Genomic DNA, 61,210 nt, shown 5'->3' with positions numbered 1-61,210 from the left:
AGTTCTGGTAGCAATGTGATTGACAAAAGAACACTTCAAATTATGTTCTTCACAAGTTCACAGAAGTCGGGACTTTTGTAAATAAAAAAATAAAAATAAAGAGAGTAAGATGGAGAACAATTTTGATTAGAAATTTTGCGGCTTATCTTGCTGAGCCCAATCAGGCATGACAGATATGTTTGGTCCACAATGATTCCAATATGGGCCTGTCAGTTTCCTCGTCCGTCCATACTACAAAGCAACAGATCATCTACTTCTAGTAACTCAACATTTGATGGATCGGGTCCATATAGTGCTTAAATTAAAATATATCTTATTATTACTTCTAATATATTTGCCCTGTCTGGACTTCTAGTCTGGTTTTCTCAACAAAAAAAAAAAAAATCATCCCTTGTTAATTTGGATGCTATTGGATTGTATTTTTTTGGCGTAAATGAACTTTTAGTCCCTATATTTTGACCTTTTTTTTTATTTTAGTCCCTACATTTTATTTTTATCACTTTTAATCCCTAAACCAATTTACACATGTTATTTTCGTCCTTTCCGTTAGTCAACCGACGGAAATTGCTGAGGTGGCAGCCGGAGACATTAAAATATTATTAAAAATGTCACGTCAGCATTTATTTTTATTTTTTAAAATAATCTGTCAATTTTAACTAAAAAAAAAAAGCAGAATTAAAAACAATAAAATCAAATGCCTATGAACACAATAACACAAACCCATAAAATAAAACCCAAGAACACGAATCAAATGCCGAGGAAACCCAGAACACAAAGATCACAAACTCAAACCCAAACCCAACCCTCAATCTCTAGCAATCCCAAAACACCACATGCCCCATTTGACTGCCCAGCTCCGACCACCTCTTCCTCCACTCACTGCCGACCCAAGTCACCGATACTTTTCTCCTTTTCATTTTTCTTTCTTTCTTCCTCCACTCCTCACCGGTCCAACTCCCCTGCCGCATGCCACCGACACACACTGACACATATCGCCCTCGCCGTCGACCCAAACCCCAAGCTAACCCAGTCTGACCCATCTCGCCTCTCTTCTAAGTTCAACCCCAACCACCCCAGTCGATCTCAACCCACCCCCTAGACCAACCTCAATCCACCCCACCCCACCCCGATCTTAACCCACCCAACCCATCCAACCCAGACCAACCTCAACCCATCCACCAAACCCTGATCTCAACCCACCCCGATCTCAACCCACCCAACCCAAACCAACCTCAACCCACCCCAGCCAATCTCAACCCATCCACCCCACCCCGATCTCAACCCACCCACCCCAGACCAACCTCAACCCACCCCACCCTGATCTCAACCCATCCACCCCACCCCGATCTCAACCCACCACAGCCACCATGAGCCACTGCAACACTAGGTACCACGAGTGAGAAACGCGAATGAGAGAGAGAGAGAATGAGAAAGTGAGATCGGAGAAGAGAATGAGAAAGTCAGACACGGATATGAGAGAGAGAGAAGAAAAACTAACTTAAGAAAATGAGATGAAGAGAAAACACCAGAGAGAGTTTTTTTTTCTTAATTTTTAGTGATTTTTTATTTTGTTTTTGTTTTTTATTTAATTAAAATTGATAAATATTTTTAAAAAAAATATATAAATGCTAACGTGGCATTTTTAATAATATTTTAATGTCTCTGGCTACCACCTCAGCAATTTTCGTCGGTTGACAGACGAAAAGGACGAAAATAACACGCGTAAATTGGTTTAGGGATTAAAAGTGGTAAAAAAAATGTAGGGACTAAAATAGAAAAACGTAAAAAATGTAAAGACTAAAAGTGCATTTACGCCTATTTTTATAGGCTTTTAGGTGCTGATTTTGCCACTTTAGCTAGTTAGCTCTTTAATGTAATTTTCATTTAACCAAAAAATAAAAAGTATATACATTTCGACAGGGACGAAACCAAGCTTCAAGCTTAGGGGGGCGGAGTATAATTAAAAAAAAGTTTGATGAATTTTCAAATTTTATCACCTTATAAGATTACAATCCAATATTTGCCGACACAATTAAAGATCATGTTACATGTTCTATTTTGTTTTTAATTTTGGTTTATCTAGAGATTATTCTTATTATTCTTGGAATAATTGGGTTTGTTTTGATCATAGGATCTATTTTTTTAGTCATGGGTCAATAGGCTAAGGGATGAACCAGCAGATACATTTAGCACCAAAAAAAAAAGAAGATATCTTTTATTTTTGTGTCTATTGGGTCAATTTGTGAATATTTTTGGAGGAGGTAGGCCAAAAGTATACATTTTGGGGTACATTTGAAATTTTTGAGAATACATATATACTAACCATAATTTTTGAAAAATCTGGGGGGGCCATGCCCTCAACTAGTTCTCTGTATTTTGAGCTAAGCCTAGACCATCCCTAAAGTTGTAGCAGTGCTTATATTAAAAGTAATATGAAGATATATTTTGTTTAATCTACATGTACATAATTTTAATGAATTTGGTCCTTCTAAACTATAATATCTCTAACAGAGTGGTGTGGCCAACCCAAAAATAATAATAATAATGTTTGGCCATATTTATAATCAACTTATTGGTGTTTCTTTTTATGAATAATCATTGAATCTGTTATTATTCGTACTATATTGGTTGTTTTAAACTAATACTAATTATTTCCACTAGACATTATATTAAATTGTATATTTTTAGAATGACTTAATTATCTTGATTGTCTTTTGTTTTGATATTTGGGTCTCTTTATTTCCTTTCAATTTCTATTTTTGTTGGTCCTGACATCTAATTGAAATGTTTGATTTAGCCAATGGCCATAACAAACTCCAACCAATTCTTTGTTAGTTTAAAAGTTTCACCTAATTAGTGGCGACAAAGAATGAGAAAAACACAGTAGGGACTAGAGAGGTACAAAAATAGCACAAGAATACAAGAGAGCTTGGTGGGCTTCAACTTCTAAAGTTTCTGCCTCTCTATCGGGGTAAATTGATGTTATTTAGGGATGGAATATCATTTGAGTTATTGAGAGAATAATAATTTTATTTTTTACTTTGACATCAAAATCAATATAAATTTTACTCATTTATGTTAAATAATACCGTGCATTGCACAGGTTAGCAAGTAGTTTATTATAAACTAATAAACTAGTCGCTAACGTGCGATGCAAGAAAAAACTATTGACTTTGAAAAAATGAAGAAATATTTAACTTTTATACTTTTCCATAGTTTAAAAGTGTTGTCTAACATTAAATGTTATTAAATTGCAAATGGATAGTTACTGAAACCTACAAAATAATTTAGAATTCTTAAATTAATAAAGCAAAACCCCTAATAGTTATATATCCCACACACTCAAAACTAATATAAACTACAAATATATAAACAGAGACTATGATATGAGGAAGACACACCAAATTTTAAATTTGAGTAGTAATATGACTTTCTCGTAGTAATAAATATATTGATTGTAGGGTCAATGGGTCCCAAAATATGTGTTGGGTTGGCCAAAGAGTATTTGTTGGGCTAAAGGCCCAATCCGAGAACACTGAATGGTCCGAGGATGTGTAAATGTCAATCCACGAAGCAATACTAATAGGTAAAGAAGTGATATCTGGTCAAAGCATATCTAAGAGGGTTGTTCGAGGAAGAGTATGTCCTCGGCTATGTAAAGCCGAGGTAGGAAAATGGCTGGTTAACGTCCATAGGCAATATTCTAAAAGACCCTATAGGTAAGGGTAAACACGGTAGATGTAGAAGATAAGAAGAATGGCAGTGGAATATCTAAAGATAAAGCTGTTACCACCGCCACCGCATTGAATGCCCTGCAACTGCTTCTCTGGCCGTATTAATGGGGAAGTGAAGCCTGAGTATCAGGGTTCAGCCTTACAGCTGCCTCCACAGACTTCAAGAGAGGTGGATGGGACAAGTATCTAAGTTAATGATTTGATCCATACGTGCACGGTGGGGAGAAGAGGGTGAGAGATATAAAAGGAAGAGGAAGACATACAGAAAAGGGGAGGATAATAAAAAAAAAACATTGTATACATCACCATCCTTAATTGTAATTTATCTTGGAAAGAGATAATACAAATCATCCTCAGCTTGAGTCCGAGGATAAAGTTCTTTCATATAAAAGTTCTTTGTGTATAATATTGTGATCGAGCCCATCATTTTAGTTATTTAACATCACTAGAACCTATATTTCAAGCCCACTCTCTATAAATTTCATTGTATTGGGCTTTTTGGACCTATCCCCTTCTCACTATGGGTTTGGGTGCAAATTGGGACCTTACATTGATAATTCAAAACATGGAATAATATCAAATTATAATACCTAATTCCATTATCTTTTATATTGAATCCAAACAAATAATTAATTAACTAAAAATCATAGCTTTAATAAGAAAAAAAAATCACATGAACTTAAATAAAAAGCATTTAAGGTGAAAAATTAAGATCAATCTACTGAGACGCAAAAACCAAAAATCCCAAGACTTAAAACTGTAAAATTTATAAAATTCTCAAATTCTACTTCAAAACCAAACCAAATTAAACAAATTTATATATAACATACAAAATAAAAATTTATTGTTCCCTGAGCAGAAAGACATAGGTTGCAGCTTTGATTTTTCTCCAAAAAAATAGAGATGTTTTATTTGCCATGTACAATATAAAAAATAATTAGTAGAAATTTCAACCCAAAAACCAAACCCACGAAAACAATGTCAATATAAATATGGAGATTAACCCAAATACTCAATAGAAAATCAATTCTAACCATAACAAAATAATAAGATAGAGAGAAAATCTCAGGCACATATGAAAGCAAATAAAAAATTCGACATAAAAGATAAAATTCATTAATAACAATATAAACAAATATCCACATATGTTGAATTGAAACTTTATTAATAATAACAATATAAACAAATTCAACATAAAATTTATTAATCAAAGAAGAAAGTTGAATCAGATTGCTTGCGTTTTTTTTTTTTACGTTAGTCTTTTTTTTTTTTTTAAATCCTAAAGTGAAGTTAAGTTTAGGGTTTTAAGGTGGTAATTGTAAAGGTTTTGAGGAGGTAAAAGAGAATCCTAACAGGAGTCCTCTCTCTCTCTCTCTCTCTCTGTCTCTCTCTCTCTTAATTCTAACTTTTTTTTGTTACGTGAGACTCTCTCTTTTTCTTTTTTTTTTTTTTTTTAATCCTAAAGTAGAGTTAAGTTTAGGGTTTTGAGATGGTAATTGTTAGAACTTTGAGGAGGGGAGAGAGATTATATCAAATGAATTTATATGATTATTTTTATAAACTCTATATAAGATAATTTTTAGTTCGAATAATAATAATAAATTTAGAATATGACTTTCTTATTCATGTCTAGTTGCGTTGACAACAATTGACACAAAAGCCATAAAAAATTAAATACTTATGAATTCACTATAATAAATCTTAGTTCTTTAAATTTCCTAACTCCTTCAATCACACGTAATATATATATGTGCGTATGTATGTGTGTGTAATAGAATAAATATATTTATTTTGTTATAGCATAATGAAATTTTAATATAATTTTTCTAAGATTTATATGAGAAACAATTTATTTTATGTGAGAAACAATTGAAACACTATATCATGCAACAATTGAAGCAATGTCCAATAGAAAGGAGAAAAAATTAGTAACACATAATCATGAATGTAAAAAAATAATGATAATTGAAGGATATATGCATTTTTTATTAGGCATGAAACATGCTTATCTATTAACCACTATATCATGCAATTTTTAATTTGTGAACACACATATATATAATGTGATTTCTATTTTGTCTATAAATTAACTAAATATTACAATTTTTCACAAGGAAATTTATTCAAAAATTTTTTATACATTGATAGTTGGAGGGTTTGAATCATGAATATCTCTATAGGAAAATGAGGTGCCAACCAATTAAGATATAAAATTCTTGATAAAGTTATTGAAATATTGGAGAAAACTAATAATAAGTTGCATCGCACATCGTGCAGAAATTTTGCTCATTTATAAAATGAATGGATTTGCAAGAATAAGAAGATGTTTCTTACACATTACACATTAAGAAAATGCTTTCAAGTACAAACTGTGTAGGGCCATCTATTATAGATTAGACTCTACTGAAAACTAATTTTATAGAACTAGGAATTAAAGTCTAGATCCCATAAAGAGTAAACTGCTCATTTTTTGACTAGAAATCATCAACAAAATAAAATTAAAAAATAATCTTATATTTTGTTACAGATTGCAAATAGCTTTGATTCTTTTTGTTTCCACTTTCATGTCCAATTAAAATGCTGGTTTGTTGAAAAAGGAAAAAAAGAAAGTCACATATATGTCCTAAGATAAACTGCACTCCATCTACTGCACAATCAACTTCTAAGAACACTGAAGAAATAGGTGGAGTGTGTGGAAACACAGACTCATTGGAAATGGCATGGCGGGTGATATAAATTTTATTAGAAGAGAGATCTAGACAAATGTATCCTTGGTTGCCCAAAAAGACACTTTTGTGAACTTAGACTAAAGCTTATGAGAATTATAAGGTTTCACTTCCATATTGGATTCTAACTTCTAAGAATTCAGTACCAAGTTAATTTCAAAAAGTGTTTTGAAACGTAGGAAAACAGAAAAACTTCAGATTTAATCTTTTTAACATAAATATCCAACTAAAATTGCTCTCCTACTTTCTCTGAATAGCTCTTCAAACATGCATCTACTTAAAATCTTATGTTCTACTTTTTGTTTTTTGTCAATTTTTTTTCTTAAATTTTAAAGAAGACGACAAAATTGTGCTTCTGTTAGTTGGCAAAAGAAGGAATGAGTTTGCCAATTAGAATGGTTTATCCCCATTGGAAAATTTACCAATTATGAAAATTTATCCCTATCAGATTTTTTCTTTTTCTTTTTCTTTTTCTTTTTCTTTGAGTAAAAACATTTTCACATCAACTGGAATAAGCACCTTGAGCAGGAAATTATAGGAACCAAGAAAAAAATTAAGTCAAAGCACAAAACCTAGAAACAACACCAAAAAAGCAACAACAGACACAAAATACTCCATTTCACACACAATTCCTCTAGAAATATGATACAAACAAGTGGAGAATTCAATAGTCATAGGCCCAAAATAAAAAAGGAAAACAAGAATTATGTATGGGAACTTTTACAAATATAGGTACTCCTAGAGAGTGCCATATAATCCTTTTGCTTAGAGACATCTATCTGAAATGGCACTAGGAAAGAACTGATTCCCTCCTTTTTAAAATGGTCTATTTCTAAACCCTTTGTACCACTCCAAACTCAAAATGCAATAACACCCAAAATGCTACATAACAAAATCGAGCAAATACATATCATACTATAGGTTTCATCAAATGCGTAAAAAAATTGTATCTCATCAAGAAACTAAGTATATACTCAAGGTCTATTTAGGATCCGCTTATTTTGCTGAAACTGAAAATTTTTTGCTAAAACTACTGTAGATAAAGGTAAAAGTTAGCTAAAATAGTACAGCGAGACCCATGAATAATACCGAAAAGTGCAGTAGAGCCCATGAATAGTAGCAAAGATAAGCTGAATAGTAAAATAAGTTAGCAAAAATAATTTTTGCCAAACTCACACTCAATATAAGAAGATTAAACTATTCATCAAGAAGGTTAAAGGTACGAAGCAATGTGAAGAATATATTCATCAAGAATTTATAGCTATTCATCAAGAGTTAAACTATGAATACAAGAAGATTAAACTATTCATCAAGAATTTATTAGCTAAACACAAATAAACAAATTTTTCCGTACATTTTAGTGCAAAGGAGAAGCAACAAAAAGTATGGATTTGAAAATCAAACAAACAAAACGGAAATTAAGGGAAAAATATATCATCTACCATATCAAGGTATTCTCTCTAATATAGATCTTGTGTCTGTGTCCAATACTCAAAATAAAAATCACAAGCATAATTTTGAATTTTAGTTCCAAAGGGATTGTGATGGATTCTTAATCCAACAAAAGAAGCCAAAGTATTTGTAACATCTACATATCTACTGGTGGTTGCTTCTCATATCTCCTTGGATAGTTCCTAAACTATCCCAGAATCCATACTGCACGATCTTTAGTTCTTGAGATCATATAAACACATCGTTACATTTTAGTGCACGTAAAAATGTTAAAACAAAGCAACATAATTACATAACCATCAAGAGACTACAATACATTATGAAATAAAATAATAGTAGATTTGTGGAAAGAACTTGAATGTTGCAGCTCATACTTAAATTTCAATAGCATTAGGACTAACAGTGATCTAAGAAAATTATTTTTAAAAAGAAAAATAATTTCACCAATGTTCAAATTCAAGGAAGAATGACTTTTGTTGAGGCAAAGTTCATTATACAACTTTAGTTTTTTGGCTACATCACTACAAAACACGCGGGTCTTAGGCCGCATTTTTTTCAGCCGCGTTTGTAAAAATGCGGCCTAAGACCCTACTTGGGCCGCGTTTCTAAAAAACGCACCCACAGCACCTATATTATGGCCGCGTGTGACGAACGCAGCCCAAGCCCAAATCTGTAGCCGCGTTTTTTGGACCAATGGCCGTGTTTTTCTGGAATTGGCTGAAGCTGCGTTTTAAAAATGCAACTTCAGACCAATCTGGAATTTTTTTTTTTTTAATATATGTCTTGAAGCCGCATTTTAAAACCGCGGCTCTAGGTGTCCTAAAGCCGCATTTATTAAAAACGCGGCCATAGTTAACCCTGAAGCTGCGTTTTTTAAACGCGGCTTCAAGAATCCCTGAAGCTGCGTTTTAAAAAACGGGGCTAAAAACCCTACTATAAATATTAAATGAAAAAATCTGCTTACCTAAAACAGGAGAAAGTATATTATGTTTCTGTAATACCAAGTCAGCAGCTGTTTTGGTGTTTCATCACCAATAGATAATTGACACATGTCCGGAAAAAACCACATCAGCTTACTCCATTAGTACAAATAAAAAGACAATATTACCCCTGAAAAATTTTCAAAGCCCGCCACTTTATTGTCAATCTATCCTCCTCTTTCAAAATTTGATCCCAAAAATGAAGCTCCAGAAAATATTCAAACCCCTCACTTTCTCTCTCTATCTTGCTCTTTCAAATCTAATTCCCAAAATCAACGTTTACGCTTCAATCCTCTCTCTCTCTCTCTCTCTCACCCAAACTCCCTTGCACCTGCAATTGCCGCTTCTTTTTCCTCGTTGCCGCACTGCTCTCCCGCACCTCCGGTTCCGACCACCGCAAAATCACACCCCCACTACCGGTTCTGACCACCTTCAGGTATTCTCTTTTTGTGGGTAATTTTTCTCATATTGTTTTCCAAATGAATGGATGGGTCTCATCACAAACTCCCATTTTTACCCATTATATATATATATATATGAATGTCTAGATTTGTAATGTAGAGATCCTTTGATGTTATTGGAGCATTAGAAGACTGAAAGTTACAAGTAATTAAATCTGGAATTGTAAGCATAGATTTATATTTATTCTTACTATCAATTTTTGGTTTATTTTGTTTCCAGTATCAGTTATGTTGATGGGCAACAATGATTACCGTTTCACCAGGTTTATGTTGGTGTGTTCTTATTTTTACTTTCTAAAAAGCTATTTCTTTATAGTTATAAACTACAAAGCACCATAAACAATCTCTTACAATTTTATCCGTTAGGTTTCTAAAGGTAAAGTGAATGCTAGTTAAGGGGAAACTTGTTTCTTAGTACTAATATTTTATTTTCATTGGTTGAAACCTTGATTGAGTCGTGTTGTGGTTAATTTAATTTTCTTGATCATGAACCTTTACACTTTGGTAAAGTAAGTCCTTTAGTAATTAAAATAGCTCAATTACATATTAATTTTCTTTATCACCGTTGGAATTTTCAGATTTTGGTTCTTTTCGTGTAATAAGTTTTTCCTGAATTTGTGGTAGGTTGTGTTGTTCTTTATTTCTGAAATTGATCTGTATCAATTTGAATTTGTCATTGGAGCAAGAATGTGATACTTCTATTCGGGTGGGTTTGCTAAAGGAATTGAATCTGTGAAATAGTGTCTTCCTAAAACTCTAAGGTATAAGTATTCAATATTTTTTTTCTGTCTTTGATTTTTAATTGTTCATTCAAAAAAAAAAAATTAATTAGGTTAGACTACTAATGGATTTTTCCAAAAAAAATTTCTTGATGCAGCAGTGGACAATGGTAATATAGAAAATCATGAGAAGGTAATATTGGGGGTGAATGCAATGAAATTAAACCTGGATTGAACTCATCAAAAAAAAAAAAAAACCTGGATTGCAAGTGAATTCTGAAGAGAAAGCTTGTAACATTTCAATAGATTATCCCATGTTTTGCTTTACAAAGAATTCTTTACGAAAGCACCTTAATGTTACACTTTGAGTGTAAATTCTATTTTTTTAAACGTTTAATAGTACAAGAAAAAAGAAACTTTAATATATGCTTTTGTTTACTTTTTTTTCCCCTAACATCATACATTTTTTTTAGGACTCAACCCCGAGATTATGAAGTATGATGGGCAACCATTTGGATAGTTTTTTTGCTGAGAATGTATTTGTGATGATGGAACATTTGAAGTCAAGGATCAGGAAATTTATGTTAGATGATGTGTGTATTCAGTATTTTCTTTAAATAGCGTCTTTACTTGTAATTGCAAATATTATCTTCAAACCAATAGATACAGTATTGAGTGGTCTACTTATATGAAGAGGTGGACTTCACCCTAACAAAATGGGGAAAAATTGTAAAGTAAAGATAGTGATATAGTTGAGCAAAATTTTATGATTGCATAAAAGTTTACTCATAAAGCTCAATTTCAAACTTGATGTATTAAATTGTTTTGCAAATATATCACAATTGTAGGATTTTAGAAAAAATGAAGATTGAATGAGCTAAACATGTTGCCAACTTTGACTAGAGAGGACGTCAATGTATTTAGTTCATCTCAAATTATATTTTGCCCATATTGAACAAAAGAAGTCCTTTATAAGGCTAAAATTAAACAAAAGACAATGAAAACTCCAAAGCCATCTCCAAAACTTTTTGCAAATTGTCCAAATAGGAGGACTTGTAATCACCCACTAAATCATCAGCATCTCCCTTAATGAATTTTACCACATTCATCCACAATTATTTTATTCAAAGATGCCTATATAAAAATGAACTTTACCATTGCATTTAAAAATATTCATTATTTGCAAAATACAAATAGAATCTAACATTGTGTAGCTTCATTAGTTACAAAAGGTATCCTAAAGAGTTTCTACAAGTTGTGTTATTAATTGTCCAAATTGTTAGATATCCAAAAAACTAAGTCAAATATGCTGTTCAAAAATATTGTCCACTAGTTGTGCATACAACTGCAGTTTTCTATTAAAAAAGCTCCCCAAAAAAGTTCATCACACTTCAGAATTTGGTAGAGTCCTGGAAAAAAAAAACAATATTCAATGAACAAAGAATATTGAATGAACAATCATGAAAAAAAAAAAAACCATTACTAGTCCAGCCAAACCATTAAAAAAGAATATTGATTGAACAGCTTGGAAAAAAAAAAAAAACTCATAATTTCATAATAACACTAGTTTTGATGCATGTGCTCTTTGACGACCTAGAAATAGAAAAACGAATCATAGCCATTGGAATTTGATTGAAGCAGTGATATCCTTGAGGATTAAATCAGAGGGCTTGAGCATAAGGCACATATGATCCACAATGCAGAGGACATGTATACACACTTCAAGTGAAAAGACTATAGAATCACTCTATTGTCACACCCTGAAAAAAATTGGGAAACATGTAAGGATGGTAAATTGGTGAAACCTCCATCAATTTTCTGTATGACCACATGTATATTTACTGGATTCATAGGTCCAATAACTTGAAATTACAAAACATGGTACTTACATAATCCCCTGCAATACACATGCATTCTACGATCTCTGCAGTGAAATTAGCATCATAACCAATTCAGATCATTGAGTCCAACAAATAAGAAAATTAAGGTATATGAGGTTATCACATTTGAGAAATGGGATAAACGTAAATCAATTAAATTGAGTTTTTTTTTCGTAATTTTTAATATAAATAGTTTCAGATGCACTTTTATCATATGAAAGTAAGTATGTAACAACTTTGGAAATATTTTGAAGTGTAGGATGGCCCAAATTCTTGGGCAATACCCTAATATAGCAACAGTGAAGCAATGCCATCAATGATAGCACATCTAAGTTCTAAACAGAGAGAGAAGAGTCAGCAAGCAACCAATGCTAGATTGCAATTAATTTTATGTTTTGAAAATGAGAGAATTTTTTTTTTTTTTTTTTCTGAACTCAGCCAAGCCCATATAAAAAATTTTGACTAAGACAACTTATGATTGTGCATTATATACACACACACACACACAATTATAAACGCTTGCCATTCACTCATTTTCCAATGGAACCAAGATTTTATACACAAAATGAAAAAGATGTAAAAAAGTACTGAAAGAAACAGACTAAAAAAAATTACTCCTTTGCGTAGTTGGGCATCGGAATTGGTGAGTGAGAAAGTGGCGCGGCTTCTAACCAACGGTGACACTAGAAAAAGAGCAAACGAGATTTTCAGGGTTTTCAGAACAGGTGATTTTCGTCCAACATATATAACTGATAATGGAAACAAAATAAACCAAAAATTGATAGTAAGAAGAAATATAAATCTATGCTTACAATTCCAGATTTAATTACTTGTAACTTTCAGTCTTCTAATGCTCCAATAACATAAAAAGGATCTCTACATTACGAATCTGGACATTCAAATATATATAATGGGTAAAAATGGGAGTTTGTGATGAGACCCATCCATACATTTGGAAAACAATATGAGAAAAATTACCCACAAAAAGAAAATACCTGGAGGTGGTCAGAACCGGTAGTGGGGGCGGTGATTTGCGGTGGTCGGAACCGGAGGTGCAGGAGAGCAGTGCAGCAACGAGGAAATAAAAGCGGCAATTGCAGGTGGAAGGTAGTTTGGGGCTTGGGTGTGTGTGTGTGCGTGTGCGTGAGAGAGAGAGAGGATTGAAGCGTAAACGTTGATTTTGGGAATTAGATTTGAAAGAGCAAGATAGAGAGAGAAAGTGAGGGGTTTGAATATTTTCTGGAGCATCATTTTTGGGATCAAATTTTGAAAGAGGAGGATAGATTGACAGTAAACTGGCGGGCTTTGAAAAGTTTTCAGGGATAATATTGTCTTTTTTATTTTTTGTACCAGTAGAGTAAGCTGATGTGATTTTTTCTGGACATGTGTCAATTATCTATTGGTGATGAAACACCAAACCAGCTGCTGACTTGGTATTACAGAAACATAATATCCTTTCTCCTAAAACAGCCCTTGCTCTGTCCAAACCTTCAAACCCAATTCCCTCGATCAAGACCCAACTCGAACTCAAGTCCGCCCCACCCTACACCGCTCGCGCCGTCGTTCACCAAGGCATCGTCACTGACCTCCAGAGCAAGCGCCGCGGCACCGCCTCCACCCTCACCCGCACCGAAGTCCGAGGCGGCGGCGAAAAGCCTTACCCTCAAAAAAATAACAAAAAAACCCCTAAGGCACCCAAGCTCCACCACCGATCGTACACACCGGCGCTGCCTTGGGTCTCTCCCTCTCTCAATCTCACTCAAGACACTGACAGGGCCAACTAACAGTAAGTTTTTAAATTGATTGTTTTGATTTTTGTTTTAGGGTTTTGATTTTAGGTTTAGGGTTTTGATTTTAGGTTTAGGGTTTCGATTTTGTGATCGTAGGGTTTCGTTTTTGTGATTGTGGGGTTTCGATTTTAGGTTTAGGGTTTTGATTTTAGGTTTAGGGTTTCGATTTTGGGTTTAGGGTTTCGACTAACAGTAATTTTTTTCCAAATTTTAGGTTTAAGGTGATTATGATCTCAAATAGAATAGAATGGCAGAAAAAAATGACAAAGCAATGCCACTAAATTACAAGTCTCTTGTCACGATCAAAACAGTCATTTTAACTATAACAAAAAGATCACACCCCGGACCAAGGTACAAATTTTCCCCAGAAATTGTCCTCTTTTTACTAACAAAAGCATTTTACTGTCTTTATTAACACCTAAAACCAGGAAAATAAAGATACTCAATTCTAAGATTGCATTCTTTAGATGGATAGGTTCAATCTGTAAAGTTTCCTCCTGAGTACAATGAAGAGATAACCCATAGGAACATCTAATCCTCCTAGTCGTTTGGATTACATGGAAAGGGCAACATAATTCATTCTGAATCTAAACAGTTCCAGAACCCAACCCCCCACCCCCTCACCTTTTTTCTCTATTCAAAAGAAAAAGAAAAAAAAAATACTGACATCACTCATTAGAGCTATGCATATAAATAGAACCATAGAAGCATATTGTCAAAACAGAATACATATAACCCTGAAAACAGATTTGAGCACATGCACAGTATTGGGTAAAAGCATCCATGGTTTACTCAACATCAATGGTTTACCTCGTCAATATTACTCATCATAATATTTTTAACTTCTACAACTTGAGCCTGCACTTTCAACAACTTCTCTGCATCGTCAGCAATATACTTCATGTGCTCTTTCATTATTGGTCTGTAACTTTAAACTCATGTTACTTTTGCCTCTTAATGTGATTTTTCTAGTGAAATCCATAGGCAACAACAAATCATACTTAAGAGTCACATTTTCATTAATGAACATACCCAAACTCCTTGTTAAGGCTTTTGGCCATAGCTGTATGAAGATGGTCCCAACCAAAAGATGAAAACAATAAAGAATTTCATTTTCTTTTAATTAGGAATTAGAGGATTGGGAAAAATCATATTGATTTTAGTTTTCTAGAAGTGATTTGTAATTAGTTTGCTCTAGCTAGGTTATGACATAAATGTTAAGATTCATGGAGGTTGTTTATGCACTAAAAGGGATTCAAAGAGTACTCTGTGTGATTTTAGAAGGTTGTTTTCTCTAGCTTGTAGTAAGAATGTCAATGATATCAATATGATTTTTGCTCTAGATCTGCATATGGACAATTCTTCTTTATGTGTTGTATTTGTTCTTTTTTCTTCTTAATTTGTGAGTGTTAGTTCAATTGTTTGGTTTGAAGTGGTTTCCTCGATCATAGTTTTTGTAACCCAGTTTTGGTGTCTTTGTGTTTGCTGATAGCTTCCCACACATTTTCAAACATTTCATAAAGTTTTAATGTTGCTTATGATGCTTATGTCGGAGTTTATTTGATCAATTACCAATAAAAGCAATTTTTCAGAGGATTTTTTGTAATGATTTCCCGGGCATTTAGATTAAGATATTTGCCTGAAGAGTTTACTATTTTGAGTGGCCTATAAAGCCAACCCCAATGAGGTCCTTGTTTAGCAATGAGCAAAGTTGAAAATCTATAGGAAAAATAAAGTATAATTCCTAATAGGTTTATTAATTAAAGGATTATAGCTGTTCAAAGTTCAAAGTAGATTTACAAAAGGAAAAGATGGAGATCTGATCCAGTCTCTGTATGGACTTTAAATAGAAAAAAGAAAAGTATAAATCTAGTGTCATATGTTTCTTAATTTGTGATTGTCAGGGTGGTATGTGCATTTGACCAATGAGTTTTAAATCAAATGCTTTTTTTTTTTATAATTTAATTATTACAAGAAGCAGGAAGAAAGAAATGGGCAACCTTAATTCTCTTTATTAAAAGTTTAGGCAGTGCTATTAAGTTGTAAAGCTATTCACATATAGCATTTCTTTCTAAAATAAGTAACAGCTGGAGGTAAGATCATAAGTTTTTTGAGGTGTAGGAGTGTTTTTTTTTTTTTTTTTTTTTTTTTTTTTTTCCGGGTTAAAAGGAGGCATAGTGAAAACTAGTTGATAAATCTAGAATAATTTCAATTCCATATTTTCCTCAAAAATGAAAAGAAAGTTCACATAGTTGTTTGAATTTGCCTCAAACTATCTAAATGTACAGGAATTGGGACAATATCAGGAAAATGTCACCTAAGTGGCCAAAATCTTTAATAAGTCTTGCATCTTTTTGGGAGAGAAGGAGAAGATATCGACTATTAGTGTATTTTACACAAAAGATGGACTCACTCCATCCTTTAACAAACGATAACTTAAAATAAATTTATTCTAAAACATATGAAGATTTTCAATAGAGAAAGTTAAATTTCCTATATTATCCTTTGCTTTTATAAAAATGAAAAAAAATGAAAAGAAAAGAAAATTCTATAAAAAAAAGTTGTATCACTATTACTATTGTTAAATTACCAATTGTCCTAAAAGTTTAAACTATTTGGAAATGATGAATATAATCACTTACCTCATTTGTGGGCCTAAACTTTCCCTTTATAAGTGGGTGCCCAACAAGTGGGAATTTAACTTTTTAAATGGGGGTAAAGTAAAACCAGGAATTTAATCATTTAACCATAAGTCTAACAACTAGAAAATGATATTTTAGAAGGATCACTATTATATTTATATTCTACATATGAAAGGATAATCTTATAGATACAAGGATGATGTTCTTACTACTGCCTTATATTTTGTTTTCCATGCTAAAAAATAAGATCATTCTATGGTAGACACCTTTTTTTGTGGTATATAGTACCATACATGTCTAATCTTAATTGTTTGTTTATTATTAATATATATATATATATATATATATATATATATATATATATATGTATAGAGGGGGAAAAAAAGTGTGCACTGTAGAATTCATCTTTAAAAAATAAAGGCTCTTTTTCAAAAGATCATGAGTGCTTTTTTCCCATGGCATTTCTGTCTGCCAGCCCAAAACTTGGCGTAGTTTGATAGAAACTTTGGGTCAAATTATAAAGGTCCAGATAGGCAAGGCCAATCCAAGTTAGCCACTCTCTCTCTCACTCTCTCTCTCTCTCTCTCTCTCTCTCTCTCTCTCTCTCTCCCAGCTGGCTACACATGCTCTTTGTTCCCTTTTCAAGAATCTGTACAACTGTGAAACAGAACAAACTGTCTCCACTACAAAAAAATAAACCCAACAAAATAGTCCTCTGCGCGTACATTACTGTTGTTCTCATCTCATGGACCATGACCCACCCATACCAGCAAACTATAACTTCTACACTCACCACACATTTTTCCTACACAAAATCCAAGTTGTCTCCAAGTATAAGCCAATTATGCCTCCTCTGAACTTAGAGTGACAACCCAAAAAGTAAAAGAATCCTAGCGTAGATAAGGCTACTTTCAAGGGAAAAAAAGAAGCTAAAGAAAAAAAAAAGATTTGTAATTTATTTTGTCGGCAATTGGAAAGTGACATAAAAATCAAAATATATATGAAGGTGGTCCCAACCAAAAGATGAAAACAATAAAGAATTTCATTTTCTTTTAATTAGGAATTAGAGGATTGGGAAAAATCATATTGATTTTAGTTTTCTAGAAGTGATTTGTAATTAGTTTGCTCTAGCTAGGTTATGACATAAATGTTAAGATTCATGGAGGTTGTTTACGCACTAAAAGGGATTCAAAGAGTACTCTGTGTCATTTTAGAAGGTTGTTTGCTCTAGCTTGTAGTAAGAACCCTTTTTTTATCATCCACATTAGTTGCTCTAGATCTGCATATGGACAATTCTTCTTTATGTGTTGTATTTGTTCTTTTTTCTTCTTAATTTGTGAGTGTTAGTTCAATTGTTTGGTTTGAAGTGGTTTCCTCAATCATAGTTTTTGTAACCCAGTTTTGGTGTCTTTGTGTTTGCTGATAGAGTGTCTGAAAGTTTGTAACTTAAAAAGAGTAAAATAAAAGAAAGGCTCACATATGGGATTGAGGCATCCCTGTGGCTAAAATTCTGGTCGGTAATGATGGCTATGCCTTGGTAAAATTGATAAATGAACTGCTACCGTGCATGTATTAACATTTAACACTCACAATCTTTGTATATAGCTTGTAGCTCCTCATCTCATCTCCCCCATCAAAACAAAATAGAAAAATCTTGTGTAAGATGTCAAAAATTGGAAATTTTTTTTATTCTATTTACAATTAGTATATCAAAGAGGGATGATTATAATGTATACTGACTAGCAAGTAGACATTAAGTTCAATTTTTTAACATGAATTTTATGGTCGAAATGACATGCATGAAGCTTTTCAACAACCTATATTCTTTAGAGACCCTACTATATATGTTAGTTAAGATACTCAGATGAATCAGTTGATTGAATATTCCCTCTTTTTAGAAAGAAAGTAGGATATTTATTTATTTATTTATAATAATCAAGACACACCTTGATGATTGCATGAAATTCTATTTATAGTGTATGTAAACTTGAGTGGCATATTGTGGACTGTTATCCTAATTTTTTTTTTGTTATGAGGTAATCAAGGAATAACCGTGAGAGATTCTAGGAAATATGCTTATTATTAGAGAAATACTCTAATAATTTTTGTAAGAAACCTCGGCCTAATAATAGATTGAAATTTTTCAAATGTGCAAAACTTAACTACAAGTATTATTAAGATCTTAGATTCCCAATTGAATTCTACCACCACATGGTTCTATTGATCAATAACAAAAACAAACATTGTTATCTATTTTAAGAAAACTAAACTCAACTATTTAGTTTATTAGTTTCTGCTACCTTACTGTTGAATTTAAATTAAAGACCTAATTTCTGCTCCTAAAAAACTGTACCTAGATTTTAGTATTTCTAAATTATTGTATGCTCTTTTGCAATGAAAGCAATGCTATACTTGTTAGGTTTTCTACAATGGATGCTCATTGATGGGCTACACATAATCAGGAATACCTATTTGTCCTCTCTAATATCACTTCCAAGTGTTGGACAGACAACATTTTGGGGAGACTCCATATGAGGTCTTAGTATAATATATAGGAAAACAACTTAATCTAAAATACAATTAACAATTGGGTGTGGTCTCAACAATACTATAATAACCACTCAAAGTGCTTGTACTTGAGATCCAAGTTGCTACCCCTGGTGTGCATAATGCACACGGATATTTCTGCCATCCAACATCTGAAGAGGATCATAAGATGCTAGTAAATCACATTAATTTCGATTTGAGATTAGGCCCTTAACAGGGCTCTTTGTAAGGCATAAATAAATAATATCATGCCAAAGTAAATTTACCTGATCATCCATTTCTTTTAGAGCTATGGTAGCAGTAGTTTCAGAAGTGAACCGCACAAACCCATACCCTTTTGATCTTCCACTAACGTGATCACATATAACTTTAACTGCTAAATATGACAAGAGCATAACACCCTCAATTAAATTCACGGTCATCAAACCTAAAAGCATAAGTAATAAGTTACAACCAAATAATCTACTACATTACCTTCAATTATCTCGCCGTGTTGTCCAAAAGCATCCTTAAGAACAGCTTCATTAGTATCATAGGAAAGTCCTATAATCCAAAACTAAACATTACTCTTACAAAATTCGGCCATGAAGTACTGATATTCTCAGGAGACCAGGAAATAAAGACTCCCAAAATCTGAACCATTAATTTAATCTCATGACTGGCTAGGATTTTAACTACTCCACGAAGAAGTTAACTATAGAGAATCCTGATCCCGAAAAACTTGTTATGCCAAACCTATTGATTTGTGCATTCCATTTGGGCATGTGAGAATTCAATTGGCCTCTCTCATTTGATTAAGTGCAGGATACAGGACCCAGAAACTTAATATATCAAATGAACACTAAAACCACTGAACCTAATTATTTATACCATTTTGGAACCCAAACCAACAGAAATTATGTGCGCTCAGTCAAAATTTTAAACTATTGCATATTTTATATTCGCATCCTGGAATAACATATACTAGAGAAAATTGATAGCAAACAGATCTCAATTAAATTAATAAATTTCTCAATCGAGCAATTTTAGGAATATGAGTTTGATACTGAAAATTCAAAAAAAGATAAAGATAAATTGAAAAGTGAAAGTTAGAAACGACCTCCAACACATAACTTGGTGGAAGAGTGGTGGGCCCACAACCATCTGCCTGAACGGAACGTCGTACGGCAAATACGAACACCATCTTTCGAGCACTGCATTTTCTATAAGCGTTGCAAGGACGAAAACTACCGGCGGAGAAAATGCTGACGTTTTGATTGGAGTATAAAGCTAAAACGGTGGTCCAAGTAAAATAAATAAATAAGATAACGTTTAAATATTTTATTTAATTTTTTCCCCCATTTAACCTTAAATTTCTAAGAATTTCGTTAGTTGTTACATTTCAAAACAAATTGAAAAACTAGCATCTCGTGTTTTTAAAACTCGAGTTCAATGGTGAAACTCGAACTATTAATCCTTGAGTTATGGAGTTTTAAAACAGCTTACGTGGACAAATTTTCCACGTAGAATCACGTAGAAGTCAAGTTTGTAATACTCAATTACAAACTCAAGTTACAGAAACTCAACTTCTCAACAATCAAAATTTCAAACGCTTTCAAACATTTTCAAAAACACAAAACACCCACTCAGACACTCACTCAAACATAAAACACTCTCCTCCTTCAGACACCCAAACCCTCACTCTACCGAAGATGCTTCTCTCATTGGTGGCCAGAAAACCCTCAGTCATCCCCTCTCTCTAAGAACAAAGTCCGTTAACCTTACCCTTTTGTCAAAATCCCGTTTGTCCCTACCTTTTTGTCAAAATCCCTCCTTGTTTGTCTCCTTTCAACATCCCAGGCTTATATATATTCCACTAAAAAAATTCAGATTTTTTCTGTGAATAGGTATCTCTGTCTTTCTGTAACACCCCATAGAGCACCCAAGTTTCAATTTTTAAGTTATGTTTTTTCATTTCTATGTTCATTTATAGTTGGACCCAATTTCTTTGTTCTTCTTGTTTTATTTTTTGTTGGTTCCTTACACCCTTTTCCATTTATAGTTGACTCAACTGCATATTATGTTTCTTTGGTGTATGTTTTTTGGGATTTTTTTTTTTAATGTGATTGTGTTTATGCTTTGTGATTTTGTTTATAAGTTTGTGTTTTTTTTTAGTGATTTCATTTAGTTGATTTTTTGTAATTGTTATGTTTCAATTTGTTATGAGTTGATATTTTGATAAGTTTGTACTGGTTTTGTGAAGATCTGATGAGGAAACTATAATGGATTGAAAAAAAAAAAGAAAAAAAAAGAAAGAGGAAAGTTTGAATTTTGTTATAGTTGCTTGATTTTTGGTTCTTAGATACGTTGGGGTGGACATTGTACTAGAAGTTTTACCAGCGGTTTATTTGCAAGTTGAAGTCTTTGGAGTTGTATTGCATTAGTTCTTTGTGTTTAATTCACTTTTTCTAACATATGTTAAGTAAATGTTAATTGAATATTTGGAATTTATTGAAGAGCTTGTATCCTCAAATGGAGAGTTTTGTAAAAGTATATGTTTTTCTTGATTTTGTCAAATGGAGTTTTTATCTTTTTGGGTACATTAAAATGCCCGGCATTGTTATGGATGAAATTCATGAAGAAGGGGTTGTAAATGAACTAAATGGGAATTCTACAGCAACCAAGGAAAATTTAGTTGAAAATAAGTCACCGAAGAAAACAAGTCCACAAAGCCCTGGGATTGTGGCTGCTGATTTTCCTGCTAATGAGGTTGTTGATACCTTGATTGAGCAGCTTTATGAAAATGTTTGTGACTTGCAAAGTTCAGATCAGACTCCCTTTAGGCGTAGCTTTGGATCTGATGGTGAAGAGTTGTTGCATATATGTACTCTTTAAGGGAAGATTTAATTAAGAATCTTATGCAAGTTACAATTTTTAGGGTTATTATCAGGGAGAGGAAAAAAAAAAAAAAAAGAATTTTAGGAATACTTCAGGAAATGCAGGGATGCTAGTAATGGTTTTTTGATAGATGATTGCACATAAAAATTTGAAGTCTAATGTTCTAAAGTACTGGATATTGTGTCTACACTAAACCCTAATTCTTTTTTCTTTATTTTTATTGAAATCATTATTGATCCTTGTACTCTTATTTTTGTATTTCACAATTATCTTAGATTTTCAGTTTTATTCTTTGTAATTTTGGAAGATACTTAATGTTCGTCATCTTGAACATGAAGTAACTCTTTTTTTCAATAAAACTCCATGAGTTACTTATCCAAAAAAAAAAAGTATCCCTTGTACCCTGGCTGTATTTGTGCCATATACATTGTATACATACACATATGTATCTAATGCATATCCGGCATATTGAATTGTAAATAGTATTATAATGATTCTGTTGAATTATGTTATCTAAATTCTTATGGTTATCACCTAGGACTTATGTAATGATGCAGGAGGGATTTTGACAAAAAGGTAGGGACAAATGGGATTTTGACAAAAGGGTAAGGTTAACGGACTTTGTTCTTAGAGAGAGGGGATGACTGAGGGTTTTCTGGCCACCAATGAGAGAAGCATCTTCGGTAGAGTGAGGGTTTGGGTGTCTGAAGGAGGAGAGTGTTTTATGTTTGAGTGAGTGTTTGAGTGGGTGTTTTGTGTTTTTGAAAATGTTTGAAAGCGTTTGAAATTTTGATTGTTGAGAAGTTGAGTTTCTGTAACTTGAGTTTGTAATTGAGTATTACAAACTCGACTTCTACATGATTCTACGTGGAAAATTTGTCCACGTAAGCTGTTTTAAAACTCCATAACTCAAGGATTAATAGTTCAAGTTTCACCATTGAACTCGAGTTTTAAAAACACGAGATGCTAGTTTTTCAATTTGTTTTGAAATGTAACAACTAACGAAATTCTTAGAAATTTAAGGTTAAATGGGGGAAAATTTTAAATAAAATATTTAAACGTTATCTTATTTATTTTTTTTACTTCCTTTAAAAGGACTACCGTTTTAGCTTTATATTCCAGTCAAAACGTCAGCATTTTCTCCGCCGGTAGTTTTTGTCCTTGCAACGCTTATAGAAAATGCAGTGCTCGAAAGATGGTGTTCGTATTTGCCGTACGACGTTCCGTTCAGGCAGATGGTTGTGGGCTCACCACTCTTCCACCAAGTTATTTGTTGGAGGTCGTTTCTAACTTTCACTTTTCAATTTATCTTTATCTTTTTTTGAATTTTCAGTATCAAACTCATATTCCTAAAATTGCTCGATTGAGAAATTTATTAATTTAATTGAGATCTGTTTGCTATCAATTTTCTCTAGTATATGTTATTCCAGGATGCGAATATAAAATATGCAATAGTTTAAAATTTTGACTGAGCGCACATAATTTCTGTTGGTTTGGGTTCCAAAATGGTATAAATAATTAGGTTCAGTGGTTTTAGTGTTCATTTGATATATTAAGTTTCTGGGTCCTGTATCCTGCACTTAATCAAATGAGAGAGGCCAATTGAATTCTCACATGCCCAAATGGAATGCACGAATCAATAGGTTTGGCATAACAAGTTTTTCGGGATCAGGATTCTCTATAGTTAACTTCTTCGTGGAGTAGTTAAAATCCTAGCCAGTCATGAGATTAAATTAATGGTTCAGATTTTGGGAGTCTTTATTTCCTGGTCTCCTGAGAATATCAGTACTTCATGGCCGAATTTTGTAAGAGTAATGTTTAGTTTTGGATTATAGGACTTTCCTATGATACTAATGAAGCTGTTCTAAAGGATGCTTTTGGACAACATGGCGAGATAATTGAAGGTAATGTAGTAGATTATTTGGTTGTAACTTATTACTTATGCTTTTAGGTTTGATGACCATGAATTTAATTGAGGGTGTTATGCTCTTGTCATATTTAGCAGTTAAAGTTATATGTGATCACGTTAGTGGAAGATCAAAAGGGTATGGGTTTGTGCGGTTCACTTCTGAAACTACTGCTACCATAGCTCTAAAAGAAATGGATGATCAGGTAAATTTACTTTGGCATGATATTTTTTATTTATGCCTTACAAAGAGCCCTGTTAAGGGCCTAATCTCAAATCGAAATTAATGTGATTTACTAGCATCTTATGATCCTCTTCAGATGTTGGATGGCAGAAATATCCGTGTGCATTATGCACACCAGGGGTAGCAACTTGGATCTCAGGTACAAGCACTTTGAGGCATGGAGGAATGTTGGGACTCAGTTCTGCTAACATTTTGTGGCTCTTGCCATGAGATTAATTGATGAAGCTATAAGCTATCTCATCTGTTGGGTAGGTCATTTTTTATGCATATAATTTAAAACATTGAGAGGGTATCGAAGTTGCAGTATCACATTCTAAATGTCAAATGCCTCTTTTCATACTTCCTTGTGCCAATTAAATACTGAAAAAAGAGGAAAGAGGGTGGGGGGGTCACTGGCAGAGTTTTATGCCTACCTCACTGCAATGGCCATTTGCTTGATGGAATGATGGAATCTAGAGATTCAGATCTTTATCTTTGGTGGTCGGGCCAGGAGGTAGAAACTTATCATAAATTCCTTTAATTTGAGCTTATGCATGTATTTGTATGTAGGTGAACTGTCATGGTTGCGTCTCCATGTCTTTATGTGCTTCAGAAGTAAATGAGAAGCTGGATGCTGCTAAAGGTTGACTCAATTCAGTGGACTTGCAGCTGGATCGACATGTTACAGCCTCGGCATATTGTTAACTACAAACAAACAAACCTGTTTCTTAAAGAGACACTTTCAAGAGGATGAATTTTTTCCATCCTTTTTGAGGATTTTAGAATTTGAAGCGTCAAATCTCCCTGTGCTGACAGTTTATCTGTTTATGGAAGTGGTTTATCAATAATTCCTAAATTGTCCATTTTAGCTTAAGGGTTGAGCACATAAAGGGCTCTAAGGTTTTTGAAAGTTTTATATAATATTTTGCATTTAGCATGTTTTATTCTCTACCATATTCACTGTTAGTGGTGAATGAAAACTTATTTTGCTTATTTCAGCATGGATAGTGCCATAGTGGCGTTGAGGCGAATCAGATCATGGCCTGAAAAGTCTTAGGAGTTGTACCTAGATAGTGTTGATAAATTTATTTATTTTCTCAAGAAATTAAGTGAAATTTGTGTTCTGAATCTTGTATTGTAATAGCATTAATATTAAAGGTACCAAGTAGGGCAAAGCTATTCCCCATTTCACCTTTATTTTTATTTTTATTTTTTGATCCGGGCAAAGGTGTGGGAAATATTTAATGATTTCCAAATTTGTGGCAATTTGAAATAAATTTCATAAGTCACTCCACTAATATCCTTTGCATGTGCAATTAGTGAAAACTTTAGCCTGCTCAAAGTCGGGATGGTTATCCATCTCTTGATGCTGTAACATCATAACTACTACTTTTCTATTTCCAATAAAGATGTTTTTGCACTCCTAAGATCATCTAGACTTCGGAACACCATTTCTCCCCTTATATTTCAAAAGCATAAAAATCATGAGTAGATAAGGTGCCCCACTTCAACTGATCTTAACTCAATAAGAACCATATCAGTATCTAATAAACACAACAACTTGCTTTTTGGTACATCATAAGAATCAGACCATATTGCACGTTGCTCGTGTGGTGTTACAAGTTCAAACAAACTAAAAGTTCTGTTCTAGAAAGAAAAAATTAACTGGTATGCATTCTAAGTTCCAAAGAAATATGCATATTATTTCTTTCTTTTGGTAGCAAGAAGAGAAAAGAATTGAAAAAGATAGGGGGGCTACTGTGTTTTACACTATGCTATTAGTCATTTGACACTAAATCTCAACGGCATTTGTCACATCTCTGCATGGAGTAAAAAAAAAAAAAAGCCTTATTATTGTGAGGTAGCATCCTCTCCAGGTTTTTCGGTCTTTGCAACTTCCACAAATATCAGTCTTCCATCAACTATCTGTGCAAGAGTAAAGAAAATAATAAGATAAACTGGCATTTGGTGCTTTGAAGACATTAAATATGAAGTTAAGCACAAAATGCAGCAATGTTGACAAGATTTGAGCTTTTACTGCATATTATGGAAGGTTAAAAGTTAAAACTCCAATTACTTGCCATGTAGAATGAAAAACAAACAAACAAAATACACTATACTCCAAAATTATGGGATTTCTTTTTATTTTTTATTTTTTTGCAGGATAAGAAAATTTGAGATGAAAAAGCTGCTACAGGCTAATTGAAGTAATGATCTTGGTAAGGCTATTTCCATCAAGACCATACAAACAAAAGAGACGCAAAACAAAATCTAATACATATTACTCTATAATTACACTTCGGCAAAAATACATAATAACATCCACATCTACTATCAGTCAATCACTAGGGCTTGAACTCTTTTAGCCTTTGTGAATGAAGTAACATAAGTTCACATGCCTACCTTAAAGACGAGATAAGATTTATTTATTTTAAAATTTTTAATTTAATGCCTACTTACAGTGAATAAATATTCAATAAAAGTCCAACATTATTCTATCTTAAAAATCATTAATAATGATTAAAAATGATGGAACAACATTGAACAGCCATTACGTACTAACATTTTAAAGCATAATGACCCGTCGCCTCTGACTGTAAATAAGTACATATGTTCAAAGTTACAGTGCTCCAGATGTCTCATCACAGGTGAAAGGATATCCTGTGCCTGCTGTATACAGCGGGTACACTCACAGCACATGGGCCCCATGCACTGGTGGGGCCCACATGTTGTGAGAGACCTGCTGCACGCAGTGGAGGTGGTAGGTGCAAGATATCATTTTCGCACGCAGTGGGCATAGGATATACATTCTCCTCATCACAGTTGTATTTGTGGATTATATAATAATGACAAATTTTCAAACATAATTAGCCTTAAAAAAAAGTGTTACCATGTTTTTGGTTCTGGTATGCATAATGCTAATCAGCAGAAGAATGAAAATCAACTACCATAAACCAGAACATTATGACAAAAATTTGTTCTCACTTAAATGTGTGCCAATTTATTGGACTCGGTATGTAAGATTTCCATTCAGTACAGATTGGCACAATTTATATATTTAAGTACAACATAAATGTGGGCCAATTTATTAGACTTGGTACGTAATGTTGAATTTTCTTTTCTTGAGCAGATAAGATTGAATCATTGACATCTTTGAATGATCATATAGACCAACAAAAAGGAAATGAAAGTAAATACTTACATACAGAGATATAATTCCAAACAAGATAAGTTGAGGGTATCTGGGGCTCTCTTCTTCTCCTTTTTTGATAAGTAAATGTTTCAATGATTAAACACAAAGTGTTACACAGGTACACCAACATTAAGCACTACAAGTATAACTGTCACGCATCTCAGGCATACTGGCAAAATAGAATAGAGCAGAAGCATTCATTTTCTCAAATAAAGACTTAAGGAATAAAAGCTTCAGATTGCGTTTTTCACATCCTTCAAATTTCTAGCATTTCTCTCACTCCAAATGCACCACATGAGACAATGCAAGCCTCTCCAAATCACAATATTGCTGCATCTACCAAACCTGCCTTGGCAACTTGCTAAAAGCTCCAACAACGCACCCCCCTTGGCATAACCCGGTGGGCCCCAAAAAGAAATAACATCATACTCCAACTCCTCTTAAATGACTGAATATCTAAAATGATTGGACAAGCATTCAAAGCAGAAGGGTGCATCCTTTCTCACTTTCTCTGGGTCCAGACACCAACTACAGTTCTCTGTGGTAATACCAAATTACTAATTAAAAGATCATATGAATCTTCAAAAGTGTAACCCGGCATGAATAAGCTCTTTCATCTAAGTTGGACATTAAAGTTTTTTTTTTTTTGGATAAGCTCGGACTTTGAGCTAAATTTATAGAAGAAAAACCCCTCCATAGCTATTGCAAACCTCAAATTGTTATGTATTGCATTAAAACAAACACAACAATGCATTTGCTCTAATCATAGTTAAATACTTGCAAGAGAGTCAACCTCATTTTTTCAAAGACCTTAATTATGTGTTTTGACTTCTTAAGAATTTCTTCTGATCATCCATTTTCCTTACCTTCATCTTCCCCTAAAATATGATTATGAACCAAACAAACCTTCAAACTACTCTTCCTTGCATTTTCCATAGGTAAACACATCTCAGGCACCCATACAGATGAACTTCATGACCTAAAACTTCATCCTCTTTTATGGGGGGAAGAGATGCCATTTGGTCCAAATTACTAAGAAAACCAATCAATGATAAACTAAAAACGAAATTCCCTATTCCTAACTATTGGAAAAACCCCCCATCAATTTACTAATTTACACAACACCCAATCAGTAATTTGAATATTTAACCCAGACATTCTAATAAAACCAGATTAAATTACATGTGGATTTGCATTAGAATTAATCGTGATTGTATTTTAATTTAAATAATTCAGTTCTATAACGCAGAGAGAGAAAGATGATACCCTGCCATTCATGGCCTTCAAAGCCTTCTGAGCCTCTACCTCTGATTCGTATGTGACAAAGCCAAAACCTTTGGGCCTTTGGGTTCTTGGGTCTTTAACTAACCTAGCTACAGAAAAGAGTTAAAACAATCTCAGAGAGCAAAAACCAACCAAATAATATTCCTCACACACAAAAACTAAAAACAAAAACACAAAACAAAAAAAAACAAAAAAATCAGTGACTTGTACACATAACATACCTTCTGTAACTACCCCAAATCGCGAAAACAACCTCTTCAGATGTTCATTTGTGGTGTACGATGATAATCCTACACAGACAAAAGCAATAATTAAAACCATGGCTCTGAACAAAACCCACGTGTGTATCTGTGTGAGGGAGAGAGAGTACTGCTAACGAATAGCTGTGAGTTGAGTTTATTAGCCATCTCAGTTCCAAGTTGGTGTTCTTCGTGCAAGAGTTAGTGTATGTATACTATACATTGGCGTAGGTCATAGAAACGATGCTTGAAGGGTCGTTTTTCCAATGTACCTTCTTGAAGATCGTGTCCAAAAACACTGAAGTCGATAATAAGAATCGCGTTTTAATTAATAGTATGAATTTGATAAGAATGACGTGTAAAATCTATATTTTATATCATTTAATAAGAGATTATTACATCAGTATTTTATTTGAAATTTAAGTATATCTTACCACACCTAATAACATCTCAACAAACTCTCAATTTGATTAAATTTATATATGGATATTAGAATTGATTGGTTGTGGTTATGCTTATTCTTAAATTTGTAATAAGATAATTGACATGTTGAGATTGAAGGGATAAAATATGAATTTTACACTACATTCTTATAGAATTTAATCTCTTTAATTAAACCCACATGATGTTAGGCTTGTTTTCACATTAACTGTCCGTGATTCAAAAGTTGGCACTTTAGTTATTGAAGTTAGTTCTGTTAGTCTTTTATAACCCACATCTTCATTTGCCATTAAAAAAAATACATTTTTGAACAAAAATAAACATAGCACAAATTAACTTTATTTTGTGGAAGCACTAGTTTTTTGGAATCAATTTTCATGAGCCTTTAAGAATTTGGCTGCAAGGTGAGTTCCAATAGTAATGGTTTTGTGGGTTTCCAGACTTTGTCCTATTTTTGTGATCAAAAACTTTTTGGCCTTTTCGACCTCTGTTTGGCTCAAGCAAGGTACCATTTGAAAGCTTATGATGTTTACTTTCAAAAAATGTAAACTTTATTACTCAAATTTTCAAATTGTGCAAGCTTGATGTTTCTAAAAGTAGGGTAACATGCAAATTTTATTTGGAAAAATCCCTCTATGATATTATGATTTTTTTTTTAAAAAAAAAATCAATTTGAAGAAAATTTTAACAATTCAAGCTTACCAAATTGAAATTTATCACAAGTCCATCCCAACAACTCCTTAATTGGATCAGACCAAGGTCATTTAATCACAATGTAAGTGAGATTAAATCACAATCAAGCTTTATCACACTTTGTCTTAAAAATGACAAAGTGTTGGACATTTTTTCATTATTTTTGCAATATCTTGATTGTTTTAAATTTGATCTAGGCCCGTGAGCTATCACTCTAAAGAGGAATTCAATTGTCTACAATACGATCATATTTTTGGTCAAATTAAGGTCAAACTCAGGTTGACTATGGATAGTCAAACGTTGAAAAATGTTTGGAAATGTTAATTTTGATACAAAATGATGAAATTTAAAAAATGTATGAATTTTTTACTTTGACCATGAGTCAACTCAGTCAGAGTTTGCTTGACATGGGCATTTTAGTCATTTGGGCCCTATAAATCACCTCCCTACAATAGCCCCCCATGATCTTGTGCCCATTTACTTCATGGGATGAAATCGTGGCAAGAATCCTAGGGGTCATTTCAAAATCTCCCATCTAACATCTATTATAGGGAGGTGGTTTATAGAGCCCAAATGACTTTGGGCCATGGGCTAAAATGAGCCCAATGCATGCTTATTTAAGAACAAACCTCCATAATGGTCCGTTTGGATTGAGAGGGAAAGAGGGGGAGTAGAGTAAAGTAGAGTAGATTTAGCACAAAATTAGCTTATTTTTAGCCAATACTACTCTACTCCCCTCCACTCTCCCTCCTTCCCCTCTCCATCCAAACAGGCCATAAAAGATCCATACCTCGGACCACAGACCAAATGGTGCATCATTATGGATCCGAGGATAAGTTCATTGAGGACTCTATCCAAAGTAAAGATCATTGCTGAGCTGGCAAAACCAAAACGCATGCCGAGCTTCTAAGGAAGAATTCTAGAACTTACGAGATTATCCAAGGACACCTGCTTAAGCTTCTTGATAAATCTACCGTCACTTGCCTAGCACAGTCGCATTTAATGATGGATAACTAATCAGAACAAAGAAAGAAGCCCCAAAAGTCTCCATTCATCATGACATGGAGGAAAGGAGAGCCTAATTCAAAAAGCTGCCCAACTCTACAAGGACATCTCATGCTGGAGCTCATGCTGGAGCTCATGCTAGAGCCCATGCTGGATAAGAAAACAGGGCAAATATAAGGGAGGATAAGGGCAAAGAAGAGGGGATATGAGAGAAAAAAGAGAGAGAATAGAGAGAATAGGAGAGGAGATTGGTTCTTGAGAAAAAGCTTGTACTATTGTTCCAAAAATTTATGAATACACATTTTTACGTGGTTTTTACGTATAATTCTGTGGTTCTTGTTCAAATATACCATTGTGGATTATTATCAACCCATAACATAAATTAATTGTGATCCTAAGCTTGTTTTCCAAGTTGAGCCACACATTGTTGGTTTGGTGAAGGGTTATATAAAAAATAAAAAAGTTTCTTAATTCATAGTTCAATACATCTAAAATTAAATTCTCTTATATGATTCTATGAATATTTTAAAAAATAAATTATATATTATATTTCATTACAAAATAATCAAATATTCTCGCTCATTGCATATCGCATGGGATTGCGACTAGTTATATTAATAGAGTTAGTCTCACACTGAAAAGAAAAGAAGCAAGGTCACTCCTTATAAAAAGAGTAGTTGTGTAGCTTTGTTTTTTATGTATGAGAATTAGAAGAAAAGCTATCTCGTGAAGTTAAAGACTAAGTTTTTTCTAGTGTTAGTGTGAGGGCACCTTAGAGCATATTAGGTTTGGGGTTAGTTTCTATTTAAGAATTTCTTGTGAGAGTTGATATGTGGTTGTAATTCCTCTTATTGATAGGGTGTTATGCGTGAGTGTAGGCTTTTAGAGTTAACCAAAACCATATTAATTTTATTTTTTGCGATGTTTTCGATTTTATTATTTAGCACGTATTTCACAAAAATACTAAACCATGTTTCCACACATAGAACTCTCTATCTCTCCCCAACTATCATCGTCTATATACAAAAGCACCTTGAAAAACTTCTTTTAGACCTCACATTCCTTCTTTCACTCCACTTCACTAAATGCCCTTCTCAAATAAGGAAAATATTTATCATTAAGAAGATCTAAGTTGGTTGAAAAGCAAGGGAATTTGGCCAACTCATTGTTGTGCACAGTTGGACATGCTCTCTCTCCCTTCACCACAACCGAGTTTTCCCTTTTAATCCAAAGGGCACATGGAAAGACTTCGAGGCTGTTTGGATGAGTGATTTCCATAACTCATAACTCAAAAATTGTGAGACCCATAGTTGAGAAGTCTGTTTGGCACCACATAACTTTGTTTCCAGTTTTTTGTTTCCATCACTCAATTCTCTGATTTTTGAATTATGAGTTATGGAAACTGAAAACAGCCATAACTCTGTTTTCAATGGCATTTTTGTAATTAAATACACATGGAGGAACCCACTAGTCAGGTCAGCCACACCTTTTGACCTTTTTTTTTTTTTCCTTTCTTCTCCACTTTTCTTTCTTCTCCTAGGTTCGATCAGTTCGTTCTTCTTTTTTTTTTTTTGGTTCTTCATCACCTGAGATTTTCGGTCTTCAGTTCTTTCTTTTTTCTTTTCTTTTTTTTCCTTCTTTTTTCACTGGGTTTGGTTTTCTTGGTTTTTTTTTTTTTTTTTCCTTCTTCTTTCACTGGGTTCGGGTTTCTAGGTTTTTTTTTTTTTGGTTCATCATTACCTCTAATTTTCGGTCTTCAATTCTTTCTTTCTTCTTTTTTTTTTCTTCTTCTTTCACTGGGTTCGGGTTTCTTGGTTTTTTTTTCCTTCTTTTTTCATTGGGTTCGGGTTTCTGGGTTTCTTTTTTTTTTTTTTTTTACTGGGTTCTCTGGGAAAAAAAACTGCATCGAGTGACAGGTCTGGTGCCCACAAACAGTGTGAAAAATATTGAGTGATGATGTCAAACAGGTAGTGTATTTTAAAGTAATGAATGACAGAAATTGAGTGATGAAAAAAAAGCATCAAAACAAGCCCTTAATATTGGTTTACTATTCTATTGTTGCTGGAATTATGGTTTTGTTATTGTTTAGCTCAGACTAATTATTGGCCTTGTATTGCTGAATTCCTTTATATGCGATCATTGTTGAGACTAATTTGTTATTATCATGTATTGTTTTACTAGTGGATTTTGCTGCTTTTTTTTTCCCCCTCTTCTCACAACTAGACTCTTATTATTCTAACATCTGACTGACTTACCATTAAAGTACACCTATCACACGTGTCTTGTTTCTCGGATTTTCAGCATGGCTTATATTGGGTCGAAAAAGTGCACTAGTCATTGGTCTTCTTTGGGCTAATGTCTAGTTCCAAGCTTGACCCCCAAAAATAAAGTTGGGTCTATCAAGGCTGTCCCTCCATACTCCATTGACTGACACATGGCCACGCACAAAGAACGCCCAACACCATCCAAGAAAGCCCTCAAGAATTAAACATACTAGTGTACACAAGAATTTTTACTCGTCTTGCAGCAAAGCTACATGGGTATCAGGCATGGCATGCAAGCTTGGTCACCCGGGAGTTAGGAATTGATCGTTGAACAGACTTGAAACTTAAAAGTAATCGAGGAAATTCAATAAATGTAAATGCTGCCAATAGAACACAAAGTTGGATTGAATATGTAGTGCAAAAATTAGCAGAAGACCGGGAACCAAAAAATTAGCCGAAAAAGAATTCAAGATTTTTTGTTGAGAAAATTTATCCGCCTATGGACCTCACAAGATATATAATATATATATACACAGCCATGTTTACTAACAAAGAAGGGTTCTTGTTATAGACTGTTTCAATCAAAATTGTGCCTATCTTTAAGAACTAACAGTTTCTGATTGGCTAAATTGCACACCCAAATCGTAATTCCATAAGCCAAATATTTCAGACTGCAAACAGCTAATTGACTAATTACACTTTCTTTTTTTATGAATGACTTAAAATTACACTCTTGGCCCTATTTCGTTGGGCATAAAACGAAAAATATATATTTATAATTGAGAAAAATCCCAAAGTTGTGACCTATATCTCGACTAATTGATGTCATTTTTCCCAATTTGCTAGTTCCTATATGCCCTAACACTTCAATTTCACAATCAGTAACTTGATATTACCCAAGATTATTTTTTTCCCCCCTTTTTTGCTTTGCATTTTCTCACTATGAACTATAAACTCAGGTTCTCCACAGCCCAAGTGTGCTACCAACAAAACATTCACACATACATAACAAGCTTCTCTTCGCAAAGCAATAAGCAATTTACAAACTAAAACACGTTCATGCAAAACAGTAACCAAAATAATAAGAGGAAAATAGAAGAATAACAGTTAAGAAAAAGCTATCCGATTTCATTTCTACCATAGACATAATTTGGATCGAGAAGATCCATATTGTTCACATACAGACCAGATTCAAAAACCACATATTCAAAAACAAAAAAGAGAAGAAGCATTCATTCATCTACGAAACCCTAACCCTAACCCTAACCCTAGCCACATAAACACATTCAAATTCCCATTAATCACCAGCAACCACCACACTTCAAGAGCTAGTAAACTTAGTCACCGCCTTGGTCCCCTCAGACACGGCGTGCTTAGCGAGCTCACCAGGCAAGACCAAGCGAACCGCGGTCTGGATCTCCCGAGAGGTAATGGTTGGCTTCTTGTTGTAGCGAGCCAATCGGGAAGCCTCCTGAGCGAGCTTCTCGAAGATATCGTTGATGAAGCTGTTCATGATCCCCATGGCCTTGCTGGAGATACCGATGTCTGGGTGAACTTGCTTCAACACCTTGAAGATGTAGATCTTGTAAGTCTCCACGCTCTTCTTCACGCGCTTCTTCTTCTTGTCTCCGGCGCCGGCTCCGCCTTCCTTGGGGAGCTTCTTCCCGGCCTTCGGCTTCTTCTCCGCCGGAGCCTTCTCGGCGACGGTTGATTTCTTCTCCTCAGCCGGCTTCTTCTCGGCGGGCTTTTTCTCAGCTTTGGGAGCCATTGGGAATTTCTCGGAAAGTGGGAAGGGTAAAGGGAAAAAGAGAATAAAAGGACTCTTGATTGAGTACTGAAGGAGCGGTGTGAGATATTTTTTTGAGTGGGTGGGAATAATGAAGGTTGTGAAGGGTTTATATAGAAAAGGGAGTTTGATTTCTATTGGATAAGAGGGTCTTCACGCGGATCGGTGACGTGGAATGTGTTTTTCGCCGTTAGATTGTTTTTGAATTGACGGATGTGGCGCGTTGTAGAATACGGAGTTTGGGGTAGTGACGTGGCTTTTGGTGTGGATCGATGACTTGGATGATTTTCTGACTGTTGGATGGAGGACTTGAGAATTGACGGCTGAGATTATTATTTTAATTTCGTGACTTGTTTAGGTCGCGCGGGCACAATCTTTGGTTTTTGGAATTTGGAGTTTGGGTTTTTGGCTAGCGCGGTAACCTTTGAAAATTAGCAAGCGCCTTTTTTTTTCTTAATTTTTCAGTTTACACCAATAAGCAAAATTAGCTTAACAACTTTGAACTTTGAAATTATCCGAGAGGCATGTTTGGAAAATAAAAAGTGAGAACTCTTGGCCACTGATATTATATAAATTTTAATGAATTCCATTTAATTGGACTATTGGACGGAAAAAAAATCATTTACAGTTCAGTAAAAATTTAGCACCAAAAAAAAAAACTTGTAATTGAATTTTATTTACATTGAAAAAAAATTATTAATGTCTTGATTTAATGATGAAAAATAATCATCATAAAGTGAATGACACTATGTTCTATATATCAAAAAGATAAAATAAATTTATGCTCTATCTATCAAAAAGATAAAAATAAATTTGTGAAGCGCGTGTGATGAGGCTAGTATGCTATTATGGTTTAACATTCTCCTTTTTCAGATACTTTTTCTTTTTCTTTTTTTTTTCTTTTTTTGTATATTACAAATTAGGCTTAGGGCTCAAATCTACAAATAAGTGAGGTCATGCCACTAAGGATTTGTTTGGTTGAGGTGAAACAAGGCGGATAGAAAATAAGAAAGAGAAAACAGGTTTTATGAGTGTTTGATTTGAAAAAATGGGAGGATGAAAAATTGGTAGGAGCCAGGTATTTTCTCCTCTAACACACCAAAATTCTATCTCCCAAATTTGGGGAGGAAATAGAGAGAAAATAAATAGTAACATCAATGACTATTTGGATTTTTTTTTCATCACTCCTCACTCAATTTTTGTCACTCGTCACTTAAAATACCCCAACTCTCTACTCCTCACCCGTTTGGCACCATCACTCAATTATGTTTTCAACCAAAAAACTAAAAAAAAATAGGACCCACACACTGACCCAATGTCATTTCCTTTTCTCTCTCTCTCTCTCTTCTCTCTCCCCTAACTCTCATCTTTCTCTGCCTCTTGCCCAAAGTTTCTTTCATCTCTCAATGCTCTCCTCTCTCCCATCTCTTGGCGGCGATGGCAATGGTGAAGGCGTCGACATATCCTTGAAGTTTGAAAACGACGGCGGCAGTTGAAGACTAGTCCTTTATGGGTTTTGCTTTTATGGGTTTTGGGTTTAGATCAATGCTTTAGTGAAGGCTTGGTTTTTTTATTTTTGATTATGGATTTTGGATTTTAGATTACCTTATGGTGATTATGGATTTTGATATTAAATTGAAGGTTGATGTTGCATTTTCGGATGAAGGTATGATGTTGGTTTTGGATATAAAGCCATGTGAAAAGGAAAGAAAAGAAGAAGAAGACCCAAACTCACCAAATCCAGTGAAAAAAAAAAAGGTCAAAAGTTGCGACTGACCTCTGACTAATGGGTCCCTCCATGTGTGTTTAAATACCAAAATGCCATTGGAAACTGAAGGGGTGTTTGGATTTCATATTTCCATAACTTATAACTCTGTTTCCATCACCCATAACTCAAAAATGGTCGGACCCATGACTAAGAGGCTTGTTTGGATTTTGTTTCCAGATATTATTTCCATCACTTAATTCTCTGATTTTTGAGTAATGAGTTATGGAAACTGAAAACACATTTTAGGTGTTTTCAATTTTCAAAACTCTGTTTCCAATGGCATTTTCGTAATTAAACACACATTGAGGGACCCACCAGTTGCAACTTTTGACTCACTCTCCTTTTTTTTTTTTTTTCCTTTCTTCTCCACTTTTCTTTCTTCTTTCTCTGTTCTTCAGTTCGTTCTTTCTTCTTATTTTTTTCTTCCTTTTCGCCTTCAAGCCCAGAACCTACAACATCAACAAAAACCCAATGAAGAAAGTCACCAATCCACAAAAGCATTAGAACCAACAAAATCCCCAACATCAAAGACGCGAACCCCGTCAGCATTATCTGCGTAACCACCACCTCCGTCGAAGACTATCTCGACACCGACGCAGTGGCACAATCAACTACCGAGACAACCACAAATTACAGCCTTAACCCACATGCAACCACAGTAACTGATCTCCCAACCCACATAACAACCACCGATTTGCCATTGCAGCACCCATAGCATCAACCCAGATGCAACCCAAGAGGGCCAAAACACAATCTAATCTCTGATCTGCCACCGCAAATCAAACACTGAACCAATCTCAACACAGTTTGATCTCCAATCCACAAGCCATTGGTGCTAATGGTGGTAACGCTGAGAGAGAGAGAGAAAGAGAGAGAGAGAGAGAGAGTCAGACGTAGAAGCAAAACAAAGCAAAGCGAGCAACAACACCTCACACTGCCACCAGAACAAACCAATTGAAGCCAACGCCGACGCTGTGGAAAACCTTAAATATTAAACCTTAGATTGTTGATCTTGATGTTGCCTTCTCATCATGGTGGTTTGGGGGGTGTTTGGTAGAGTAGTTTGAGATTGGATTTTTGTAATTTTTTGAAATTTGTGTGGGTGAAAAAATGTGTAAAGTTGTTTAAAATGTAAAAATGTGAGTTTGAGATATGGTAACAAACAGACCCTTGGTGTTTGATTTTTTTTTTCTATGGGTTTGGTGGCTATGGTGGGAGAGAGAAAGAAACATTGGGCAAGAGGTAGAGAGAAGAGAGGCAGAGAAAGATGAGAGTCAGGGGAAAAAGAAAAAAAAAAAAAAGAGGAAATGACATTAGGTCAGGTATGGGACCCACAAAAAGGTGGAAATATTTGAGTGATGTGAAGTGAAAACAAAAATCAAACGGGTGGGTATTAGAAAATTGGGGTATTTTAAGTGATGAGCGACGAAAATTGAGTGAGAAGTGATGAGTGATAAAAAAAATCCAAACAAGACCTGAGTTTTGGAAACTGAAAACACCTAAAATATGTTTTCAGTTTCTATTACTCATCACTCAAAAATCAGATAATTGAGAGATAGAAACAAAAACTGGAAACAAATCCAAATAGAGTTTTTTTTCATGGGACCCACAAATTTTGAGTTATGGGTGATGGAAATAGAGTTAAGAGTTACGAGTTATGAAAATCATAAATCAAAACAGCCTCTAAACTATCCCCTCTTTTTCTTTTTCTATTTTTTGGCTTTCCTGGGCATGTGATTTCCTGTCTTTCCACCTTTTTTTTTTTTTCTCTTTCTTGTGCGTGACTTGTTGGTTGCTTTTCGTTTTTTTTTTTTCTTTCCTAGGCTTGATACAGGTTTTGCTCTGCTTATTTTCTTCTCCTTTTTCTTTTCTTTTTTTTAGGTTTAACTATTCTCAATTCTTTTTTACATTATTTTTCTTTTTTAATAAATTTAGGTGATTGCCCTTTTTTGGTCCTTTTGTCTTTTTTTTTTACTGGGGCATCATTTTTAACAATGGCATATAAGTACATCTATATAAACTCATTTTTTCTTATCCCTCCACTTTACCACCCCCAACCAAACACAATTGAGGAGGGGAAACTAAAATATTTTCTATCCTCTCACTTTTTTTATCATTTCTCCATTTTCTATTATCCCACTTTTTCACCCTTCCAACTAAACAAACCCTAATATTGTAGATATTGGATCCCTTTATAGACGAAAGAGTCCTTTTTCTTACGAACTACATATCAATATGCTAAGCCCAACGCACCAATGAACCATATTTAATTGCAAACCTTGTGCCATAAATAGGGGTGTGCAACTAATCTGCCGATCCAGCCCAACTTGTTGGATTGGTGGGTTGGATTGGATTGTCAAAACTTTTTTTTATAGTGGGTTTGGTTGGGTGCAGATCAGCAGATTCACAAATCCGCCTAACCCAATGCGACCCACCTATGTTTAATATATATTTTTAAAATGTTATATAATTTTATTACTTACTATTTTATTTAACAATTGAGTTGGATAGAACTGTATGATATCCTACAACTATAGAATAATAAAGCTAGTTGATGTTTATTCGCTTTTCAACTAAGTTGAGATAAAATTATTTGATATTTTGTTAACTAAATACAATGTTATTTGGTTACAAATTTATAAGATTGTAAATTTGTTGTTAGTTGTGTTAGTTTGAACTCCTAAGCACTAATAAAATAGTTTGTGTTGATTTAGTGCTAAGCTCAAGTTTATTAGATTATAAATTTACTTTTATTTATGTTGGTATTGTTCTAATACTCAATTAAATAAAAATTTATAATTCATGGGTCCAAGTCAATCTAGGTGCATTGGGTTGGATTTTTTTCACCCTAACCATGGTGGGTAGGATTGAAAAAATCCCTTAACTCGACTCATCCACACCCCTAACTACAAACATGAAAATCCCAAAGGCTATTCAACCTAAATCTACCACAAACAATCCTAAAAGGCCAAAATAGGAATTAGATTAGATCCTCCAACTAAAAAAATGATGCAGACTATTATGAACTTTAGTAAAAGGCGAAAGAATAGTTCGCTCTGTGTATTATGAACTGAGTGAGACAATACACAAAATAATTATCTTTTGTATTAGGTGTACCATCTAACTGTTTATAGCTTATTTAGGTTCACAATCCAATTTTGAGTATGTTTGCCATTATAATGTTATCATAACTTTTTAATTTATTTGCTAATATTATATACAACTTTCAAAACCTTGTTGTTTTTAAGATACAACTATATTTTAACTAAGTTACAGCAAATAGGGGAGTGCTTGGTTTGCTATGATGTGATACACATCACCTTAATGTGACAATAAGGTGTTTGGTTCAATTATTTGTTCTAACATTACCATAATCTAACGCTCTGTTTGTTTCGATAATAATGTTTTTAAGAAAACGATTCTGTAGACGACTGGTGGTAAAAAAGTGTTGGGGTATCCTACAAATTCATTTTCTAAAAATTATTTTCTATAAAATTATATAATTTTCCTATGTTTGGTAGCAACTTTAAATAAGTTGAAAAACAATCTATTAACTTCCCTTATTTAGCTTGATTTGAGATGAAGTTGTTTTTCAAAAAAAAAAAAAAAATCAATGGAAAATAATCTATAGAAATAAAACGTACTTTTTCTATTGACCAAAGATTGTTTTCCTTTAACTCATTTTTTATGATACTACCAAACATTAAAAAATACAGAAAAACTATATTTACACAAAGTCTTACATTAAAACAAACGAAACATAAGATTACAAACTATATCGCATCACCTTAACCACATCACCTTCTTAAATGGGAGTGATCTTACATTATTTATTGGTGGAGATGAAATAATTTTATTGAACTGACAAAATTTTCTATACTAAAAAAAATTATTTTACTCATGAGAATTACTAAAATATCAAAAAACCTCTAAAATGCCCCTAAAACTTCAAAAATGACCAAATACCCTTAGAATCTTCAAAATGACTAAAATGCATCACGAATGTCCAAAATATCCCAAAAACCTAAAAAATGATCAAAATGCTCTCAAAACCTCCAAAATTACTACAATACCCTCAAAACTTTTTAAATGACCAAAATACCTTTAAACCTAAAAAATTACCAAAATACACTCAAAATCTCTAAAATGACCAAAAATACCCTTAAAACCTTGAAAATAACATAAATACTCCCGAAACCTCTAAAATGACAAAAATACACCAAACCTAAAAAAATTACTAAAATAGCCCCAAAACCTCTCAAATAACCAAAATACCCTGAAACCTTTAAAATGACTAAAATACCTCCAAAACCATCTGATGATGCAAAGAAGATCAGTAGGCTGGATGCTTCGGACTTGAAAGGACCACTTGCTCTCTCTGCGGCCTAAAGAAAAAGAAAAGCGAATCAAAAGGTGACCGGGGCTGCCGGCCAAAAGCCCTCCGATGGCAAAGTTAGTTTTTCTCTCTATTATTCTTGAAGTTCCAACTTTTTTGGAGTAAGTTTCACATACCTTTGCTTTGTCAGAATCAGTGTTTATATAGTATTCCCATAGACAGTTATTGAATACTGGAACCTCCTCTAGATTCGAGGAGGCAAAAGGATTAAATGCAACTGCCATAACCGTTTAGGAGTTACATTTCTATTTCACAACGGATATATGACAGTTATGCGTAGGATAAGGGATTATCACATTATATTCGGAGATTTTCCTAAGTATGATATCCTCGTCCTGAAATTCCTTCGTCAAGTGTGCCTGATAATTCCAATAGCATCCTCGTCCACAAATCTTTATGTGGACGAGTCCTCTCGGGATAAGCTGTGCGCATCTCATGGACGAGGGATGGAGCTTCGCCATCATCCTCAGGATGGCCTTGCCCGTTACCCTCGTTCTGAGGATAACTCCTGGACGGCTGCCGAGGTGATGACTGTCCAGGGATGGTCAGCATTTTTGTCCCACATCACCATCTAAATGACTAAACTACCTTGAAACTTTTAAACTAGCCTAAAATACTTGAAAACTTCAAAATAACCAAAAGTTTTGGGTTATGTTGTGTCATTTAGTGGTTTTAGGTGTATTGGTGATTTTTTAGGTGTTAGGATTTTTTTTTGGACCATTTCAGAGGTTAAAGATTATTTTTGCCATTTAAATATTTTAGGATATTTTAGTCATTTTAGAGATTTATTCAAGGGAATTTTGGTCATTTTAGAGGTTTGGGTATATTTTGGGTATTTTGGCCAATTTTGAGGTTTCGTAGGCAATTTTGGTCATTTTGAGGTTTCGGGGGTATCTTGTTCATTTTGAGGCTACATGAATATTTTTGTTGTTTTTTAGATTTTGGGGGTATTTGGGTAATTTTAGGGGTTTCAACTTTTTTTTTTTCCTTCTCATTATAGAGGATTTGAGGGCATTTTGGTCAAACTAGCTATTTCGGGGTGTATTTTAATCATTTTAGATGTTTGGGGAATTTTGGTTATTTTGAGGTATAGGTTTTATTTATTTATTTTTTTTCCCTCATACTAGCAATTTTAGGGGTATTTTTGGTCATTTGACAAGTTGCGGGTTTTTTTTGGTAATTTTAAAGATTTTGGGGCTATTTTGGTCATTTAAGAGGTTTTGGGGTATTTCTGGTCGTTTTGAGATTATAGGGGTATTTTGGTAATTTTTAAGATTTCGTGGGGCATTTTGGTTTTTGTTGTTGTTGTGATTTCTGGTGTATTTTGGTCATTCTAGTGATTTTGGGGGTATTTTTATCATTTTAGATTTCAGGACTATTTTGATCATTTTGAGGTTTTATGGGTCTTTTTGGTCATTTTCATAAGATTTAGGGTATTTTTGGTAATTTTAGAGGTTACATGGGTGTTTTGGTCATTTTCTTAGATTTCAAGTGTTGTTTTTATTAGGTTTTAGGGTTAATTTGGTCATTTTAGGTCTTTCAAGGGTATTTTTTGGTTCAAGGGTGGAGTTGAGGCTATTTTCAATTAATTTGTTATTATAATAATTTTAATTATTTCTAAGAAGGTTTATTCATCAATTATATGAATGCTACATTCTTGGATTATGACTGGAATGTAATTTAATGAACCAAACATCTTAATGTCATATTAAGGTAATGTGATTACATAAATCTAAGATTACAATAATGTAACTTACTCCTTTATGTAACATCAAGTGAACTAAACGACCCGTAAGTGATCAACAACCAAACGCCTATAAGTGATCAACAATCAATAAAAGCCTAAAAGGATACATACAAACGGACACTAGTGCAAACAAGAGAACTACTAAAATGGAGCTTCCCTTAACAGAAAATGTATATGTCTCAAAATTGTTGTTTTCCAATATCCTATGATTCCTATCACACTGAAATAATCAATTCAAGCTGCTCTCCATTTTAATAATCATGATGATGTATCATATGTTACGTTTAAACTGATGTTACACGTTAAGATTACATATTTTTCAAAGGAAACTAATGATTAGTTCAATTCCAACTATATTTAAGTCATATGCAGGTTAGTTTGATTGGATGATTTTAGTTAATATTCATCTAATCAATTGATGTCTCCACACCAACAACCCATAAGGTGCTCGAACCGTCTATTTGTTTGCTTCTTGTGTGGAGAATCAGAGGAAATCCTTCCGTAATAAACATGACAGAATTTTACACCAATCCACGGTAAAATGTTGTCGACAATTGATAGGAAAACAAATGTTCAATTGTATAAATTAATAAGATACTATTTTCCTCTAATATACTTTTGTGCCAGTTGCAATTCCAACTCACGTTTATTTTTAATTAGTATATTATATATTTAATACATGATTTAATGAACCATGTAATAATCATATTTGTGTACAATGGATTAATTTTAGAGCCTTTTCTTCACAGAATGCTATTCGGAAAATTAAAATAAATTTAAAAATCTTTCTTCCCTCTCTCCGTGTGTGTTAAAAATCTTTAGTATTCTATAAAAAAATGGGAAAATAAAAATATAACTTAACTACATTATGACTTATGAGCAAAGAATTCCAAGTTCTGCTATCCTATCTCCAATTATTTCAAATTTATTAGTAGACACTGTAGCTCTTAAAATTAGCCATATTTTAGCGTGTGTTTGTTTGGAGATGAAATAGGGTGGATAGAAAACTTTAGAGAGAAAATAAGAAGGAAAACTTGTTAAAGTGTGTTTAATTGAGTGAGGAAGAAAGAAAATAAATGGTAGAGCTCAGGTATTTTCTCCTCTGGCCCACCAAAAAGTTTTCTTCTCAAATTAGAGAGAAAACTGAAAGGAGAAAATGTGGCTATTTAATGAACAAAAATGCCTATGCGCAAAAGCACATGGAATTTTTTTTTTGTGTGCCCAGGGACGTTGCCTCCCTCTATTTCTCTTTTTTTTGCTTTGTTTTAACTAGACATGATTTTTATTTTTTTAATAATTTGGGTGATTATTTTTTTGTCACTTTTTTGTTTTAATTGGCTATCATTTTTTAACAAGGGTACATGAGCAACTTTATACAAACTCACTTTTTCCATATTTTCATTTTTCTATTCTCAACCAAACAAAAAGGAAAGAAATTAAAATCTTTTCTATCTTTCTACTTTTCCATCCTCCTACCATTTTCTATCTTCTTACTTTTCCACCGCTCCAACCAAACAAACCCTTAAGAAGGGGAGCAAACTTAACAAACCCATAACAGAATTTCTCTCATCATTTGTTTTCAAGATAAAAGGTAAGATAAGAGAAAATCTTTAAGCCTACAAAATTAGGAATTCAATGGTTATAATAGATTCCAAAAATTTAATTTCACTAGGCAACCATTCTGATAAATGAACCAAATAAAATTCTTACAGAAGGTCAAATCTGTGCAAGCACAGAAAAAGCAATTTAACAGTTTCCTCCAGGTTAACTTCAGGCATATCTGCTGCAAAAGCACTCATCCTTCGAGCTTTAAGAAAGCTAGACGCAAGGAAATGCAGTAGGAGCCATGAAGGTGGAAGAAAACTGAAATTCAGATAACATATGGTATAGTGATTTAAATAAATGGTATGGAAATTCCTGCATAATATGTTGGCTGTAAGGACAAGTAAAGCATCTAAGATTCTAAATTTGAACTTCTAGTGCTATGGTGATAATTGGGCACATTTTCTAACTTTCAGATCTCCATCATAGACCAAAAAAGAAGCTGTACCTACATCTGTTTGTAAAGACTGAATGGCCAAAAAATAAAAATAAAAAGCCTGTTCTTTATATCTTCAGGCCTCTTTTGCCCAAATACAAGCTTTTATGACCTGCAGGGTATGAAAAATGACAAGTGATTAGGAAAAGGAGTATTACTTCATTTAAAACAGAGTTTCTTAACAGTCACATACAGAGTAACAAGGACAATAAATAAACAATGCAACACAAACACCCAAGTTGCATAGTAGTCAGTACAGAAAGGCACAAGTTAGGTGGCCAACTGGCCATTCATGGCACAACTATCTGTATTGAAAAGCCTGTTTTTAGGAGTTCATGAGCGGTCAGATTATGTCAATCTAGATGAGAAGGTTCCACAAAATGGTTATAAAACATGTTGACCACATGGTTCTTGAATTCAGAAGAGGCGTTTCTTGCATGAAAGTCAAAACTCAAAACAATCCCACAAATGAAACAAAACAAATTTTGGGATGCCACCATCTTGCTTTTTCCAAAAACACGGTGCATCACCATTATTGTACCATTTAGATTTTTCAAGTTACCAAGTCAGTACGAAACCGTTCAGACAGAATTGAATTTATAGAGCAAGTTTTCTATGGCCCAAATTGGCAATGGAAAGAGAAACTACACATTTTGAGCAGACAAGCACTTAATTTGAACATACTTGGTATTAAAATTTACCATCGTATAACAAGCATTGTTATAAACATATATTAACTCTAATGATAAATGCTAATTCTGACGATTATGATTGAAGGTGTAGAGGAAATTAAATAAAAGTGCATTGAATCAGATAATTATGATGACATTTAGTGCTGAAAACTTTTTCAGTTCTACAAATGTAGTCCTTCAACTGCTTGTGTGTAGAACTCTTGTTTACACCAAAAGAGAGTTCCAACAGCAGCTGGCGTGGCTCTGGTTGCCTTAACGCACCATTCAAACCACAAAAAACACATAATGTCAAGCATGTTAAAAAAACACACCACCACCAGGAGATCATTTGATCATTCTTTTTTTCTTTTTCTCATTTTCTTTTTTTAATGAATAGATTGTTTGATCAAATTAATAAATTAAATATATTAAATATGAACCTTACGCATCATTCATTTCTGCAATGCGGAGAATTATTTATTGATAGAGAAATAACAACAAATATGTTGCAGATAAGCTGGACATCAGGGGTACAAAATTCAAAGTCAAGCATGTTAAAAAAAAAAACCAACACCAGGAGATCATTTGATCATTTTTTTTTTGTTTATAAATAGATCGTTTGTTCAAATTAATAATTTAAATATATTAAATATGAACCTTAAGCATCATTCATTTCTGCAATGCGGAGAATTATTTATTGATAGAGAAATAACTACAAATATGTTGCAGATAAGCTGGACATCACAGGTACAAAATTCAAAGTCATTCACTTTTGCTAATTAAATACCAAATACTATAAGATGGCTATAAGACTATCCATGACTAAAAGTAGGTTACAAGTGCATAAGTAACTGTAGAAAGTATAAATCATTTTCCATATCATTAAGAGTAAATCAATATAATTGATAACTAATTCAAATCAGTATAATTGATGGATCAATTCCCATGAGTTTCACTCCTAGCACTCAATCTTTGGATTTACTCTTCATGATATCAGGAGATCCTTCTTAAAGAGACCTTTCTGCCTTTGTTTCAGATTGCCCAGAATAAAGATGTTTTTGTTGCTGATTTTTGTGTTGGAATAATGGGGAAATGGTGTGGGGTGTTATCTTTACAAGGTCTTTTCATGATTGGGAGTTAGGGAGCTTACAAGTCTTTTTTGATCTTCTAAATTCCCACAGTTTTAATCAGCATATGGAAGATAGGATGTGTTGGGTTCCTGAAAAAAGTGGCCTTTTTGCTGTTAAGTCCTATTATAAAATTCTCACAGGTGGTGGAGTGCATTCCTTCCCTTGGAAAAATATTTGGAAGGCAAAAGTTCCTAACTGGGTTGCTTTTTTTACTTGGGCAGCAGCTAAAGGGAAGATTCTTATTCTTTGATTATTTGAAAACGAGGAATATATATGTTGTCAATTGGTGTTGTATGTGCGAGAATAGTGAGGAGTCTGCTCCTAGGCATGAGCATAAACTGCTTAGCACATCGGGGGTGAATACCTTTGGATTATGTGACAATTGGTTCTGGTGTGTGGGGTTAGTTGCTTGTAGGTTTTGCTAGCTAGAGGTGAGTCCAAGTGGCTCTTCTTTAGAAAAGTTCCCTAAGTTATCAAAAAAAAAAAAAAGTGAGGAATTTGTGAACCATTTGCTTATTCATTGCACCCATGCGTCTAGCTTATGGTCCTTTTTTTTATATTTGTTTAGTGTTTCTTGGGTGATGCCAAAACAAGTGGACTTGATGGTGCATTGGAAAGGGGGTTTCAAGCATTGTCAAGCTGTGGAGATTTGGGGGAGCATTCCATTATGTCTTGTGTGGACTATTCGGAGAGAGAAAAACCTCTGCATTTTTTAGGGGGAGGAACATTCCATCCTGGACTTGCAACAGTTTTTCTTGGGTTCTTTGTATCAGTGGATGACTGTGAGGAGTGGTCTGTTCCCTCGCTTGTTGAGTTTTTAGATTTGTGCTCATTTTGATGATTTTCCTAGGCTATCTGTGAGAAGTGGCCAGCTTGTATTTTTTTTTCTCTTCTAATGAAATTCATATTACCAATAAAAAAATCATACTTTCAAACCTTAACAAGAGCTTAAAGATAACATTAACTAAGGATAAACTTAAAATGAAAATTGAGCCCAAATGTTTTGTTCATGCGCAAGAAGGCCAATTGCCTCGTCATCAAACAAGAAAGAATACAAATTCAAGCTGGGGTGCTGCAAAAACAAGCCAAATTAATCATGCAGGCAGTAAGAAATAACAGAATCCTTATATTAAATAAAGGACTGGAGGAATGTTTTTATTCCAACCCCAGGTAATTGGGATAAAGCTTTGTTGAGCATGTGTAATAGGACCCTGTAGTAATATTTTGGAATACAGGAGAAGGAGAATTTGTGAAGTCAACCCCCAAGATGAAAAATGAACAAAGAACAGAAACATTCAAACCATCATAAACATAGTGATAATTTACAACCTACTCCAATAGATGTAAGAAATTCTATATTTAAGAAGCAAAAGTGAAAATGGCCTCATTTGCTTGTTAATTATTCTTTAAAATGATAAGGATTATCCTTTGTGATCATCACAAGGTGAATGCACCAAAAAAAAAAAAACACAAAAACAAACAAACTGAAATAATAGTTTAGTGCATCCCATCTAGTAGGGCACAGATATTGCAAGTGCACTAGTAGAAAAAACTCAAGGTACATAATGGAAAGATGGAAGAAACCGGTCAAATTTATATTGGTTGCAGATATCAATGACACAAGCCAGACCATTTGAAATAACATTTTGGTATATAGCAAAAGCAACAAAGGAAATTGAATGGTAAAGTCAACTAATAAAATTGCTTCTGTTAATACCACTAGTATCAGATTTTAGTTTCCAATAACCCAAGAGAAAGCATGAAAATCATCAAACCAGCCTTTCCAGAGTATCTAAATTTAATGGAAAAGGCTTGCTGCAATGACATTCTCACTTAACAAAAGATTTCATTGATGGATACTTCAACATAGGCATAAAAAAATTTAGCAGGAACTACAAAAATGACTAAAATTATATATATATATATATATATATATATATATATATATATATATATATATATATAACCCAAGTACGAAATCATGAACTGTTATCTTTGGGGATTAGGAGATGTTAATTTTTTTACATTTGGTGGCTAAATAATCAAATAATTGTCACTAGAAATAAATTATCAAACGACACAATTGCTCATGGAATCAAGCTCTTCTAGTAATTACATGGATAAACAGTTTTACTAAAAATTATTGTAATTTCGGCCGTTTAAATTTCCTTGGCTGGAGATATATTGAAAACTATAAACCTCTAACTAACAGATTAAACAGAGAGCATGGGATCAAGCTCTTCAGATTTGGTTGTATTTGTTCCTTGTTCAGAGTGTTCACCATCGTGAACATGATGTTCAGTTTTTTCAATAAAAGTCTTATTGCCAATCGAAAAAAAAAAAAAAAAACAGAGAGGAACCTAAAGGTACAATTAAACCTACAACCCACAAATACAAATGAAGTCCCATAATCAGGTAATAACAACCAATTACTAAACAAAAAGATTAGCCAAAATATTTTTTGCAAAAACCAATAATCATGCAACAACCCAAAAAATCATACAAACCCCAACCCTTAAAGAACTTCAATATGCAATATCTATGAACATATGCAAACAAAGCAAGAAAAAAAAAGGAATATACCGAAGTTACAAAAAACCCATACCACACTACTACATAAATTTTGTTTGTTCTATGTTACCTCTAGGGTATGGCACCCACCATGATCAAAATCGATTATTTCAAATGTTGTAATCTTAGCTTTTGTTTATATTCATTATAGAATGGTGGATATCAAAAAAATTGAGAATACAGTGTTATGATCATAATGGCTACCACCAGTTCCTAACTTCCTATAAATTCAAGCAAACCCCAACAATGAACTCCCTAAATTAGACCTCAAAATCACCAACTCATACATATTAGGGTAAATTATACTCTTGGTACATAAAATTTTTAGGTAAGTTTGATTTTGTCTTCAAATTTAAAAAGTTTGGATTTGGTCCATAAAATTAAAAAATGGCAACAATTTTGTCCCTCGGTTCGATTTTAGTCCCTTAAATATGTGGTTGGTTCGATTTAGTAGCTCCTGCCCCGGCTAAATTGTCCCCTATTTAAAATTCAATGACCTAAACTGAACTTTTCAAATTTTAAAGACTAATATCAAACCTACACCAAAATTTCAGTAATGAAAGTATAATTTACTCAAGATTTTAAAACACAATGTACCTCAACACACATAGTCACATACACGCTCAAACCACACCAAAATGAAAAACAAATGTTACCTGCGAGAATTGGAACCCATGTTCCTAGAAAAGAGACGACCATCATTCAAACTCAAGCTAGAAATCAAGTCTCCTAACCCCAAATTCCTTTCCTCATTGCTTTCATCTTCTTCATCGCTCTCGTCGCCAAACACCTCCCTCGTCATCATCATTCTCTCGAAGTAATTCCCATACACGTACTCTTGCGTGTACCCATTTTCATCGTCGTAAAAAACCACGTGCCCGTGCCACTCCCACACTCTGCAATCGGAGTCAGACTCCTCGTGAAAAGAAACGCACACGTAGTGTTCGCCAATGGGAACGGACTGACCCGAGTTGGGCTTCAGCGAGTCGAGCTTCCCAGTTGTGATTGCCTTGATAATCTCCCTCTCGATTGTTCTTTCCTCTTTCAGCATCTGAGCTCTGTGGTTGCCATTGGCGGTTTCTTGGGGCTGGGGTTTTGGGGCTTGAGAGGGAAAGAGATTGGTGTGGAGGCGCAGTGGATTCAGAGACTGAAGAAAGATAGCATCGAGGTTGCTGGTGGGTTTGTATGAATTCATTATTGTTTGATTGAGGTTTTGGGACCTTTTTTTTTTTTCTTTTCTTTTGGTTGTTTTGGGAATAGGGAACAGAAAGGAGGGGGTTTTAACGGGGTTTTGTATTACTATTAGAAGAACTCTGTGGTTTTATACCTTTGGTTTATTAGGGATTGCAACTGGATTGGGGAGGGGGTTTTCTTTCACTTTCATCAAGAAAAGGATCCTCTCCGTATCAAGTTTTTTTTTTTTGTTTTTTTTGAAGACCTCTCCGTATCAAGTTATATATATATATATATATATATATATATATATATATATATATATATATATATACACACACACATACACACACGAGCCTCACATGTTTTTTTTTTTTTTTTCTTTTCCTAGTGCCATAATTAAAAAAAGTAGATAATTTAAAATAAATAAAAAAACTTAAATAAGTTTGTTTAGAAGACATAAATTAGTAGAAGAGTATTCAATTTTATAGGTATTTTAAATGGGATTGGAGATATATATTTTTACCGAGTTGTCTTCAAGTTTTTTCCGCTCTTAAACCTAAGGTATATAAAAATTCAGTCCAAATAAAGGAATCCACTTTTATTTATTTATTTATATATATATATATATATATTGGCTATTGTATTAAGTTTTATCTAATTTTTTTTTTAGATAAAATGTTTTATCTAATTTGTTGATTTCGTGATTAATTTATAATTTAAATAAAGTGACAAACTATGCACCATTAGATCTATAAAATAAAATATGAATCATAAAATAGGCAAAATGAACATAATTTGAAATTGAGTAAATGGAGAAAACCTACTAATGGTAAGACTGTAAGAGCGGGGCAAGTTGAGGACAAATTGGTTGAATACATTTTGTCATCTCTAATGAGGTGGCTTTCACATTAATGAAACATAAATGAGAGACAAATGAAAAAGTAGCTATAAGAGTGTTAATAAAATATTTTTAAAAAACACATACATATATATATATTAGTATGTAATCCATGTGTGATGAATTGTAGTAATGCTATTGATGTTAGTTTGGGTTATTAAACATATAAGACATGGTTTGACCAGGACATTTAGAGGTACTAAAATAGTTTTTCCTTGTAATTTTCATGATATTGGTTACGCCAAGTTTGTCATTACATTGCTATTTACATATATAATTTTGAAAATTACTATTGCATACTATATATACAATATCAATTCACAATTATTGTCTGTAAAATTCTACTAAATATAACACAAAATAAGATAATAAGTTGGTCAAATACTATCTCCTAAATTGAATGGAGATAGGTGCATGAGATTATTTAGCTCAATTACAGTTTGTTACATTCAATATTTTCGTATACAAAATATTTGAATAGAAACAATAAAAAAGATATGCTTTTTTGTCCAAAGAACAAATAACAGCAAAAATCTAAAAAATTTAAGTTGTATGGAAAGCTAACAAAAGCAAAATTCAATTTTAATTAAATTTTCTCTAAACTTTGGTTTAAAAAGCTATATATATATTACATAAATGACTTATAAACTTGAATGGTTTTTTAGTTATACAAAAAAGAGCTCATAAATATAAAAGCATTCAAAAATTATGTTTTTATGGTTTATTAATATTGAACTCCTCGTTTTCTACACTAAATTAATTCATTTGACGCAAAAAAAAAAATCTTATATTAAATGGGACATATCATGCAAAATTAAATTCTAATTGAAATCTAATTTTTACACTGAATTAACTCACTTGGCACAAAAATTTAAAAATTTAGATTAGATTGGACATATGGTGCAAAATTAGACTCTAATTAAATTCTAATTTGAATCTAATTGGATTACAGTCATTTAATATGGTAGTTTGGGTCAATAAAGTCCCATAAATTGTATACATAAAATATATAATAATAAAAAATCTAATCACGGGGTCATATCATAGGGTTGGTCACACTTGGATTTGGGTCAATATTTCTTAAAAACCCATTGCTCGATTCAAGCACGTTGGGTGGAGGGTTCTTGAACTTGTTAGTGACTATTGATATTGACTATATTATACTTTCAATTGGTCGGTTGTACATCTATTCTACTTATAAGAGAATTCTCTTTTTTTGGACTAGACTTTTATGTGGTTTAAAAATATCCCTAAACCTTAGGTTTAACAGGGAAAAAACTTGAAAATAACCCGATAAAAATATATCTTTAACTTCACTTAAAATTCCTACAAAATATGATACTCTCCTACTAATCAATATTTTCAAAACAAACTTATCCAAATTTTAAATTAAAAAAGGGGGAAATTATAACATTAGACAGAGAAAAAGCCCCATTGCATGCACGCAACATGAGGCTAGTATAATATATTGCATACAAATTTTCCCAAAATAATAATAACAATAAACAAAATTGTATCCATGAACCTATAAGGAACAAAAAAAAAATCCCCTATTATTGTTATAATTTAATCACATAAATCAACAACTAACCATATTGACAACACATTGCTACAAATTTCAACGATAATACAATATAAATACGACAATCCATTGAAATTAACCACCAAGTGTGGCTCAGTGACTTGTCCACCACTGGGTAAAGCTCTGAGATTCGACTAGATTTGCTTCCCAGTTTGAGTCCTAGCAGGTGCAACACCTCGTGGCCAGTGGCAAGCTCCCACCGCGAGTGGAAATTAGTCAAAGTGTGCGTAAGTTGGGTTGGACACTCGTAAGAAACCAAAAAAAAATAAAGAAAGATAATCCATTGAAATTTGAAAGAGATAGAGTCTAAAGGCATTGGTGGGAAAAAGGTGAGTGACACTGACCGCGAACAAGTAAGGGCTGAGCAAAAAGGCGATGTCAAAAACCTTAAGGATGGTGGTGTTGAAAAAGAAGATAAAAAATAGGGGCAACGGTAAGTTAGGAAGGAGATAGATAAAAATTTAAAAAGAAAAGAGGTAGAAAAGATGTATACTTAGCATAAATAGAGAGTAACCATTTGAAGTTGTTGTTGTTCTTGTTTTTTTCTTTTTTTGTGTGGCTGAAAACCACATGAAGTTGTTGCAACTTATATAGGACATAAATAGAAAGTAACCACCTGAAGTTGTTACAACTTATAGAACATAACTTCTATTATTATTATTATTATTATATTATTATACAATAACATTGATTTTTTCTTCCAAAGCTCTTTTTTTTTTTTTTTAGTTTATTCCAAAGCTCTATTGGAATATAATAAATGCATTCTAGTATGACATAGATTTTATAATAAAAAAATCCGTTTGGTATGATGTCAAAATTTTGATTGAAAAGTGATTACACTAAATATAGTTAGGTTTGGTTATGAATTATTGCATAATTTATTTTTGCCAATATCAATGTAATGGTTCACATATTTCATTTTATTATTTTTAATAAAATTTAAATTTCACATGCAAATAACATTATATATATATATGTGTGTGTGTGTGTGTATTACATGTGTGCGTTCCAAAGTAAGACTGTTGGGCCTCAGAAGAGTTTAGGCTCACAATCTATTTGTATAGTGGGCTTTTGGATTTCCTACCACAGGTGGCGCTATGCTCGGCAGGCCCGTTTACTGAGTCTCCCCTTTTTCCCACTAACTCTCCCCTTTCCTCCTTGGGGAGAATTGATATTGCTCTCTCTCTAGTCTTTTCCCTCTGAAATTGCCAACCCCCACAACTGAACCTTCTCTGCCTATTTATAGCCAAGCTTAATGGAACGGTCATGATTATTTCCCTGGTGGCTGGAAGGAGGGGTCCAATACTATTACCCATAAGTGGGGGTTTAGTTGGGAGTGGGAGGAAACGAGAGTGACATTGGAACTGGCTCTACCGCTGGGTTTGATGCTCGGCAGGCGCGTTCCCCAGGCAATGGAAGGGAGGTCCAATATTGTTTCATCTAAGTGGATGTTTGGTGGCGGGAAGGAGAAAATGATAGTGGCGTTGGGACCAACCCCGCATGTAAGTTTTGTGCTCGGCAGGGGCACGTCACAGGCTGCTTTGAGCACTCTGAGCTCAAACCTCTTAGACGGCACATGCGTTACCGTGTGTGATCAGCGCGGTGCTCTTATAAGAGTTAGTCTTCATGGGCCTTAGGGAAATTGGGCTTGATGGGGGGTGAGGCTCGTACAACATGCATATGGCAATGTTCTTATGAGTAAGGATGTTTATAGGTCGAGTTAAATTGGGTTTATGCTCAACTTACACCCGGCTTAATCTTGTCGGGTGGTGGAGAACTAGACCTGTCATCGACCAACAAAGAAGGTCGGATCAACTAAATTAGATTCTCTTTGGGTTGCGGTTGAATTTAACAAAACTAGAACTTGCAGAGAGAGGTAGAGCAAAAACGAGTCTCACTAAATCTTGTGAGATTTTGCCATATATAACGAAGATCTTGTTGGATCTAGTGAATCTCCACCAGATTTAACTTGATTCATTGTTTGAATTAGTGAAACTCATTAGATTTAAGGGTTTTCATGGTCAGATTGGGTAGAGTAGGATTTTCAAGGATTAGCCTTGCTGTTCAACTCATTGGCGTCGATTTTTGAAGGTGGGGACCCATAGTTAACTATTGGAATCGTTGGATTTGACTAGTGAGAGAGATAGATGTTGATTGTTGGTGCTACGGGTGTTCACCAAACCGCCTACAAAATGGCATAACTGCACCGTAAGTAGCAGTGAACCGCATCACATGGTGTAGTGTGATGTACGGTTTTAAAATTAAACAACTACACAAATTGCCCCACACTTCACCTCTTATATATATATGTGTGTGTGTGTATCTAATTATTAATTATTAATATATATATATATATATTTATTTTATATTAAATATATATTATAAATTTTTAATATCAATACAAATAGTAAAATAGTATAATACACTCTCAGTATCATTGTTTCAATTTGTTTGTATCTAAATTAAACTATTAGTGTATATCACTTTCACAGTCTTTCCCTCAATCTCAAAGTCAAGTTGTTTGTTGATACTCATTTTGAGAAGCCCAGTAAGAAGAGGAAGCCCAACAACGTGGGCAAAAAAGAGTTAGCAATTGGATAAAAAAACCATTAAGCCCAAGCGGCATGAATAATGGATCATAGGTCCATAAAACAAAAAAATGGACCTTGAGGAAGCAAATGGGCCTAAAAAGGCCCGGAAAAAGAGAAATAGCAAACCTATGGGCAGTATGTGATGTAGATAAGTGAGAATGGGCCACAGTAGTCACATCGGGCTCGAAGTAATGTAAGTAAAGAAAGTAAGGGGCAATGGAGAGTCCATAAGCCCCAAGGATGAATGATAGAATAATTGGGTTAGGGAAGCCCAAGGAGTTAGTAAAAGCCCATGGGAAATGCAAAAGTAGAAATGGTCAAGGATGCCCAAGGAAAGTAAATAGGCCAAGGAGCCCACAAGTAATGTAGTAGAAGACCCAATTAGCTCACTAGGTCATCATAAATAAATAAGTAGCAAGCCCAGAGAGGCCCAGCAATTTTGGGACAAGTAACATCACGGCAGGTATAGCAAAATGATGCGGCAGGAAATGATAGTAGGACCGTAAGAAGAAGCAAAAGAATGGCCTGAGGGAGGAAAAACCCACAATCAAGCAAAACCCAGCCTCTAAGGGAGTAAGCCATAAAGAATGGGAAAACGAAAAATAGCTCACGCCATAAGAAGTTAAGGAAGGACGACAAAATGTGCAGAAGGGCCTCTAGGCTGCGGCAAACGCATGAGCAGCAGACAGATTTTGGATAAGCATGGAAGTGAAGTATGCGCAAGGCCCAGACACCACCAGTTTGTACTCAGCCAATACAAGAACTGATGAGTCATGGGTCAGAGGTAAGAGGGCATGGTCTGGCGGTGGGGAGAGGGGAAAACTTATTTTGTGGTTTCTACTCGAGTTCTTTTGGGGGAATTGTCCTGCTGGGATGACATACCGCCCAAAAGAAGCAAAGATGAGTTGGAACCACTAAGTGCATGCCATGAGGGATGGAGAGAGAAAGTACCCACGCCGTGGCAGGTAAGAATGTCACTGCAAGCAAATAAACAAAATAGTCCTCTTCGGCTGGTGATGTGGAGTGGTGCGGCCAGCACAAGTAAGTGGTGTTGGCTGGGCAACTGACTAATTAGTAACGGTCGGCAAGGACACCCACATCAGACAAAGATGGTTAAATGTTAAAATAGTAAAAGCTAGCCGCGACAAGCATTATAAAAAGGATCCTTATTGTGCATAGGGGAGGGGGGGAGACAGAATAGTAACCTTCAAGGAGAGAATCACAACAACTAAGTAAGCACCGAGAAATAATACGAAAAGAAAAGAAAGAAAGAATTAGAGAGAATAAGAAAACAAAAACAGAGAATAAAAGGGCAAGCATGCACCAGATAGGTTGATTCCCTCTCTCCCTCTAAAGCCCATGCTCTCTACTAAAGGCAAAGGATTCCTCTAGGCACAAGTCATTTAGGCCCGTTCCCTCAAAACAGTTAATTTGTTCCTGAAGAGATTATTCGCATTGAGGAAATGGCTTCCTTCTTGACGTAGACCCCGTAACATAACTTGACACGGCAAACTAACACTTCTCTTTGATTCAATAGGCTTATTACCATCTCTTCCATACTTGTTTTTGCTATTTGATAAAACAAGCATTCCTTGTCATGACCTATTATTTATTTTTGTCTAAATAGTGAACGAATCTCTTTTATTATCTTTATTAAATCTGCCTACTGTGATTACCATAGCAGCTCTGCCTGCCATGGGCATGTGATAAAAAATCTTGGCAAACGGGGCATAGTTTGTGCACAAGTCGGACCAAGATGGGTTGCAATTGGACTGGTCCCAACTCCCTGATCCAGAACACTTTGGGCCTAGTATGGCAGGAGACAGCCCAGCTCAAAATTAAAAAAAGGCCCACCACACTGTTCAATCTATCTCAGGTTTATTTCTTTTAAGTCTTACACACTCCTCTCTCTTTTTTCTTTTTCTTTTTACTATGTTATGTTTGTTATTTTTTGTTTGAGTATATACTATGTTATGCTTGTTTCTAAGGTTAGATCTACTTCAATCATATCTTTTTTGTGAATTTCGTGTTTATTAAGTTTTTTTATTTTGACATTGATTTGAAGCTTTATGGATGGGATGATATATTCTGAATCTGTTTTTGACTTCAATTGTTTGCATTTGTTTTTCTAAACAAAAGGAGAAGGTGAATTTGTGGGAGTGTGTGACCAATATACTAGTCGAAAACCATTCAAACTGCACTTTGTACATCGCATTGTACTGCACATATAACTGCAAAACTGAGGTATGGTGTGGTTATGTTTTTGGCCAAACTATATCGCAAAGTGCTGTGTTAAAAATAGCCAAAAACTGCACCGAATTGCACCCGCTAACACCCCAAGTTGGCACTATTAGGACTAAGCAGTGGACCCGACCCACTCGACAACCCGACCAACCTGAAAGGTTTTGGGCGGGTCTGAGAGTATTCGGGTCGGGTTTCGGGCTTAATTTTTGGGTTATTTTCGGGTTCAGATCGGTGTCGGGTCAGCGTCAGGTCATATATATTTCCTACTTCTGAACCCGATTTTCTTTTTGAAAAAAACCCTACTCTTTCCGCCTCCCTCATCTCTCTCTTTATTTCTCAAACAAGCTTAGTTTAAGAAAGAAGGTGAACATTGTTTGGTCTTTCTTGTGTTTCTCCGTGTCCCTCAACATCCATTTAGATTTTTGGTCATTCTCTTAATTTAAAGCTTTATAACTATGTAAGTCATCCTTGGGTTTGATTTTTCTTGTGTTTTGTGATGTGGGCTTGGCTTGAATCGTTTTTTTAAGGACCCATTTCGATTTTTTTTTCCATGTTTTTGAAGGACCCATTTCTTGCTCGGTTGCTCCTCTCCCTCTCTCACTGAGTTCTCTCTACTTGTGTAACAGTGTAAGTCACCCACTCATCCTTCTCTTTGTGGATTTTTTTTTTCTTCTTAATTTCCTTGTCTTAGTCTCTGATTTTGGGAGTTTTTTTTTTCATTGGTTTTTTTTTATGCATTATCAAATACCCAATTGCTATAAAGGTTTATATCATGGTTTGGATCAACCAGTGACTCCAATTTGGTAGACAGATTGTGTCTTGTTCTCCAGGTGTTTGATGAAATGGCTGCCTGCCTTTATCCATGTTTGCTGGTTGTAAATGTGTATAAACATATTAAATGATTTTTCTGTTGCTAAAACTAATCACGTACTCTAATTTACTCATAGTATAAAAAAAAATTCAGCCAATGCTTTAACTCAAATAAACATTATTTTGTTTAGAATAGCTAAAAATGTGATGGGTGCATGCAAGTCGATCCACCTCTGTTTTGTGAATTGTAGTTTCTTTCTTCAAATATCCTGTGTTAAATTACCTATAAAAAGCAACACCCATTCACCCATCTTGCAAAGACACTATTGGGATCAGTTGTTTTGGTGTCATTGAACAAATGAAACTGAATGCTTAATTAATGTGCTCCTTGTGGCTGAAAAATTAGTTCCTTGCACCTTCTGAAGATTGGTTTAAGGATGAAAAAAATGAATCAAAAGGTTTGATTTTTAAGTGTTCTGTTTGCTTTAGTTTCTTAAACCAAAGAACCCATGTCCTGGATTATTGTAACTTGTATGGTTTCAAATTGCTATCCCTTACTATATTTTTTAAGATAAATTGAAATAACAAGACCCTAATACTATTTTTTTTTCTTTTTGTTTATTGTCTTTGTTTGATGCCTACCTAGCTCAGATCATGAACAAGCATATAGTTATATTGAGTCTTTGGATTCAATAATTTTTAATGATTGATTTGTTTTGTGTGGTACTAGGTCATGGATTCAATGGAGCCTACACAACCTAATGTTGCCACTGCAAGACCAACTATGAGACCTCCTCGTCTACCGTAGGTAACATCTTCTTCTAATCCTAATAAGAGAAAATCATCATCAACTGCTTGGGACCACTTTAAGAAGTTTATAGATGAGGAAGGTAGAACTAAGGTAAGATGTATATATTGTAGCAAAGAGTACATGACTGATAGCAAAATTTATGGGATATCTAATTTAAAAAACCATACACCCATTTGTCCTGAATATCTTTTTAATGAATTGCATGATGGACAAGACCCATTGTCCAAGGATGTAGATGAGGGAAATCTAGTGCCTAAGACTTTTACAAATGTTGTGGGTAGAAAAGTTATTGCTGAGATGATCATATTGGATGAGCTACCATTTAGGTTTATAGAGAATCAAGGATTCAGAAGGTTTTGTAATGTCTTCCAACCTAATTTTAATATCCCATCTCACTTCACGGTAGCTAAAGATGTGAGTCAGATTTATTTTGAAGAAAAAGATAGGTTAAGAAATGCTTTGAGAGGCCGTAGGCATTGCCTTACCACTGACACATGGATTTCAATATAAAATTTTAATTACATGTGTCTTACTTGTCATTTTATAGATGATGATTGGAAGCTACATAAAAGGATTTTGAATTTTTGTATCGTTGATAACCATAAGGGAAAAACTATTGGCAAAATGGTTGAATCTTGTTTAGAAGAGTGGAATATTGAGGGGATTTTCACCTTAACGGTGGATAATGCTTCCTCATATGACATAGCCATTAGTTACTTGAAAACAGTTACTAATATGTAGAAAGGTACTGTTTTGGGGAATGAATTTGTTCACGTGAGGTGTTGTGCTCACATCCTGAATCTTATTGTGACCGATGGCTTAAAACATCATAATAAGTCAATTGATAGGGTGCGTCATGCGGTTAGATATTTGAAAGCTTCTCCAAATAGGTTACAAACTTTCAAGAGGTGTGTGGAGAAAGTGAAAATAGAGTCAAAGGCTATTCTATGTTTGGATGTGGCCACTAGATGGAACTCCACCTATAAAATATTGGAAAATACTGAAAAGTTTGAACATGCATTTCAGCGGATGGAATATGAAGATCTTGATTATATTCTACACTTTCGGGATGGGGACTATGATAGGAGACCTCCAAATGAGGATGATTGGGAGACTTGTAGAAAATTTGTTAAATTTTTGAAACTTTTTTATAATGCCCCAAAGAGGTTTTCGGGTTCCTTATATGTGACATCAAATGCTTTATTTGATGAGATATATATGATTAAAAGAAAGATAGATCTATTTTCCAGGAGTGAGGATCGTTTTTTGTACTCAATGGCAAAAACAATGAAAGAGAAGTTTGACAAGTATTGGGGGAGCGGGGAGGATTCATCAAAGAAGGGAAATGTGCTTTGTATGTTGCTGTGGTGCTTGATCCTCGAAAGAAGTTGGATTATTTGAATTATTGTTTATCAAATTTGTATGGGGAAAATGTTGCTAAGGATATCATTGACCTTGTGAAAGGTGTATTGGAACGCTTGTATGAGCATTATAATTCAACTCATTCATCATATGTGTCTATACAAAGTGCGAGTGAGATATCAAGGATGGAAGGTGTTGATGTTGATGATGATGATCCAGACAGATTTATTGCCTCTCAATACAAGGCTTCTAGGTAAGGAAAACAACCTGTTAGGTGTGTAGATGAGGTTGCAAAATACTTGATGGAGAATAGTGAAGGGGAAAATGACAAAACCTTTAATATACTGGCTTGGTGGAAGTATAATACTAATAAGTATAGTATACTATCTCGACTGGCACGAGATGTGTTGGCTGTACCTGTTTCTACTGTGGCTTCTAAGTCGGCATTTAGTATGGGATGACGTATACTAGACCTATTCCGTAGTTCACTTGCCCCTGAGATGGTACAATCTCTTATATGTACTCAAAATTAGCTTCAATCTTCAGTGCAAATTTCGCTTCAACAAGCCATGG

General features: G+C 34.0%; 5 protein-coding genes and 3 long non-coding RNA genes across 15 annotated transcripts; 2 read left to right on the top strand and 6 right to left on the bottom strand.

Moving 5' to 3' along the window:
• Positions 1–9,139: 9,139 nt before the first annotated feature.
• LOC142605574 (uncharacterized) lies at positions 9,140–10,753 on the top strand. Of its 2 annotated transcripts, none has more exons than XR_012839082.1 (2): positions 9,140–9,328; positions 10,546–10,753. It is a non-coding gene; the product is annotated as an uncharacterized LOC142605574 (long non-coding RNA). The 2 variants fall into 2 exon arrangements; XR_012839083.1 differs by lacking the exon at positions 9,140–9,328 and adding an exon at positions 10,234–10,265.
• An 854-nt stretch (positions 10,754–11,607) lies between these two features.
• On the bottom strand, positions 11,608–12,160 carry LOC142605733 (uncharacterized). Its single transcript, XR_012839113.1, has 2 exons — positions 11,962–12,160; positions 11,608–11,832 (listed from the first exon to the last, which is right to left on the bottom strand). It is a non-coding gene; the product is annotated as an uncharacterized LOC142605733 (long non-coding RNA).
• A 337-nt stretch (positions 12,161–12,497) lies between these two features.
• LOC142605732 (uncharacterized) lies at positions 12,498–13,186 on the bottom strand. The gene is made up of 3 exons (XR_012839112.1): positions 12,948–13,186; positions 12,765–12,841; positions 12,498–12,635 (listed from the first exon to the last, which is right to left on the bottom strand). It is a non-coding gene; the product is annotated as an uncharacterized LOC142605732 (long non-coding RNA).
• A 241-nt stretch (positions 13,187–13,427) lies between these two features.
• On the top strand, positions 13,428–25,065 carry LOC142605550 (glycine-rich RNA-binding protein 2, mitochondrial-like). Of its 5 annotated transcripts, none has more exons than XM_075776952.1 (6): positions 13,428–13,738; positions 22,918–23,087; positions 23,644–23,712; positions 23,811–23,920; positions 24,035–24,206; positions 24,508–25,065. In XM_075776952.1, the coding sequence occupies exons 2-5, from the start codon at positions 22,988–22,990 to the stop codon at positions 24,080–24,082; spliced, it is 327 nt and encodes a 108-aa protein (XP_075633067.1). In that variant the 5' UTR covers positions 13,428–13,738; positions 22,918–22,987; the 3' UTR covers positions 24,083–24,206; positions 24,508–25,065. The 5 variants fall into 5 exon arrangements, with proteins under 5 accessions (XP_075633067.1, XP_075633071.1, XP_075633069.1 ...); XM_075776956.1 differs by having other exon boundaries at positions 13,496–13,738; positions 23,814–23,920; XM_075776954.1 differs by having other exon boundaries at positions 13,601–13,738; positions 22,366–23,087; positions 23,814–23,920.
• LOC142605551 (glycine-rich RNA-binding protein 2, mitochondrial-like) lies at positions 19,009–22,357 on the bottom strand. Of its 2 annotated transcripts, none has more exons than XM_075776957.1 (4): positions 20,031–22,357; positions 19,406–19,474; positions 19,198–19,307; positions 19,009–19,083 (listed from the first exon to the last, which is right to left on the bottom strand). In XM_075776957.1, exons 1-4 carry the CDS (start codon positions 20,128–20,130, stop codon positions 19,036–19,038), a joined length of 327 nt encoding a protein of 108 aa, XP_075633072.1. In that variant the 5' UTR covers positions 20,131–22,357; the 3' UTR covers positions 19,009–19,035. The 2 variants fall into 2 exon arrangements, with proteins under 2 accessions (XP_075633072.1, XP_075633073.1); XM_075776958.1 differs by having other exon boundaries at positions 19,198–19,304; positions 20,031–20,234.
• Positions 25,066–25,502: 437 nt separating the features above from the next.
• LOC142606822 (organelle RRM domain-containing protein 6, chloroplastic-like) lies at positions 25,503–28,950 on the bottom strand. Of its 2 annotated transcripts, XM_075778174.1 has the most exons (5): positions 28,785–28,929; positions 28,636–28,704; positions 28,397–28,503; positions 27,140–27,198; positions 25,503–25,863 (listed from the first exon to the last, which is right to left on the bottom strand). In XM_075778174.1, exons 1-5 carry the CDS (start codon positions 28,819–28,821, stop codon positions 25,860–25,862), a joined length of 276 nt encoding a protein of 91 aa, XP_075634289.1. In that variant the 5' UTR covers positions 28,822–28,929; the 3' UTR covers positions 25,503–25,859. The 2 variants fall into 2 exon arrangements, with proteins under 2 accessions (XP_075634289.1, XP_075634288.1); XM_075778173.1 differs by lacking the exon at positions 27,140–27,198 and having other exon boundaries at positions 28,785–28,950.
• A 5,213-nt stretch (positions 28,951–34,163) lies between these two features.
• Positions 34,164–34,921, bottom strand: LOC142608209 (putative histone H2B.1). Its single transcript, XM_075779939.1, has one exon. It carries the CDS (start codon positions 34,822–34,824, stop codon positions 34,378–34,380), a length of 447 nt encoding a protein of 148 aa, XP_075636054.1. The 5' UTR covers positions 34,825–34,921; the 3' UTR covers positions 34,164–34,377.
• A 9,497-nt stretch (positions 34,922–44,418) lies between these two features.
• LOC142607064 (uncharacterized) lies at positions 44,419–50,520 on the bottom strand. The gene is made up of 2 exons (XM_075778475.1): positions 49,820–50,520; positions 44,419–44,903 (listed from the first exon to the last, which is right to left on the bottom strand). The coding sequence occupies exons 1-2, from the start codon at positions 50,356–50,358 to the stop codon at positions 44,897–44,899; spliced, it is 546 nt and encodes a 181-aa protein (XP_075634590.1). The 5' UTR covers positions 50,359–50,520; the 3' UTR covers positions 44,419–44,896.
• Between the last annotated feature and the right edge of the window lie 10,690 nt (positions 50,521–61,210).

The sequence above is a fragment of the Castanea sativa genome, chromosome 8 (genome assembly GCF_040712315.1).
Source record: "Castanea sativa cultivar Marrone di Chiusa Pesio chromosome 8, ASM4071231v1".
Classification (NCBI taxonomy): domain Eukaryota; kingdom Viridiplantae; phylum Streptophyta; class Magnoliopsida; order Fagales; family Fagaceae; genus Castanea; species Castanea sativa.
Note: the sequence above shows the minus strand (reverse complement) of the source record. Positions and strands in the feature narration are given on the sequence as shown.

What these genes read in the sequence shown, in the direction of transcription:
- LOC142605550 (XM_075776952.1), top strand. Translation starts at nt 22,988, where the DNA reads ATGCAGTGCTCGAAAGATGGTGTTCGTATTTGCCGTACGACGTTCCGT. An exon ending in CACCAAGTTATTTGTTGGAG is followed by an intron (nt 23,088 to 23,643) that starts GTCGTTTCTAAC and finishes TTTGGATTATAG; the next exon opens with GACTTTCCTATGATACTAAT. An exon ending in TAAAAGAAATGGATGATCAG is followed by an intron (nt 23,921 to 24,034) that starts GTAAATTTACTT and finishes GATCCTCTTCAG; the next exon opens with ATGTTGGATGGCAGAAATAT.
- LOC142607064 (XM_075778475.1), bottom strand. Translation starts at nt 50,358, where the DNA reads ATGAATTCATACAAACCCACCAGCAACCTCGATGCTATCTTTCTTCAG.
- LOC142608209 (XM_075779939.1), bottom strand. Translation starts at nt 34,824, where the DNA reads ATGGCTCCCAAAGCTGAGAAAAAGCCCGCCGAGAAGAAGCCGGCTGAG.
- LOC142605551 (XM_075776957.1), bottom strand. Translation starts at nt 20,130, where the DNA reads ATGCAGTGCTCGAAAGATGGTGTTCGTATTTGCCGTACGACGTTCCGT. An exon ending in CACCAAGTTATGTGTTGGAG is followed by an intron (nt 19,475 to 20,030) that starts GTCGTTTCTAAC and finishes TTTGGATTATAG; the next exon opens with GACTTTCCTATGATACTAAT. An exon ending in ACACGGCGAGATAATTGAAG is followed by an intron (nt 19,308 to 19,405) that starts GTAATGTAGTAG and finishes TGTCATATTTAG; the next exon opens with CAGTTAAAGTTATATGTGAT.
- LOC142606822 (XM_075778173.1), bottom strand. Translation starts at nt 28,821, where the DNA reads ATGGCTAATAAACTCAACTCACAGCTATTCGTTAGCA. An exon ending in CTCACAGCTATTCGTTAGCA is followed by an intron (nt 28,705 to 28,784) that starts GTACTCTCTCTC and finishes TTGTCTGTGTAG; the next exon opens with GATTATCATCGTACACCACA. An exon ending in ATTTGGGGTAGTTACAGAAG is followed by an intron (nt 28,504 to 28,635) that starts GTATGTTATGTG and finishes TCTTTTCTGTAG; the next exon opens with CTAGGTTAGTTAAAGACCCA.